The sequence below is a fragment of the Heterodontus francisci genome, chromosome 17, assembly GCF_036365525.1.
Source record: "Heterodontus francisci isolate sHetFra1 chromosome 17, sHetFra1.hap1, whole genome shotgun sequence".
Lineage (NCBI taxonomy): Eukaryota > Metazoa > Chordata > Chondrichthyes > Heterodontiformes > Heterodontidae > Heterodontus > Heterodontus francisci.
Window position 1 is genome coordinate 92515529 of NC_090387.1, and position 72089 is coordinate 92587617.

The following is a 72089-nucleotide window of genomic DNA, read 5'->3' on the forward strand; positions in this document are numbered from 1 at the left end:
CTCATTTTGAGGTATGCCTGATGTTGCTTCTGGCATGCCCTCCTGCACTCTTCATTGAACCAGGGTTGATTCCCCGGCTTGATGGTAATGGTAGAGTGGGGGATATGCTGGGCCATGAGGTTACAGATTGTGGTTGAGTACAATTCTGCTGCTGATGATGGTCCACAGCGCTTCATGGATGCCCAGTTTTGCATTGCGAGATCTGTTCGAAATCTATCCCATTTAGCACAGTGGTAGTGCCACACAACACAATGGAGGGTGTCCTCAATGTGAAGACGGGACTTCATCTCCACAAAGACTGTGCGGTGGTCACTCCTACATGGACAGATGCATCTGCAACAGGCAGTTTGGTGAGGATGAGGTCAAGTATGTTTTTCCCTCACCACCTGCCGCAGACCCATTTATTGTTAATTACCCTTTCCATGGTACCCACAGCAACATGCGGAGCCGACCTGTCTGAAGAACAACCCATAAACCAATTAGGTTTTATTGCTACCTCTTACTGAGGTCACACATGATATTTCAATGTGTGTGTTCATCTTCCAAGTCCTTGGTAACAGCAATTCTATTCTAACAGAGACCTTGAAATGTTTAACTCTACCATCTTAAAGGGGAACTTCAGTGAACTCTGAAAACTAACCATTCATTCAATAATAAATTACAAGCAAAATACTGCAGATGTTGGAAATCTGAAATAAAAACAAGAAGTGCTGGAAATACTCAGCAGGTCTGGCAGCATCTGTGGAGAGAGAAGCAGAGTTAACGTTTCAGGTCAGTGACCCTTCATCAGAACTCATTCAATCTTTAACTCTAAAGGCATAATACACTAACTATTTCCAAATTCTACTTAATCAAGCCTATTATACCTATATTCCATCACAAAGTAACACACAATCCTGACTGGAAATATATCGCCATTGCTTCATTGCTGTTGGATCAAAATCCTACAATTCCCTCCCTAACAGCACTGTGGGTGCATGTAGACTACTTGGACTGCACCAGTTCAAGAAGGCACCTTCTCAAGAGTAATTAGGGATGGGCAATAAATGCTGGCCTTTCCAGCAACACCCACATCCCAGGAGAAAATATGTTTTGTTTTACTCTTGTATTAACATAAAAGACCATTAGATCTTGCAGATGCAGTAACAGTAGGAAACTGGGAATAGTAGGACAAGTGGGATAATTAAACGAGAGGTAATAGATAATATGGCTAATTAAATTAAATTAAATGGGCAGCAGATATAAGAAGGAACTGAACAGCAAGCAGAGGCAGTTACATTCCCAATGGAACCAACACTAGGCACCTCAGCTGGAATGTGATAAGATGCAAAGGGAGGACTGCGCCTTGTTTCCAGACAGGATATGGGGTGCCTCTAGCCGGAATAATTCAAACATCAAGGATGCCATATACCTCCAGTGTAAAAAGATGTCCCTTTATATTGCCACAACTATATTGACAGCAGCTTCAACAGTAGAAGAACAAGTGATATCAGTGGTTGTTAGACCAAAACCTGAGCAAAGCCTTGTGTATGTGATATTTCTTTAATTGGGAAGAAAAAGGATGAGTGTAAGTCAATGATTGATCTAACAAAATTTAGTGGTTTTTACTTAAGGAAAGGGATATAAAAGTGGGATCGGAACAGACAGAAGATGTAGAAAATTCTCAGGGACACTCGGAAGATGAGCTAAGCTTTCGGGCTAGGGAGTTCAGACAGTTATTTCCACATGTTTTACACAAGGCATGAACAGAGTAATATATCTCTCAATTATACATTGCAAACTACTTCTCAGGTACTGTGATATAGCACATCTCACTTCTTCTGAATAAAGTTTAATCACTGCCACAAAAATGGGCCAATGTTGAATCATTGGTTATTAAGGTTTATCAGAAAGAAAACCTAACACGAATATACAATAGAAGAAAGTTGAAGCTAATTATTATGTTGGGTTTCATAACCAACACACATGGGAATAGTGTTGCATTTCATTTTTATATTAGGCTTGATATATATAATATATATATATATATATATATATATATATATATATACACCACTGGGCCATAAAATTATAGTTAATTGTTAAGTTGTGCTTGATAATGATTAAGCAGGGGAATAAAGTTACAGTTAATTGTTAAATTTAACAAGATAACCATTGCATAGGAGAAAAAGGTTGTTTTTTTTTATAATTGAATACAATGAAAACTTTGGCGAATAGAATCAGTGGCTTGTTAAATTTGTTTTGATAATTAGTGGATTGAGTAGACTGGTATAGTTAGTTAATTGTTAAAAGATTGATAACCAATACACAGGGTATTAAACTTGCAGTTAACATTTAAATAGGACCAGCTAAATAATAGAGTAACAAGTTACATTCATTGTTAAATTGGACAATGCAGCTAGAATACAAACAAATAAGGTTATAGTTAATTGTTAAAGTGAGCTTAATAACAATACACAGGATTGTAAATTTACAGTATTTTTAAATCAAACAAGATAAACAACACATGTTATTATAATGTTACAGTTATTGTTATATTGGGCTTCATAACCAACAAAGGAAGGAATAACATTCCAGATAACTGTTCAATAGGGAATGAAAAGCAATACACAAGGGAATAAATTTACAGTTAATTGTTCAATTGAAAATAACAAATGCACTGGCTGATAAGAGTACTTCTTTGTTAAATTACTCCTGATAATGAGTGCATGGGGTACAAAGCTACATTTAATAGTTTTATTGTCCAAGATAACTAATATTATTAACTAATCTCTGTGGAGACCAACAAATGAAAAGAACCAAATTTACCCAATGACCTCAAATAAAAAATCAATGGGCAAAATTTCACTTTTATAACTTTTGCTCTAACAATCAAACCAAAATCAACATAAATTAAACATGAATTAATATATATATTACAAATTACACACAAACTATCAGATGCAACAAAGATAGATCTTATAGATTTACTGGGCAGTTCATTTAGCATGCATGGCACCAGTTACAGACACAAAGTTCTTTAAAGCTCTAAACTTCCTCAGGTAGATCCCAAGCTCCTTTCTTCCATGATGCAGCACTGATTCTCATCTGACAGCCATTCGCCTTCAACCCAAACTCCATGGTACGGTCTTCACCCAAATGGCGCACCTCTCCAGAACCTCCTCAGCTCAGCTCATGGCAGTCTTGATGGTGTGGATCCACCAGTATTACCTTAAGTAACAGAAACAGCTGCAGTCAGGTCCTGGGCCCAATCTTCACTTCCTTCAGCCTGCCTGCACTTCACCCCTATGAGAGTTCAGCTTGGATGGGTCTGTCTTTTAATCTGGTTGCAACCTTTTCTATTTCTTCAGAAACCTGAAGTTTAGTTTCCCTTTCATTTAGAGTCAGTCTCAAAAAGAACCTTTGAAACCAGGGTCTGTGCAGCTAACAGAACATTCAACAAGTCATCTGTTCAGACAACAGCTCACACACGCTCCCCCATAGGTCTCGCAAACTGTTGATTCCAACACACTGATTATAGGTTAAGAGTGTTAGAGTTAATTATTAAATTAAATATGTTAAGCAATACACAGGTGGAAAAGTTAGGTATTTAAATTTGATATGATAAGCAATACACATAAAATTACAGTTAATTGTTGAATTGGACCTGAAAACTAATACACAGGAGAATAATGTTAATTAATTGTGTATTTGAATATAACTGCTAATCAAATTATTTAATTGTTAAATTGATCTAGTTAACGAGTGCCCAGTGTACAAAATAACTGTTAATTGTTAAATTGGACATGATAAACATCATGTGTAATGTTTAAGTCAATCTTCAATTGAACATAAGGAAAATAGTGGTTAATGATATTAGATAGGTGGTAAGTTGCTCTTGATAACTAGTGCATTGGGTATTGTTACGAGCAGGTGAGAAAGTTGTCCAGGGGTTTCTTTCAGTCTTCACCTGGTCTTATTGTAACAGGATTTAATTTTTAAACACACCGTGTTTTGAGCTCCCGCTTGGTGAATCCTTGTTCACTGCTTTCCAATTATAAGGGAATAAAGGGATATGAGAATATTGCAGGTTCGTGGAGCTGTGGTAGAAGACCAGCTATGATCTTATTTCATGTTGCAGCAGGCTCGATGGGCCACTCCTGCTTCTATTTCTTAGGTTCTTAGGTTAGACATGAGGTAACTAGTATGTGTAATACACGATGAAGATTCACTGAAGGCTGGGTCTCAGACATCGTCAGTCATGCTGACAGCACCAATACATGAAATGTTTAATGTGACTCAGGAGAGTGTGGTTGTATACTGCATCATTATGAACAAAAATAATTTACTCAAGGCACAGAAACATGCTCTTTAGGGAAACCAACCTTCTGCATTAAGCTTAATAAAACAATCAGGACAGAGTTCACCATACTGGCACCTGTTACGGCCAGGTGAGAGGGGTCTCGGGGTTCCCTCTCAGCCTTTTCCTGGTTTAACCATAACAGGGTTTAAGTTTAAAATCATCATGTTTTTAGCTCCCCCTCAGTGAATCCTTGTTCAGTGCATTCCAATTGTAAGGCAAAGAAACCAAATCAGATAGGTTTTCTTAGATTTAAACAAGAAAGGTGGAAGTTTATTAATCTTAAACTCTAATTCAGTTAACGACTACGAATACGTGACGTGACCTCGCTAGCATACATACGTAATAAACGCACACGCAGATAAAGGCAGATAAAGTAAAAAGATTAAAGGGGAAAAGTTTGAGGCAATAGCTGAGTTTCTAGTTACGGTCCTTTGAGTTCAATGTAGAGTCTTTGGTTGCCGGTAAGCCTTGCCATTTCGTTGGGGCCCAATGCACGCTTTAAAACTTGTTTCGATGTAGGAGTCTTTTCTCTCTTGAGGTTTAAGTGACTTCACTGGATCTGGAGATTAGTGAAAGAGAGAGAGAACCGGACAGGAGAGAGGCTCTTGTTCCAAGTTCAGTTGCAATCTGCAGTCTCAATCTTCAAACAGTCCCATGAGCACAATTCAAAACTCCAAGTTGGCCAGCAGGTTAGTCATGTGACTAACCCCTTATTTGGGAACAACCACTCCTGTGGTTTGTGGATTTCAAAGCTCTCGGTGGTGGGGGGGGTGGGGGAGGCGGGTGCGGGGGGCGTAGTGCTGTCTCTTACACCAACAAGATGTGGATCACCATTGCCCAGACAAGTCTCTGTTAATTGAATCAGTGAGCAATTCTTTTGTCTCTTCGAGCACTGTCTCTTAGCATGCAAAAATGTTTTTCCAGCCACTACTGATCGCTTTAAACAAGTCATCTCTTCACTCCAGCAACAGTTTAAAATTGATGCTCATATGACAAAATTAATATGACACATTCTTGGCAGGTGGGAATCTTCATGACACCGCCACACCCAGCAGAATGAAATGCCATTCTACTGCACGCCCCTGTGACACTTCGACTAAGTGAGGCATCACCCTAACGGTTTCTCTGCTCTCTTAAGGACTTTCTTTGGCTCTACAGGTTCCTGTAAATGCTGTTAGCAACTCTGGTGGGGTGCTTCTAGTGTCTGTATTTACATAGGAGGATGTGGGGTCTACCTTTTCAAACATTTCGGGGTTGGATGACCAGACAGTAGGGGTTTCCATTTGGGATTCCTAACCTTCCCTCTTTGTCCCTTTTTCCCCTTTCCAACCTTTTGCCAGCCTTGTGCCTGCCTGTCCCCATTTGTTGTTGGCAGGGTCCCTTACAGTTCACCAGCCCTCTGCTGGAGGGTCTTCCAAACACCGGTACAGGACATGGGGTGCAGGTTTCACTGTAGTTTGGGGTTTCCCCTCAACCTGGTACATGTGGCAACTCCGACAGTACTCCACCACATCTTTGTGGAGATTTGGCCAGTTAAACTGCTGTCTATTGCGGGCTTTGGTTTTTCGTATACTGACATGTACAGCCACTGCAATCTCATGGGCCATTCTTAATATTTCTCTCGGTACTGGTGTGGCACCACGAACTGGTGAACCACGGTCCACTCCTTGCTCTCAGGTTTATGAGGAGAACTCCATTTCCTCATCAGTACCTCATTCTTTAGATAGTAGCAGTTAGGGACTCCCTCTGCTTCAATTTCAGGTTGGACAGCCTGTGCTAACTCTCGCAATACTGGGTCAGCTCACTGAATCTCAGCTAGTTAATTCATTCCCTAGGTCTTCTAACATTCCAAAGAAAGTCTCAGACAGACAAACCTCATGGTCATCTGCCTGCAGTACCAATTCAGTCTCCTCTAGGGGAGCTGGTTTGATCATGGCCCGATTCATTTCACATTCAGGGAAACTGCAGGGGACCATCAGCTACCACTGCCCTGTCTCTCTGACCTCCTGTGTTCTCTCCTAGTGGCGCCTGTATCCCTGAGAATCACTATGGGCTTGCTTGCCTCACTCGATGGGTATGGAGTTACTTTCCCTTCAGACACATAACCCTGAAAACCCTCAAGAATCCTATTAAATTTTCCTGCACTTGTCGCAGTAAGCTTCCTGGGTCTGACCCTCACCACCCTGGCCTCTTTGAGGACTTTGACTCACTAGATAATATGTAGTCATGTATGGGTTATGGCTGAATCTTTCAGCAATGGAAGCCCAATTTAAAAATGTAAAGAGGTACTTACCTTGCCACATTATACATCCCACTGCGAGTTTGCAAACACTTTCCAATATTCAGTTGAACAGGCGCCTCTCCTGTTCCTGACTGATAAAATCTGGCGGAACCGAGGTTGAAGTGCTCGGAGCCTCTGAAGGCTAATGTTGCGAAACAGTACTCAACTCGGCATTCGTGTACGGAGGTGGGCAGGGGATGGTATTAAAGGGGGCTCAACTCTGCATTCATGTCGGAAGGTAGGTAGGGGATGGTATTAAAGGGGACGCAACACTGCATTCATGTAGGGTGGTGGGTTGGGGATGTTATTAAAGGGGACGCAACTCTGCATTCATGTAGGGAGGTGGGTGGGGGATGGTATTAAAGGGGCCGCAACACTGCATTCATGTAGGGAGGTGGGTAGGGGATGGTATTAAAGGGGACACAACTCAGCATTCATGTAGGGAGGTGGGTGGGAGATGGTATTAAAGGGGTTCGATCGTTCTCCGCCAAGCCGCCCGAAGAAGCAAGGTGGGCCATGGGGTGTGATGGGGTGATGCAGCAAGTGGCTGAGAGGAGGGAAGTGGCACGGCCCAGAGCTCACGGCTGGAATGGTGGACGAGGGGGAAGTGGGGAGCGAGGGGCTGGACAGCAGGGTGAGGACAGGAAGCGAGGAGCAGGGAACAATAGGCCCAGGGGAGTGGGGGGTGCAGTGGCGAGGTCTGGAGCGAGTGGCTGAGGGGGAAATGGCCAGTGGGGAAGGGGGGGTGAGAAAGCGTCGAGGGCAAAAGTGAATGGCTGGGAGGGGGGAAGTGGGGAGGCCTGGAGCAAGTGGCCAAGGGGTAGAGTGGCCAGTGGAGCGGGAGCTGGGAGCTGAGGGAGGGGGAAGAGGACAGGTGGAGCAAGTGGCAGAGGGAAGGCAGTGGCATGGCTGGGATCGAGTGGTGTGAAGCAGTGATTGAAGTAGGAATGGTGGGAAGGTGCAGGGTACTGTTCGGGTGAATGGAGACGGGTGAATGGAAACGGCGATTAAGGCGTGAGGACGTCATTGCAAGGTGATGTCATGCGCACATTCATACTGGCAGGCTGGCAAATGTTCGCACGCATTGATGATGTCTACGATCGCTCTGCGCACGCTCTGCGTTGTCAGGAGTCACTTTGATATGGATCTTAGGAAGGTTTTTGACAAGGTAACACATAAAAGGCTGTTTCACAAAAGTGAGACTCCTGGAAAAAGAGGGTAGGTATTAACTTTGATAAAGTAGTTGCCTCAAGGACAGTGTTATGCCCAGTGAAGACATGTCATATTCCTAAGTTTTAAGGTACACATTTTATTCAATGTAGACTCTTTGAAATTGACTTTTTCTTTAAAAAAGTGGAAAATGTGCTGCAAAGATAGCCAACCATGGTCAATTGACCTGGCCTGTCAATTCAAAAACTGTCTCACTGTCTCCAAGGACAAAATGCTACATTCCAGACAAAGGAGTGTTAACTGTGCCCACCCTGAAGCCATCAAGAGTTATTCCTGAATTGAATCGGTTTCTTCTTAGACAAATACAGTTTGAAGTATCGACACCATAACAGAATGGTACCCATCCAGACATCAATAGATAGTCATGAATTCCACTCCTGGTCCATTGTTTGGTCACACCAGGGAAGAAGGCTATGTGTCCACAACAGAAATGCTAATGTGATGGATTATGACCTTGAAAGTTAGCCCTCTGGAGAGAGGAGAGATGAGAACAATAGCACAGAAAGCCATCCAGTGACAGGCTGAGGAAAGAGACCCAGCCAAAACAGGGAAGAAGCCCTACTGCTAATTCTGCACCTCATCAAGCTGCAGCAGAGAACTGAAAGTAGCTACCAGCTCCAGTCTGAAGTCTTAACCACCAGAAATCTACAACACCTCAACAGGTTCAAGACTACAAACACCCAGGCCTGCACCTTTAAAAGAGACTGTCCTTCTGAGAAGTTTCAACAGGTTTACCATAAACCACAAACACCTACCTCACTTTAGGCAACTTACCCTGTTCCTCTGTACCTATCTATTCTATGTATGCATGTAAAAGTGAATGCGTGCATGAGTGAGTTTGCCATCATTTTGTGAATTGTGTAAAAATAAATAGCAGTCATGTTTTAACCTACAAGAAATGCTGGTATTTGCCATTTTATTTGACCTTAGAAAACACTCAGGGACTAACTCAACATTTTGAACAAAACACGATTGCAGTCAGTTGGGAGGTGAACTGTGACAACCACCCACACTGCATTCCATAACAACATGAAGCAGTGAATCATGGTAAATTGTTGTTGTTTTCAGACTGGAGGATGGTAGACAGTGGTGTTCCCCAAGGCACAGTGACCACCATACACACACACTCGATATTGGAATGCAGAGCAAATTTACAACATTTTCCAATGATGCTGATCTTGGTTGGAGGCATGGCAAGCAGGGTGGATGATACCAAAAGGCTGCAACAGGACATAGACAGGCTAGCTGAAAGGGTAGACAAGTGGCAGATGGAATTTAATACAGAGAAGTGTGAGGTGATGCATTTTGGCAGAATGGTTAGGGACAGCCAATATAAACCTAATGTCAAAGCTCTAAAGAGTACAAAGGATCTTGGAGGCTTATGTGCCTAGATCTTTCAAGATTTCAGGTCGTATTGAGAGAGCAATTCGCAAAGCATGTGTAGCCTTTGGCTTTATAAATAGACCTGTTGAATACCAAAGCAAGGAAGTTATATGGAAAATTTAAAAAGCTCTGGTTCACCACAACTAGAGCAATGCGATCTTTTCTGGTCACCACACTTTAAAAAGGATGTGAGGGTCCTTGAGAGGGAGCAGAGGAGATTTACCAGGCGGTTTCATCTATGAAGGATTTTAGCTGCAAGGTTAGGTTGGAGAAGCTGGGGTTGTTCTCCTTGGAGAAAAGGGGATTGACAGGAGATGTGATCGAGGTCTAGAAGATTATGACAAGTTTAGGTAAGATAGACAAAGAAATGCTGTCCCCATTAGCTGATATTACAAGTACTAGGGGACTCAGATTTAACGTTTCGGGCAAGAGATGAAGGACAAATGTGAAGAAGAGCTTTTTACACAGTCAGTCGTAAGTAAGAGTCGTGTGGGGCTGACTGAATTGCTCTTCAAAGAACTGGCTTAAACTCGATGGGCTGAATGGCTTCCTCTGTGCCTTGATTCTATTAATCGACAGGATGCCTTCAGATAGTTTTCATACAGCTTGATAGCAGTACCATTTCCATGTTTCACATACTCCTGATGATTACACAAACAGAATCATTGAGTTTTTGCCATTGGCCAGATATTTGGAATTACTTCTATGATAATCTCATCCTTAGAAATAGAGATTCTCGTACACTTTGCAACAATCTCACCGTGTCCACAAAAACAGTCTGGTTTTCACAATTGAATAGTTAGTTAACATCAATAATTCCCATTTTATTCAGACCACTTCTTCTTCTCTTTGACCTCCTTGTCTCGAGAGACAATGTGTAAGTACCTGGAGGTGGGCAGTGATTTGTGAAGCAGGGCCTGGAGTGGCTATAAAGGCCAATTCTAGAGTGACAGACTCTTCCACAGATAAAATTGGTGTCGGGGCTGTTACACAGTTGGCTCTCTCCTTGCGCTTCTGCCTTTTTTCCTGCCATCTGCTAAGTCTCTTCGATTTGCCACTCTTTAGCCCCACCTTTATGGCTGTCAGCCAACTCAGGCGATCACTGGCAACTGACTCCCACGACTTGTGATCAATGTCACAGGACTTCATGTCGCGTTTGCAGACATCTTTAAAGCGGAGACATGGACAGCCGGTGGGTCTGATACCAGTGACGAGCTCGCTGTACAATGCGTCCTTGGGGATCCTGCCATCTTCTATGCAGATCACATGGCCAAGTCACCTCAAGCGCCGCTGGCTCATTAGGGTGTATATGCTGTGGATGTTGGCCACCTCGAGGACTTCTGCGTTGGAGATACGGTCATGCCACCCGATGCCAAGGATTCTCCAGAGGCTGCGAAGATGGAATGAATTGAGCCATCGCTCTTCACTGACACACGTTGTCCAGAGCACTATGCTATCAATTAAACACAACACAGAATAGATAAATGAAAACAAAATAGTCGGTGCTTACGAAAAAAATGTTAGGTCATCTTTCATTTTCTTTCTTTGGGTGTCTTTCAACATGACTAGTGAAGAAAAAAAATATTTTCAACGAAACAAGTCTTTAGCATCTTTAAACAAAAGGAATAAAAAAGTACGAGGAACTTTTCACAGCTTGTGGACTCTGAAGCCTTCAAACAGACTTTTAAAGAGACACAGTTTGCAACCAACATAGCTCCTGCGATCTTTGGCAGTAGAAAAGGACACAGTCCTTTATTCCTCCTATATTCCATCAGACACTATTTGATGATGTTTGCTACAGTCAATTGTAAGCAAAATACATTAGATATCCATCTCAGTCCATTCAGGTAGGCCAATGTAATCACGTACAATTGTCTCTGTGGCCAATGGATGCCAGGACATGATTTTAAACCCTATCCCGGGTAGTCAAGAATAATGGCAGATGCCAGGTAGTCATAAATAATGGTATTCGCATTCTGATCCACACATAGCACCACATCTGTTGTACTAGCCTTTGGAACTGACGGTAAACCTAATGCCAAATGTGAGGTAATGCATTTTGGAAGGTCTAATGCAGGTGGGAGGTATACAGTAAATGGCAGAACCCTTAGGAGTATTGACAGGCAGAGCGATCTGGGCGTACAGGTCCACAGGTCACTGAAAGTGGCAACGCAGGTGGATAAGGTAGTCAAGAAGGCATATGGCATGCTTGCCTTCATCGGTCGGGGCATAGAGTATAAAAATTGGCAAGTCATGTTGCAGCTGTACAGAACCTTAGTTTGGCCACACTTAGAATATTGCGTGCAATTCTGGTCGCCACACTACCAGAAGGACGTGAAGGCTTTGGAAAGGGTACAGAGGAGGTTTACCAGGATGTTGCCTGGTCTGGAGGGCATTAGCTATGAAGAGAGTTTGGAAAAACTCGGATTGTTTTCACTGGAACGACAGAGGTGGAGGGGCAACATGATAGAGGTTTACAAAGTTACGTGCAGCATGGACAGAGTGGATAGTCAGAAGCTTTTTCCCAGGGTGGAAGAGTCAGTTACTAAGGGACATAGGTTTAAGGTGCGAGGGGCAAAGTTTGGAGGGGATGTGCGAAGCAAGTGTTTTACACAGAGGGTGGTGAGTGCCTGGAACTTGCTGCCAGGGGAGATGGTGGAAGCAGATACGATAGCGACGTTTAAGAGACATCTTGACAAATACAAGAATAGGAAGGGAATAGAGGGATATGGGCCCCGGAAGTGCAGAAGGTGTTAGTTTCGGCAGGCATCAAGATTGGCGCAGGCTTGGAGGGCCGAATGGCCTGTTCCTGTGCTGTACTGTTCTTTGTTCTTTGGTGCCCACTAGAGGTGTGGGTTCAACGGACCATCTCATTATCAAGTGCCGGCGGGACCACCCATTTACCATTATGAAATTGATTTTAAACAAGAGCAAGCATCTCTAATTTAAATTTCATAAAACAATAGCAGTTCTTCTGGTTACAATTCAATTTAAACAATATACTTTGAAGTTTTGAAATGGATTTGCTACCAAGCAACATTACAGCATAACATCAAGCCTGAATTCTTACCTTCTCATAAAACAAGCGTCTTGCTTTTTGCAGGTGCTCAAGCAAATTTCAGTCAAATTAAATCCAGACCAGCATCTTAAGTTTCAATGTCTTCCCCAACTCCAGGTGTACAATCTTAGATTGAAATGAATATATTCCATCAACTACATTGACACAAGTTCGAAATAGCGGTCCGAATCTTCATGCCAGCGTCGCCGATCGCCACTCTGCGCATACTTACCTTGTCCGAAGGCTGTGGCAGGAAATTACTGTCCGAGCTGATTTCTCCAGCGGTCAGGTCGAGCAGTCAGGGATTGACGTCAGTAATTAGAAGTCACGCCCTTTGAGGTCAAGCTGTCAGTCACTGTTCAGGTTGGTGCTTCATAAAGCTTTATAATGATTTTAAGTAGCTTCGAACTTTTTAAAAAGAAAAATTTGATCACTTTTAAATACTTCTATAAACTTTGAAAATTTTCAGAAACTTTTAAGCACTTTTTAAAAAACGTTTTAAAAGATTAAATACTTTAAATATTTGTAATCACTTTTAAACACTTGTGTAAACTTTGAAAGATTGTTACAAACCTTGAAAACAACTTTTTAAAACTTCAAAAATATTTTAAAACGTTGAAACAACCATTGAACTATAAAAATAGCAAACTTGCTACGGAAGCCAATCTGTTGGGTTATAACCAACATGTAACGAAGTGTCAAGGAGATAATATTTGTCTATGGTGACCAATATAAAATATCGAAGAAAATATTAGTTGCACAAACCCTTGATTGAGCCTGGATACAGATTCTGACTCTTCTAAAAGCTGACACAGAGACAAATATCGGGATATCCTGACAGTTCGGGTTTTTTTTCCAAAATATACTTTATTCATAAAAATCTGTAAAAATTACATTGCCAAACAGATTCAAAACAGCACCAAAAAATACAAACATTGCAAGGGAGATCAGTTTCCTTCAATACTATCATGAGTTCCTTCACAATCCTTCCATTTCACAATTGTCATGCCAATTACAGTTTTACATTTACAGCAATTGAAAATATTAACGATACAGTCCGAGGGGTTTCCCATGGATCCAGCCCCTCAGTTCAGCTTGGTGGGGGGACCTTACACTGTGGTCTTTCCCCATTGAGCCTTTGAACCTTCTTCGTGTCTTTTAGGTCTGTTTACTGGTGCCGTATCAACTTTTATTGCAAGTCACCTTCAATGCATGCTTACCACATCACCAAAAGATTGAACACAACTGATGTGTGCTACCACACCTTCTCTTTCATTCATCATGTTCAGTTTAAAAGGGATTGTCCGGTGAGATATCTAATCCAGCTCTGTCGCTATTATCAATATGCGATGACCGAGGTGGGAGGAGTGCAATGTTAATTCAGTCCCACTTCTCCACAGATCAACATATATTTAAATTTCCCACTTACCGAAACAGTCAATCATATACTCTATTTTCTCCAAGCACACCAACCAGGTTTCTTTAATAAACAACAAAATTGTCAGTTTATTATAAACCAAGTTTTAACCAATAATGAAGTAGAACAACACAACTTGAAATATGAAATCTCTTTATTTATCCTCGCCCTCACACACACACATACATACACAACCGGTTTACTGGCAAAAAAATAAAACGGATTTTTGTTTACAGTTCCAGCATTTATGGAATCCCTTTTCAGTTTTAAAATGTAAATTCTCAAATTTTAACAAAAAAGGAAACCTTGTAACAAATATACTGGCGTTTTTATTCATTTCACGGGATGTAGGCATCGCTGGCTCTGCCAGCTTTTCTTGCCAATCCCTAATTGCCCTTCAGAATGTGGTGCTGTGGTCTTTTTGAACTGCTGTAGTCCATCAAATGCGGGTACACCCACAGTGCTGTTAGAGAAGGAGTTCCAGGCTTTTGACCCAGTGACAGTGAAGGAAGGGCAATATATTTCCAGGTCAGGATGGTGTGTGGTTTGGAGGGGAACTTGCAGGTGGTGGTGTTCCCATGCATCTGCAGCCCTTGTCCCTCTAGGTGGTAGAGGTTGTGGGTCAGGAAGGTGCTGTGGAAGGAAGTGTGGTGAATTGCTGCAGTGCATCATGTATATGGTACACACTGCTGCCACTGTGTTTCAGTGGTGGAGGGAGTGAATGTTTAATGTGGTGGATGGGGTGCTGATTAAGTGGGATGTTTTGTTCTGGATGGTGTCGAGCTTCCTGAGTTTTGTTGGAGCTGCATTCACCAAGGCCAGTGGACAGTATTGCATCACACTCATGACCTGTGCCTTGGAGGTGGTGGCCAGTCTTTGGGGAGTCAGGAGATGGATTACTCGCTGCTTCTGACCTGCTCTTGTAGCTCATTATTCATGTGACTGTTTCAGTTCAGTTTTTGGCCAATGCTAAGCCCCCAGGATGTTGATAGTGGAGGATTCAGTGATGTTAATGCTGTTGAATGTCAAAGGAAGATTCTTAGACTCTCTCTTGTTGGAGATCGTCATTGTCTGGCACGTGAGTGGCACGAATGTTATGACTTGCTGCATTTGGGCATGGACTGCTTCAGTATCTGAGGAGTTGTAAATGGTACTGACCATCATACAATCATCAGCGAACATCCCCATTTCTGACCTCATGATGGAGGAAAGGTCATTGAAGCAGCTGAAGATGGAAGTGGATGTCCTGCAGAAATATCCTGGGGCTTAGATGATTGGCCTGCAATAGCCACAACCATATTCCTTTGTGCCAGGTATAACAAATGGAGGGTTTTCCTCCAGATTCCCATTGACTTCAATTTGGCTTGGTCTCCTTGATGCCACACTCAGTCTGATGTTGCCCTGATATCAAGGGCAGTCACTCTCACCTCACCTCCTGAGTTCAGTTCATTGTCCATATTTGGACCAAGACTGTAGTGAGGTATGGAGCCAAATGGCCCTGGCAGTACACAAACTAAGCATCAGTGAGCAGATTGTTGCTGTTTAAGTGGCACTTGATAGCACTGTTAATACACCTTCCATCACTTTGCTGATGATCAAGAGGAGACTGATGGGGCGGTAATTGGCCAGATTAGATTTGTCCTGCTTTTTGTGGACAAGACATACCTCAGCAACTTTCCACATTGTTGGGTAGATGTCAGTGTTGTGGCTGTACTGGAACAGCTTGGATAGGGGCACAGCTATTTCTGCAGTATCTTCAGTATTATTGCATTCTGCTGCTGATAATGGTCCACAGCACCACATGGATGCCCAGCTTTGAGCTGCCAGATCTGTTCTGAATTTATCCCATTTAGCACGGTGGTAGTGCCAAACAACACAATGGAGGGTATCCTCATTGTGAAGATGGGACTTCACTTTCACAAGGATTTTGCGGTGGTCACTCCTACAATACTCTAATGAACAGTTGCATCTGCAACAGGTAGATTTGTGAGGACAAGGTTTATCCCTCTTGTTGGTTCCCTGACCACGTGCTGCAGACTCAGCCTGGCAGAAATGCCCTTCAGGACTTGGCGAGCCCCATCAGTAAAGGTGCTACCAAGCCACTCTTGATGATGGACATTGAAGTCCCCCACCCAGAGTACATCCTGTGTCCTTGTTACCCTCAGACCTCCTTCTAAGTTGTGTTCAACATGGAGGAGTATTAATTCATCACCTGATGGACAGTGGTAGGTGGTAATCAGCAGGAGGTTTCCATGTTCATATTTGACTGATGCTATTCATGGGGTCCGGTGACAACATTGAGAACTGCCAGGGCAACTCTCTCCTGACTGTATGTCACTGTTATGCCACCTCTGATGAGTCTGTCCTGCCAGTAGAACAGGAATGGTGATTCTTGCAATGGTGGTGATGAAGATGTCTGGGACATTGGATGTAAGATATGTTTCCATGAGTATGACTATATCAGGCTGTTCTTTTGACTAGGTTGTGGGGCATTTCTCCCAATTTTGGCATAAGCCCCCAGATTTCAGTAAGGAGGACTTTGCAAGGTCGATAGGGTTTGTCATTGCTGTTTCCTCTGCCTAGGTCAATGTCAGATTTTATTCCATTTCAACTTTGTATAGCGGTTTGGTACAACTGAATGGCTTGCTAGGTCATTTCAAAGTACGGTTAAGAGTCATAGAATCATAGAATGTTTACAGCACAGAAAGAGGTTACTTGGCCCATCATGTCTGACTGGCCAAACAAAAAGCAACTACAGTCCAGAGTAGGTAAGGACAGCAGATATCCTTCCCTAAAGGACAAATGCTTAAATATCTGTCACCCTCACTCAATCGCAAATGCAGAAAAATGCCAACAGTGCGGGTTCAATCCTGGTACCAGCTGTGGTAGTTCATGGAGGCCTGTCTCCTTGCCTTGCCAAAGGCTTGATGAGTGGTGACCCTCAAGCTATACATCACCAACTGTATCTCTCTAATGGGGAGAGATGCCTATGGTCCTTTGGGACTCTGGTCAGAGCACTCAGTCGCATTCCATTATTTACTGAATGTTCTTAAACTTATGTAGCAATTCAAGTACTTTTATGATAGCACCTTCCCGATCTGAATTGTCACGAGTGTTTTGATCATCAGATTACAGCTCCAAAATATAAAACCAATGTAAATAACATGCAGGAATGACATCATTGCAACGTTCACACCATCCTGTGAACTTTACACTGCACCAGCACCAGCTGCCAGTTTATGAAAGACCACTGTAGCTAAATCTATACAAAAAATGTACTTTTGCTTCAGTCAATCCTCATTTTCATTAGCAGTAGTTCTATCAAGAGAAAGTCATTTTAGCTGTTAGAGTGCTGCTAAGAAGGAACTGACAAAGAGACATGTCCATAGCTTCCTGGAACATCCCCCCTTTCCCCACCCCTGAGTTCCAACATCGCTGGGACTGAGGCAGGGGCAGAGGAGCCGGGGATGGGTGGGAAGAGGAACCGGGAGAGCTGGGGGAGCCAGAGGAGAGGAGGTGGAGAAATCATGCACTGGATTTGGTAAGGGAAGGTCATGTCTTGCTAACTTAATTGAATTTTTTGAGGGAGTAGCAAGCAGGATTGATGAGGGTAGTGCAATGGATGTGGTTTACATGGTTTTAATAAGGCATTTGACAATGTCCCAAATGGTAAACTGGTCAGAAAAATAAAAGCCCATGGGATACAGGGGAATGTGGCACGTTGGATACAAAATTGGCTCAGTGACAGGAAACAAAGATGTTTTTGCAAATGGAAGGCAGTTTCTAGTGGTGTTCACAGGGCTGAGTGTTGGTCCCTTGCTGTTTGTGGTATATATTAATGATTTGGACTTAAATGTGGGAGGCATTATTGGAAAATTTGCAGATGACACAAAAATTGGCTGTGTAGTTGATAGTGAAGAGGATAGTATCAATGGTTCAGTTGAGTGGGTGGAAAAGTGGCAAGTGGAATTCAATCCAGAGAAGTGTGAGGTAATGTATTTGGGAAGAGCAAACAAAGCAAGGGAATACACAATAAATGGGAGGATATTGAGAGGGGTAGAGGAAGGGAGAGACCTTGGAGTACATGTCCACAGGTCCCTGAAGGTGACAGGACAGGTAGATAAAGTGGTGAAGAAGGTCAGTGGAATTTATTGGACAGGTATAGAATCAAAAGGAGGGATGTAATGCTGGGACTGTATAAACCAATGGTTAGACCACAGATGGAGTATTGCACATAGTTTTGGTCACCACATTACAGGAAGTACATAATTGCTTTGAAGATAGTACAGAGGAGGTTTATAAGAATGTTGTCAAGGCTTGAAAGTTGCAGCTATGATGAAAGATTGGATAGGCTGGGGTTGTTTTCCTTAGAACATAGGAGGCTGATCAGTGACGTAATTGAGGTGTACAAAATTATGAGGAGCTTCAATAGAGTAGACAGGAAGGACCTGTTTCCCCTAGCAGAGAGGTCAATTACCAGGGGGCACATATCTAAGGTGATTGGTGGAAGGATTAGAGGGACACGAGGAAAAACTTTTTCACCCAGTGTGTGTTGGGTGTCTGGAATTCACTGCCCTGATCGGTGGTGGAGACAGACCCCCTCAATTCTTTTAAAAGGTACCTGGACATGCACCTGAAGTGCTGTAACTGCAAGACTACGGACCAGGTGCTGGAAGGTGGAATTAGATTGGGCAGCTAGCTTTTCCAGCCGGCACGGACACGATGGGCTGAATGGCCTCTTTCTGTGCCGTAACTTTTCGATGGTTCTATGGTTCGAACATTTTAGTTACAACCCTTCATCTGCACTGCATGTTTGCTGACTTGCACCTGTGCTTATGAGCCCTAATTTTTTTGCACGTTAGACTCCAACCAAGTTGTGAGCAAATAAGCAAAGTTCTTGCATTAATGATTGATGCCGTTTTATGAATGGGAATGGTGGGACAATCAGCGAGCTGTGGATGATCACTGAAAGCTGGTAATTCGATAAACAGAACTACCCCATCCCTTATACCCGTGATAGACTCGGTCTCCAAACTATAATCACTCTTACCACCCCGCATACAACACCACCCCCCGCCCCCCACCCCCTTGAGGTGTATCAGAACTTCTGGGTTTCAGCATGACTTCTAGCTCCAGAAGTTGTCGTGTCATTGCAGCCCTTAACAGCGGCCAATATCTCAGCGTTCACCACTGTTCGGACCTCAAGATTCAGGCTGTTGATGGCTGTAACGGTTATAATCCAAATCTGCAAATTAAGTGATGTTCTCTGATCTTGAGTCCAAGAAAATAAAATCACAGTTCAAAGAATAAAAACATGACTTAAAACTCACGTTTACCACATGAAAACATCGAACAAACAAGTACAAACATAAAACAGCACATACATTTAGGAAAAGACGAACCCTGTTTCTTTCTCACAGCAGCTTTAACTATTGCTGCGGACTTTTCAACTTGTTCTCTCTTCCAAACCTGTTTGTCACACCTAATGTGTTTAAACCCACAGCATATTTATGGAACTATTTTACAACTTTTGTATACTGTGACAGGCATGATATTAACTGTTTTTTTCAGGGTTTTTTTTCAGGTTGTTTTTCTTCAGGTTTGCACTTGCTGATGTTCTATATTCAGTATATTCACACCTAATCTGTACTAATGCTTTGTCTTTCAAAACACCATTAACATATTGTTTGCCTTTGCTCCGTGACCTTTTGGTCAGCTATGTGGCCTGGTCCAATCTGCACCTTCTCCTTTGTTATCTCTTGCCCAACCCCCACCTCACTTGTTTATAATCTGTGACTTTTCTAACATTTGTCAGTTCCGAAGAAGGGTCACTGACCCGAAACGTTAACTCTGCTTCTCTTTCCACAGATGCTGCCAGACCTGCTGAGTGAATCCAGCATTTCTTGTTTTTGTTTCAGATTTCCAGCATCCGCAGTATTTTGCTTTTATGATATTAACTCTGTTCATATTAACTACAAGCCGTACTGAAAAAAATATTTTATTCCTGTGTGTCAGTGCATGTGGACGTAACTTTCTGCCCACACCCCCCACGAGGGCATTTCTTGTCATCTTTATCTTTTTTTGCTCTTTGTACAGCTCGTTGGGTCATTCCTTCATGGAGGAGGTAATCAGCCTCCAGTATTTCCTCTCTCACAACCATCTACTTTCTGTTGCCAATAGATGTTGACTACTGCATAACCAGTGGTTTCGCAGTCACTGTCACATTTAAACGCCATGCAACTTGATATCTGCTCTACTCTCTTCACAAATTTAAGTTACTCACGCGTGTATGAATTCTTTATTCTGTGTCCTGTAGCATAGTTGTTGCCCACTTCCTAATGGTTCAGGTATAATTTCAGTCCGATGTCAACTGCTCTTGTTTTTCAAAATGCCACAAGTTCAGGTCAAAGCGGCCTTGCCAGAATGTTGATGAATTGAAAAAAAAATCATTGTTCACTTCAGTACTAAGGAATTTAGTCGGTAGTTCTGGTTGCAATCATTTTATTCTTTACTTGGGTATGTAAAGCAATCTACAAGTGGAGTGTCACGAATAGATGGAGCACAATTAAACATAGGTATGCGTTCTCTCAATGTATTAATCAAACAAATAAGATGCAACGTTTTATTCATTCACTGGATGTGGGTGTTGCTGGTCAGGCCAGAATTTATTGTCCATCACTAATTGCCCTTGAGAGGGTTGGTAATTTCAGCGGTCAGTTACGAGTCAACTATATTGATGTAGATCTGGATTCACAAGTAAGTCCAGACTGGGCAAGGCCAGAAGCTTCCCTTCCCTAAAGGATATTCATTAACAAGACGTATTTTTATGAGTGTTAGTTTCATGGTCACAATTATTGATTCCAGCTTTTTATTTGAGAAATATTTAATTACAATAGTTTAAATCCCCAGTTGCCTTCTTACTTTTGAATTCAGGTTTCTGCAGCATTAGTTCAGGAAAATACGTTAACACAAGAAATGCTGGAACCAGTCAGCAGGTCTGGCAGCATCTGTGGAAAGAGAAGCAGAGTTAACGTTTCGGGTCAGTGACCCTTCATCGGAACCTTCCGAAACGTTAACTCTGCTTCTCTTTCCACAGATGCTGCCAGACCTGCTGAGTGGTTCCAGCATTTCTTGTTTTTATTTCAGATTTCCAGCATCCGCAGTATTTTATTTTTATTTAAATACATTAACATCATGTTTTCTGAGCAAGCGGGGGTTTTCCCCTTTTCTCACTTGTTGGTTATTTTCCTTTGTATGTGCTAATATGTAGCGTAATTCTTTGTTTTTTTTTTATTCGTTATCAACAACCATCAAACTATCATCAGAACTTCGATTGCATTGCCCCTGCCATTGTAACAGTTATACTGTGGAACATTCTATTGGGAGGATTTTAACATTCAGCCAATGGACTTACTTAACTGACTGGTCTATCTTGAACACACAAACTTTGTGTATTATTTGTATTATTGAGGCTAATCTTTAACTCTCTTTCTCGATCTCTCGTGTATAAGTCCCCAGCAAGGAGTGACCTGATTATAACAAACCACATTCAGCAGTGCAAAAGTTAATTATGGAGCAATATACCTACAGGATGTAGATGACCTTTCTGATATGTCGTCTGTTTCTCTCGGGTTGAATGTCTTACCAAATATTGAATACATTTCAAGAACAGTATGATAAACAAAGGAAGTGGTTTTAGTGCCTCGCTTAGCAGCACTGCGCTAACACTCGAAAAATAACACTGGACTGGTTTGTTGCAACACAATGGAAAATATGGCGTTACAATTACAAATCATTTGATGGCACAGATATATCAGCACTTTAATCGAGACCTACTTTCATCATTTCCATGACCCACAGCTGGTAAAATATGTGCTGTGCACTTGTTTCAGCTCCGAATTCTCTTGTTTCCACCATTCTTCAAGTCGCCCACACTTCTAAAGCACCACACACCATAGTTAGGGTTTTCATCCCCTCAGTTCGCCCTTGTCTGGAACCAATAACTTACACTATGGAAGTGAAATTTTGTCTTGCAAGATAGTTACAATTAACTACACGATGGTTTCAGTAATAAAGTGTGTATATCTTACAGTTGCTATAAGTATCGATCTTGAACAAGATATATGGGTTCTTCTGATATATTCGAAATAACTATGGAAACCATCCGAACAAAGCATATAAAGTGATCCTTACCGCATGGAAATACTCCACACTTCATGCTACAATGAGGAAACGTGCATTATTGGGATTAACAAACGGGAGGGACCATTTTTATTACTTATACACCAACATTCTCGTGTTCAAGCGAAAAACATATTACGTTTGCCTTAGATATCTTTACTTCAAGGAGGGATCAGAGGTATTTGTGCACAAATGATTGAATGACAGGTTGAGAAAGTGGTCAATAGATTATATGGGATCCTGGGCTTCAGAAAAAGGGACACAGATTAGAAAACCAGGGAAGTTCTGATAAACCTGTTACGACCAGGTGAGAAAGGGGTCTAGGGATTCTCTCTCAGCCTTTGCCTGCTTTAACTGTAACAGGGCTTAATTTTCAAAACATCGTGTTTTAGCTCCCCCTCAGTAAATACTTGTTCACCCAACTGTAAGGCAAAAAAATCAATTAGACAGGTTTCCTTAGATTTAAACAAGAAAGGTGGAAGTTTATTTACCTTAAACTTTAATCCAGTTAATGACTATGAATACACAATGAGACCACGCTAGCATGTATACACGATAAACATACACGCAAATAGAGACAGAAAGAATAAAGGGGAAAAGTTTGAGGCAATAGCTGGGTATATTTACAGTCCTTTGAATTCAATGTAGAGTCTTTGGTTGCTGGTAAGTCTTGTTATTCTTTGGAGCCCAGTGCACGCTTTAACCTGTTTTGATATAGGAGTCTTTTCTCTCTTGAGATTCAAGCAACTTCAGTGGGTCCGGGGGCTTGTGAGAAAGTGAGAGAGAGCAAGCCAGGAAAGAGGCTTTCTTGTTCCAGCTTCAGTTGCAATCTGGAGTCTGTCTTCAAACTGTCCTGTGTGTGGTTCAAAAACAACCTGGGCCAGCCAGTTAGTCATGTGACCAGCTGGTTTAACCACCCCTGCCTTTGTGGATTCTCCATCTTAGCAGACACTAGAATGCCAACTTTCTCACAACTTCACTGTTTGGTGATCAAAATCTATTTGGGTTAATTGGACTAGGGAGTTATTGCTTTGTCTCTCCAAGCACTGTCTCTTAATATGCAAATGTCCTACAGCCAAATGTCTGGTGATCTCTTTAAACAAGTCATTTCTTCACTCCAGCAACTGTTTAAAATTAATGTCCATATTAAGTTAATCAAATTAATATGCCTCATTCTTTGCAGGTGGGGGTCTTCATGACACTGTATAAAACACTGGTTTACATCAACTGGAGTATTGTGTCCAGTTCTGGGCACCACACTTTCAGAAGAATATTAAGGCATTAGAGATGGATCAGAAAGGATTCCGAGAATGTTTCTAGGGATGAGGAACTTCAGTTAAGTGGATCGGTTAGAGAAGCTGGGTATGTTCTCTTTGAAGAAGAGAAGATTAAGTGGAGATTTGATAGAACGGTTCAAAATCATAAGGGATCTGGAAAGAGTAGATAGGGACAAACTGTTCCCATTGGCGGAAGGATCCCGAACCAGAGGACACCAATTTAAAGTGATTGGAATAAGCAACAGTGAGCAAAAGATTTTTACGCAGCCAGTGGTTAGGATCTGGAATGCACTGGCTGAGAGTGTGGTGGAGGCAGATTCAATCGTGGCTTTCAAAAGAGAGTTGGATATTTATCTGAAGAGGAAAAACATACAAGGCTACCGGGAACAGCCGGGGAGTGGGATGAGGTGAACTGCTCCTGCTGAGTGGTTCCAGCATTTCTTGTTTTTATTTCAGATTTCCAGCATCTGCAGTATTTTTGCTTTTATTTCTGTTAATTTCCTGCATGATCGACTGGACAACAGAACAAAAAATCGAACAGAATATTGGAGCACATTTATCCAGCGTGGAATATTTGTCGGCTTGTGCAACAAATTGACTCTGACCATGTGCATTTGAATTGTCTCCCGATTCCGAGATATTGCTTTGAAACACAGCCATTATTTGAGCGCATTTTCCAATGCGGATGTATAAGACTGGCTTTATTACATGAAATGTTACGTTGAAAAGCTTTCTGTCTGTTCAGGCCGTCGTTATAGATCCAGGTGCACATTTTAGCTGCCCTGGACATCACCGTTCGATCTGTTTAACCTAGTAAGAAGCCGATTAACCGCATTTGGCCCACATTGCTGTCTGTGCGATATGCCTGGCTCTCTCATGTTCGGTAGCCACTGCGGTACAAAACCAATGAATTGTGTGAAGCCTTTGAAAGTTTGAAATTTAACAAGATGACGTGTAAGTGAAATACATGCTCTTTAATTGGCCGCAAGCTACGAAATGCCGATTTATGCGTTGAGATTGCAAAAAATCATTTCAACAAAAAAAATGAACTCGGGTTCTCGCTAATGCTTGGTCGTGAAGGGGCGATCCTGGATATAAAGCTAAAGTGAACTTGGCTCACTCAACTAGAGCACTGTTTCAAAGCAAAACTTCAGACACCCATGGACTAGGAAGTACAATTCGTCGATGGAAGCTCGCCAGTTTAATGTCCTAATTATCCGTTCCTTGTATTCAACGTTACAATGAACATCGTCACTTTTTTCCGATAAAGAGCCGTGATGTCATCGGAAGGTTATTGGTATTCCGAATGCGATCTAGGTCTCGCTATATGTGGCACAGCCTGTTTCATTATCTGAGCAGTTGCGAATGGAATTGAATATTGTGCAATCATCAGTGAACATCCACATTTCTGACCTTATGATGGATAGAAGGTCATTGATGAAGCAGCTGAAGATTTTGGGGCCTTGGACACTACCCTGTAGTGTCCTGCAGTGACGTCCTACAGTTGAGATCATTGGCCTCCAACAACCATAACCATCTTGCTTTGTGCTAGGTATGTCTCCAGATAGATTAAATAACAGTTACAATTCTAACAGGGGTGCAGGAGCAGTGGGACATGGAGGTATATGTTCACAGATTCTTGAAGTTGGCAAGTCAGGTTGAGACAGTGATTAAGAAACCATAAGGTTCCTGGGCTTTATAAATAGAGGCATTGAGTACAAAAGCCATGAAGTTATGATGAAACTTTATAAAACCCGGGTTCAGCCTCAACTGGATCATTGTGTCCGTGTCTGGACTCCACACTTTAGGAAGGATGTGAGAGTATTAGACAGCATTTAGAATCGATTCCCAAGAGCAGTTCCAGAGATGAGGAACATTTTTATGTGGATAAATTGGAGAAGCTGGGGCTGTTTTTGGAGAAGAGAAAATTAAGAGGAGATTTGATGGAGGTCTTCAAAATCATGAGTGGTCTGAAGAGGGTAATTAGGGAAAATCTGTTCCCATTGGCCAAAGGATCTAGAACCAGACAACACTGATTTAAGGTGATTGGCAAAGGAAACAATAATGACATGAGAGTAAAAAAAAACATTTTTACACATCACGTAGTTAAAATCTAGAATGTTATGCCTGAGCATGTAGTGGAAGCAGATTCAATTGAGGTCTTCAAAAGAGAATTATGTAACTACCTAATGTAAAAAAGAAATGCAGGGCTACAGAGAAAAGGCAGGAGATTGGGTCGAAGGGAGTTGCACTTGCAGAGGGCTGGCACAAGTATGAAAGGCCGAATGGCCTCCTTCTGTGCTGTAGCAATTCTATCATTCTATGATTGAAGCTCTCTCATGGCTGATTTACTCTTTTACCTGAGAATCTTTGTTTTCCTTTCAAACCCACTGAAATTAGTCCTTTCCCAGTTTAGTAACCTTATCTTCGATGTTTATTTGTTCACCTTCGATATGTCTTTGTCATCCTTAACTATTCTAAACCTAATGGTATTTTTATCATTGTCTACTGGATGCTATCACACTGAAACATGCTGCACTTTGTCCCACTTCATTCCCCTGAACTAAATTCCATCCTTCTCTGATTGGAGATATACTGATCAAGAGCAGTCCCCTGTGCATATTAGCAGATTACAACCTTGCCCTTCTCTGGTTTACATTAAGATAATTGAAGTTTCTCATTATTACCTCTGTATTGTTTATACATCATTCTGAAAGTTGAATGCAGACTTTCTTCTCCAGCTCCTTCACCTTAAATCTTCTCCAGCTCCTTCCCACTATTTGGTGACCTATAATGGGGATATCCGTGGAAGGTTCTTTACGCAGAGGGTGGTGGGTGCCTGGAACGCATTGCCAGCGGAGGTGGTAGACGCGGGCACGATGGCGTCTTTTAAGATGTATCCAGACAGATACATGAATGGGCAGGAAGCAAAGAGATACAGACCCTTAGAAAATAGGCGACATGTTTAGATAGAGGATCTGGATCGGCGCAGGCTTGGAGGGCCGAAGGGCCTGTTCCTGTGCTGTAATTTTCTTTGTTTCTTTGTTTCTTTGTATACCCTGCAATATTAAAGCTCTTCAGCTGTTCCACAATTCAAGCAAATAGATTGTGTTTCCTTTCTTGGGGCTGGTCAGTACCTTTGAAGAGTAACGCGCCCCCATCCCCATTTTTGTATCTTTTGCATCTTTCCTGAATACATTGCAAAAAAGAACAAAGAACAGTACAGTACAGGAACAGGCCATTCGGCCCTTCAAGCCTGCGCTGATCTTGATGCCTGCCTAAACTAAAACCTTCTGCACTTCCGGGGTCCATATCCCTCTATTCCCTTCCTATTCATGTATTTGTCAAGATGCCTCTTAAACGTCGCTATTGTGCCTGCTTCCACCACCTCACCCAGCAGCAAGTTCCAGGCACTCACCACCCTCTGTGTAAAGAACTTGCCTCGTACATCCCCTCTAAATAAAAATAAAAAATAAACTTTGCCCCTCTCACCTTAAACCTATGTCCCCCAGTAACTGACTCTTCCACCCTGGGAAAAAGCTTCTGACTATCCACTCTGTCCATGCCACTTATAACTTTGTAAACCTCTATCATGTCACCCCTCCACCTCCGTCGTTCCAGTGAAAATAATCCGAGTTTATCCAACCTCTCCTCATAGCTAATGCCCTCCAGACCAGGCAACATTCTGGTAAACCTCTTCTGTACCCTCTCCAAAGCCTCCACATCCTTCTGGTAGTGTGGTGACCAGAATTGCACGCAATATTCTTAGTGTGGCCTAACTAAGGTTCTGTACAGCTGCAGCATCACTTGCCAATTTTTATACTCTGTGCCCCGACCGATGAAGGCAAGCATGCTTTCTTGACTACCTTATCCACCTGCGTTGCCACTTTCAGTGACCTGTGGACCTGTACGCCCAGATCTCTCTGCCTGTCAATACTCCTAAGGGTTCTGCCATTTACTGTATACTTCCCACCTGCATTAGACCTTCCAAAATGCATTACCTCACATTTGTCTGAATTAAACTCCATCTGCCATTTCTACGCCCAAGTCTCCAACTGATCTATATCCTACTGTATCCTCTGACAATCATCATCATTATCCGCAACTCCACCAACCTTTGTGTCATCTGCAAACTTACTAATCAGACCAGCTACATTTTCCTCCAAATCATTTATATATACTACAAAGAGCAAAGATCCCAGCACTGATCCCTGTGGAACACCACTAGTCACAGCCCTCCATACAGAAAAGCACCCTTCCACTGCTACCCTCTGTCTTCTATGACCGAGCCAGTTCTGTATCCATCTTGTCAGCTCCCCTCTGATCCTGTGTGACTTCACCTTTTGTACCAGTATTTTGTACAACGAATATTACGTCCCCATTCCTGCCCTTATTTGAGCCAAGCAAGGGCACAGAATGTATTCTGAGAAGGTTCCCCTCAATATCATCACCAAGAGTGTTTCGGTATCAGCACCAGTGACCTAGTTGAGTCCTGAAGGTCATATCTGCCAGACGGAGCCCACGGCAGGTGATGAGGGAACCAAGAGGTGTGAAAAGACTACTTCACCTTGTCTTCACCAATATACCTATCCGGATGCATTTTTCCATGACAGTATTGTACGAGTGACCACCACACAGTCGTTATGGAGATGGATCTACACACTGAGGACACCCACCATCATGTTGTGTAGCACTACCACCATGCTAAATGGATGGATTCAGAACAGATCTAGCAGCTCAAATCTGGGCATCCATGAGGCGTTCTGAGCATACAGTAGCAGCAGAATTGTCTTCAATCGCAATCTGTAAACTCATGGCCCAGCATTTCCCCCACTCTATCGTTACTAGAAACCCAACAGTCCAGCCCTGGTTCAATGAAGAGTGTTGGACAGCATGTCAGAAGCTGCACCAGGCATAACCGAAAATGAGGTACTAAACTGGTGAAACTAAAACACAAGATTGCATGAATCGGATGCTATAGACAGAGCTAAGTGATAAGCAACCAATGGATCATTTCAAAACTCAGCAATCCATCTGCACTCATGACTAGTGATAGATAAGATCAAATAAAACTAATGGGAGGAGCAGACTCTATGAACATCTCCATCCTGGGTGATGATGGAGCCCAACCCATGAGTGCAAAAGACAAGGCTTAAGCGTTTTCAACCATCTTCAGCTTGAAGTGCCAAGTGTATGATCCATCCCGGCCTCATCTTGAATTCCCCAGCATCACAGATGCCAAGTTTCAGCCAATTTGCTTCACTCTTCATGGTAACTAGAAACGGCTGAGCATACTGGATACAACAAATGCTACAGACATCAACAACATCCTGGCTGTAGTGCTGAAGACTTGTGCTCCAGAACTAACCGTGCCAAACATAACCAAAAGACTTGAATTTCAGATGTAAAATGAGTATGAGTGCCTTGGACATCAAGGCAGCACTTAACTGAGTGTGGTATCCAAAAAAAACTCCAGTAAAATTGAAATCAATGGGAATCGGGGGAAACTCTCCACTAGTTTTAGCCCTACCTAGTGCAAAGGAAGTTGGCTGTAGTCATTGGAGGGCAATCCCTTCATTGTTGGAAGACAAAAATCTCAGACCCAGGGCATCACAACAGGAAGTCCTCACGGCAGTGTCATAGGCCCAAACATCTTCAACTGCTTCTTCAACGACCTTTCCTCCAGCCTAAGGTCAGAAGTAGGGATAATCACTGATGATTGTATGATGTTCAGTTCCATTTACTACTCCTCAGATAATGAAGCAGTCTGTGCCCGCATCTTACAGGGTCTGGACGAGTTTCAGGCTCGGGGTGATAAGTGGAAAGTGACATTCACGTTACACAAGTGCCAGGCAATGGTCATCACCGATCATTTCTCCTTCCATTCATTAACCTAGTTTATCCTGCCCTTCTGATTCTCACTCGCATGTGACCGCAGGTCCAATCCAGAGATTCGGGCTGTATTTCAAATGTGACAACCCCATTTAATTAATCTCTACGATTTTAACTGAGAATTCATTTCAGATAATTCCATGAACCACGGACTAACTTGCAATTTTACAGAAATTTTCTCTGTCCTGATCTCGCGTACTTAGTAAGTGGTCCAGCTCTCTATAAGGTGAGAGGTGATGCGGGAGTCACCACATCAGATAGCAACGTTTCCTAAGGACCAATTACCCTGAGGAAAAGAAGGCTATCCTGGTATCTAAGCTAGCTCTTTCCCAGCATGGTTCTCGGCAAGTGTACTGAGCCGCCTAACATAATTCAGCTAATCTGTCCATATGAAAGCAATTTCGTCTCTTCATTGTGTTTAACACCTGCATCAGTTCCCTGGGATTCCAGATATCCTCAAAATAAAAACTAACCATTTTAAGACTAGATGCAATTATCTGATATGTAACTAAAGTGTTTTTATATAGGTCTCATTTTTTGGCACTCCGCTTTTACAAAGTCTGCCTCTCTCGCAGTATGAGATGAAACGGACACAGTTTTATAAGTGAGGCTTCGCCAAAATCTTATACAAGGCCAAACTGGTGAGTTTATTTTATATTGAATTATTCTGGTAATACCACTTAATATTCTATTTGTTTTGTAATCTGTTCCTCAGATATGCATTTAGCGGCGACTTCTCCGAGTTCAGACCACCTGCCCCATCGACTAACCTTTTCGTATTCCCTTTTCCCGTTCACATGCTTTATCAAAGTAAAGCACAGTCCTTATGACCGTATAGCTGCAAATGAATATTGTGTTCCCTATACTACAGCTCAGAATATTTACGTATATATCGAACAGAGCAGTCATTCTAACGAGGATTCCGGTTCGACAAATATTTTGGCCAGTGCTTGCTCCCGTAGCTACGTTCGTTGCTTACTGTTTTTTTCTTGACTTTTGCTGTTTTCTACAAAAACAAATCATTCAAATTAGAGTAAATAGTTTGCAGTTACAAAGCTAAGTCCAATTCGTTTATTGCCACTGCTCCCTTGCTGTTATATTACATACATGCAGATCTTTAATTTAGTTTTGCCAGATCTGGAATAAACAATTTGATTGTTGAGTCTCACAGATTAAACTCAAAAGTACCCTTGGGCACGTTGTAGAAATCACTTCATTTTCCATTTAAATACTTTTACTGCTATTTCTGTTAATTCGGGTCACTACTTAGCAGTTGTTGCTACTTTTTAATCACTACATATCCCTTCCTTTTATTGTTGGATCATTCTCGATGTCAATGCTCGTGCTTCAGTGTAAATACTTGATTAAACTACTTTTTAAAACATTCGTTCATGGGATGTGGGCGTCGCTGGCAAGGCCAGCATTTGCTTCCCATCTCTAATTGCCCTTGAGAATATGGTGGTGAGCTGCCTTCTTGAACCGCTGCTGTCCATCTGTGCGGGTACACCCAGTGTGCTGTGAGGGAGTTCCAGGATTCTGATCCAGTGACAGTGAAGGAACGGCGATATATTTTCAGATCAGATGGTGTTTGACTTGGAGGGGAACTTGCAGATGGTGGTGTTCCCATGCGTCTGCTGTCCTTGTTCTTCTAGATGGAAGAACTCGCCAGTTTGGATGGTGCTGTTGAACTCAGTGTGAATAGTTGCTGTACTGCATCTTGTATGTTGTGATTCATTTTCCCTATTCTATTCAATTTATTTTTAATTCGAGAATATTTAACTTTGACAACATTTCAAGACATAAATTTATCACACATCGTGACTGATATATTCACATATTTTGTGAAGTTGAGTGCTTCAACAGTTTACACTTGAAGCTATATAATTTACAAGCTTAACTTTTCTTAATATCACGTCGTTTTGCTGAACTGGTATCATAATGTGGTCTCATTTATGCTCACTACCCTATTACGACAAGGTTAATCTAATTACTAGTTCAGGTTATGATATTGTTATGACTGAGGTGGGAGGAGTGCACGGCTTATTCTAGTCTCACTTCTCCACAGGTCACAACATATATTTAAATTTTCCCACTTACTGATACAGTTAATCATATACTCTATTTTCCCCAGAATAAACACACCAACCAGGTTTCTTTAATTATCAGTTTATTACAAAACAAGTTTTAACCAGTAATGAAGTAAAGCATAAACACACAGATTGAAATATTAAAGTTCCCTTTTTACCTTAGCCCCTCACACTCACACACACACACACACATACCAGTTAACCAGAAAAATAAAAGGGAATTTTGCTTTAGAGCTCTGTTACAAAAAAAAAGACCAAAAAAAAACTTAGGCTGAATACTTTCTCATCCTTGAAAAAAAAAGATATAAAACAATGTCCTATGCTTTGGTTAGACTCAAATGAATACAGATGCTGGGACCTTCCTAGACAGTTCTCTCCGGGTAATGTTGAGGATCAGTTTGGGTAGGCTTTCCAAGAAATGCAGCAACAGGGGTTTCCGTTCCCACACATTCGATAAGCAGGGTTTCTTCAAATGCAAGAGGAAAGAGGAGACTGACACACTGGACACGCAGGGTTTCTTTCCAAGAGAGAGAAAGAGATGAGCTGGATCTTTTTTAATAATTCAAAGTGAAACCAAAAACATCCAGAAGTTAAGTTTCCTGACCTCTATAAATCTTGACTTGTCACTTCTTTGTAAACATTTTCTCCAAGTCAAAACATCAAGCTCCCTGCTGGTATTTTATCTGAAAACAGGGGCCTTCCAGTAAGGGCTTGTTTACAAGCCAAGTCCAGGAACCTTCTGGTGATCTCTTTTCAAAAAAGACTAAGTTCAGCATCTCTTCAAGTTTCCAGATGAATCAATGTCCATATTTAACGATAAGTCCTTAAAACATATTTTACAGAAGAAGCACTCTCATAACAATATTCATCTAACTACACATGAGTGCAAATTTACCCACAAAAGTACCAACAACACGAATTACTCTGCTGAAGCCCATTTGGCTTGTATGGACTGATACGGTGAAAAAACTGCTTCCGATGTTGAGAAAATCTAATTTATGCCTTCTACATCATCTCTGGAGCCATGCCCGTACGTTATATATCTTAGTATTGTCACACGGGTTAGTGCAAGACACAAGGAGTATTGAGTAAATGACAGTATTTGGTTTTATTCTGACTAACTGCTATTCTTCCTTCTCCAAAGCAATTCGTTCCAGCTCCATAATAACTTGCGCCCTGACCCGGGAGAGACAAGGCAACATTTGGCCCCGATTATGCAAATACTGACTCTAAGGTGTTAAATAGTTGCCTGTTAATTACATTTTCTCCGGTATTGTCTACAATGCCTGGCTTCTCTCTCTTACTGACTGGAATGTCATCATCAAACACGCAGAAAATATATAGTACGCCCCACTGCACAGGAATCGGGCATGAACAGGTTTCAGCGGTCGCCCATTATAAACTGAGCAGTGTTCCGTGAAAACACAGATATAGTGAAATGGAACGTCGTGGTTTATCATTTCAAACAGAATTTGAACCAATTGTACCTCATACATGAAATAAAAACAAGAAATGCTGGAATCACTCAGCAGGTCTGGCAGCATCTGTGGAAAGAGAAGCAGAGTTAACGTTTCGGGTCAGTGACCCTTCTTCAGAACTCACCTCATACATGAATGCCGTTTGGAATTCAACTCTCGACTAGCTCCAATGAAGTTTACTGTTTTGGCGCTGCTCAGTACGAATCTCCAGCGACTACACTGAAATAAAGGTTATAAACTAAACTGAAAGTTGCGTCTTTTCATTTGGACAATGGTCCAACATGCCTCAGTTAAAATAATGCAGTTAAGCACAGCAGATAGTATAACCTGCTGAAGCAATTAAGAAATCTATTCGAGGCAATCCAGAGTGTAAACACGTGTCTCACAGCTCCCAATGTTGAAAGACAAACTAAAATGTGGTGCAATAAATGAGTGAAAAAGCGACACTTTCCCCCGATCATTCCAACTGGAGTTAACCCGCATGACACTTACTGATCTGGGAGCGCCCGCAGAGAGAAAAACAGATTAAACGTTTCAGGTCGCTGCCGTATTTCCAGCATTTTCTGTTTCTTATTGCAGTTTAAAGAATCCGCAGTCATTTGCTTGTGTTTCCTTACACTTGTCCTGTCACTCTGTTTGCCACTTTCTGTCCGATTGACCTGGTTTACTTTTCTTTTTTGCTGTCAGTCAATAACCAGACCCGGGATATATATATGTATGTTTTTTACATTTATATTTCGAAAACAATTACTTTGAACAACTGTGCGAAATAGCAATTATATTTAACACATATGCTGGGCACAGGATTGATCAGTGTGGTCTTTCTTTTTATTTCATCTATATTCTGTTGCTCGTGATTCTTCAAACCATACAAGATTCACTGTTATAACCACAGATTACACCTCATCTCTTCTTTCATTGCACGGCTGTTGTAAAATTGTGGCATAACACGTCATCGTTTCATGGCTATAAAGTCACCAGAGCTACTTGCTTATTGGCAGCAAGTTGTTATTACTTTGTTCAATATGACTGTGCGCGCTGTGTTTCGGTGCATGGTGATCTGGGGGATGAGCCCGACAGGTATTTTCCGCAATTGCATTTTTTTTTATCCTACTTTGTCTCTATTCCTCCGAAACTAGATCTCTCTGACTGTCAGCCATTGCAAGTCTGATCTGATATGTTGGATGTATGATTGCATGTGTTTTTCTCTCCCTGAAAGTTTTTGGCAATGCCAAGTTCCAGGTTTCACAAAGCCCCCAACACAAGATTGTGACGATCGGTGAAAACATTACCTTCACTTGTGCGTTCACTCCTCTGTCAGATAATTCCGAAGTGAATGTTTTCTGGTGGAAACTCGGCCAAAGTATATTCCTGCAACCTACCGCAGACAGGAGGAGACAATATTTTATCCGGAAAGGACAGGGCACACTCCAGCTCCTTGATATTCGTTTGCAGGACGCTGGGGTTTATTACTGCGGAGTCAAACAACAAAGAAACACGGTCACAAACGGAACTGGATCAAGTGTTGTTGTTCACGGTAAGCGGCCTTGTAGAGGATGGAGTTGTTAAAATTATGTCCAAGATAATTTAAATAACTGAAAATATTAGAAGATGCGGAGAGTGATTTGTGCCGTATTTAACTATTTTAAAGCTTTTTGTCACCTGCCTATTAATCTTCAGTATTCACTATAAAAAGCTAAAGGGAGTGTTTTCAGCGCACAAAATGTCATCACAAATAGGGAGCGCAATGTATTAATTTCAAAACTATTAATATTACTGAAACTACGTTATAGAGAATGTTAAATGGTTTGCAAATAATGTAATAACGTTCGACTTGACTTGTATGAATCCGATCTGATCGGCTCTACACATGTTTCCACCGGTATGATTCAGAAAATTGTCATATTTATAATAAAGATTGAACGTTTGATATTTCGAAAATTGTGGATAAAGCCAAAATGCAATTCTTGAACTGATGCAAGCATTAATGTTTAACACTTACAAGCGTTCATACATCAGAAGGCAATGTCCCAAAAGCCTGATACAATTTAACGATTCTCAGTCAGCAGTGAATCCCGGGAATGAACCATCGGAACCCCTAATCTCTCAACAAATAGTACTGAGAAATAGGTGTATTGGAACTGATACGAACTAAGCATTTCTGCATAAATGCTGCATAAAGACTTTATTATAGTAAAAAAAATGTATTGAATTGCATTTATATAGCTCCTTGCAGATACGCAGAGCTTCAGATAACATCGTTACACGCATACATCGGTTAAATCAAAGCAGATTCAAACAATTCGAATCGAACGTTGTTAAAGCTAGATGACAATTATTCAGCGTTCTCTATAACTTGGCAAGAGTTTCTCCATAAAGAAATCCGAGCGAAGTGTATTCACTGTTGCTTTTACTTTCCTCACCAGAAGTATCTTCAAGATCCCTATTGATAATTATATTCCAAAATATTTCAATGACTATTACAGATTTAGGATTAAAACGTTAACGTAAATATTAATTACGGATAAAAGTATCCACGTTTCTTCAATGTTGACCTTATAATGAACAAAGAGTTCATGGCATAAGCTTAAAATGGACTTAGTTGTTGACACATAGCACTGTTTGTAACGGAAAGTTAGTTGGGAGGAGATCATTTGCACAAAAGTGTTTCGTGAGTGAGCATTTAGTTCCTCCGATTTTACAGTGAATATATTCCTGTGCTAAACACATATGCAGCTCATGCTGTTGTTGTAGCGGAGCTCGTAGCACTTTTCTCTGAGTAATTGTGGGGAGAATTTATGGACTGTTCTTCATAAATTCACGTGTCCAAATATCTAATGGACTCTGTTGAAACGATATAAAAGGCCGTTTATCTGCTGTTTACGCTGACCTTCCCCGGAAAGTTCGAAGGTGATCAAGGAAACGCCCATGAAAATTCCAGATATATTCCAGATTTAACCAATTGACCAGGCCTGCAAGTTTCCTTCGGTATTGGTAGATTACTGCCCTGTTGTACCTCTGTATTTCAGGTCAGAATGCAACCAAGTCCTGTTTGTTTTTATTTGTCGAATTAAAATACCCCCAGCATTGTTGGGGAAAAAGCGAGCAGTTCTCACAGTATTTTGACCAACATTCCACTGCCAATCTTTATTAATATATACAGATAAATTTGGAATTTGTTGAGATTTCCTATTTGAATCATGGTTGTTGCATTTACCCAAATCACAAAACTGATTTATCTGAAGATAATTCATTGTATAGAGATGTTATGATGTCTGTAATAGTTGTGAGGAAACGCTCTATAAATGCAGCTGTTTCATAGAATCATACAAAGTTTATGGCACAGAAAGCGGCCACTTGGCCCATCGTGTCTGCGATGGCCAAAAAACGAGTCACCCAGTCTAATCCCACCTTTCAGCATTTGATACGTAGTCCTGCAGATTATGGCACTTGAGGTGCATATCCAGACTCCTTGTAAATGAGTTCAGGGTCTCTGCCTCTACTATTCTTTCAGGCAGTGAGTTCCAGACCTCGCCACCCTCTGGGTGATTTTTTTTCCTAATCTCCCCTCTGATTTTTCTACCAATGGTGTAAATCTGTATCCCCTAGTCACTGACCTCTCTGCTAAGGTAATAGGCCCCTAACATCCACTCTATCCAGGCCCCTCACAATTTTGTACATTTCAATCAGATCTCTCCTCAGCCTTCTCTGTTCCAAGGAGAACAACCCCAGCCTATCCAATCTTTCCTCATAGCTGCATTTTTCCAGTCCTGGCAACATCCTCGTAAATCTCCTCTGTACCCTCTCTAGTGCAATTACATCCTTTCTGTAATGAGGTGACCAGAACTGCACACAGTACTCAAGTTGTGGCCTAACCAATGATTTATACAGTTCCAGCATAACTTCCCTGCTCTTATATCCTATACCTCGGCTAATAAAGGAAAGGATTCCATATGCCTTGCTAACCACCTTATCGACCTGTCCTGCTACCTCGGGATCTATGGACATTCACTCCAAGGTTACTCACTTCCTCAACACCGCTCAGTATTCTTCCATTAATCGTATTTTCCTTTGCCTTGTTTGACCTCCCCAAACGCATCACCTCACACTTCTCCAGGTTGAATTCCATTTGCCACTTTTTTGCCCATCTGATCAGTCCATCAATATCTTCCTGCAGTCTACAGCTATCCTCCTCGCTATCTACCACACGGCTAATCTTTGTGTTATCTGCAAACTTCTTGATCATGCCCCCTACATTTATGTCCAAATTGTTAATATATACCACTAAAAACAGGGAACCCAGTACTAAGCCCTGCAAAACACCATTGGAAACAGCCTTCCAGTTGCTAAAACACCTGCCAACAAGTATCTTTTGTTTCCTGCCCCTGAGCCAATTTTGTATCCACCTTGTTGCATTTCCTTGGATTCCATGGGCTTTTATTTTTCTAACCAGTCTGCCATGTGGGACCTTGTCAAAAGACTTGCTAAAATCCATGTAGACTAGAGGCCTGCTTTAGGTCGGGAAAAAGAACTCGACCCGAACCCAACTGAACCGCAGCTAACCCGAGCCCGACCCAGCCCGTGTCCCTCTGATTTTGCCCTGAGCCCGACCAGACTCGAACCCGCCACTACTTGGCCCGACCCGACCATCCATTTACTTCCCTTCCTGACACCAAACCTGCAAGAAGCTGCAGCTCAAGCGTGATGACGTCATAGTGACGTCACTCGCTCATTGTGCAGACTCAGTTTCGTCCCATACTCCCAGCTCAGATAAGTTTTTCTTATTTTTAATACTTACCAGCAGAGGATGGACCGTGTTTGTCTGGCCTGACCTGACCCAGCTGGATATGGACTCGACCCGACCCAACCCGCAGCCCGAAAGCCGGCCCTGGAAGATGGGCCCGACCTGAACCCGACACATGTCATCGGGTCGCATCGGGTTTGGGTCGGGTAGCAGGCCTCTAATGTAGACTACATCACGTGCATTACTCTCATCTATCTTCCTTGTCACTTCTTCAAATAATTCAATCAAGTCAGTCAGACAAGATCTTCCCTTAACAAATCCATGCTGATTATCTTTGATTAACCTGTGCCTTTCTAAGTGACAGTTTTTCCTGTCTCTCAGAATTGATTCCAATAATTTACCCACTACCAAAGTTAGACTGACAAGCCTGTAATTATTCAGTCTATCCCTTGCTCCCTTTTTTAAACAGAGGTACAATGATAGCAGTTCTCCAATCCTCTGGCACCACAGTGAGGACTGCAAAATGATGAACAGACCTTCTGCTATTTCCTCTCTGGCTTCTTTTAACAGCCTTGGGTACATTTCATCTGGCCCTGGTGATTTATCCACTTTCAAGGATGTTAATCCCATTAATACTTCATCTCTCCCCATGTTTATTACATACAATACTTTACACTTCTCCTTCTTAACTACAATATCTGCATCGTCTCCCTCTTTTGTGAAGACAAAGTATTCATTAAGAACAATACAAACATCTTCCACCCCTACACATAGGTTACCTTTTGGTCATTTATGGGCTCTATTCTCTCCTTAATTATCCTCTTACTCTTAATGTATTGATAAAACATCTTTGGGTTCATCTTGATTTTGCTTGCCAATATTTTCATGCCCTCTCTTAGCTTTCCTAATTTCCTTTTTGATTTCACTTTCTACTTTTGAGCCTCCTCTTGGCTTTCTGTAGTATTATGTTCATAATTCTGAGGCATTTATGAAAGTACAAGATTACTGTCATGTAATCAAAAAAAAATGTAAAGTTAATAAAGACTGAATTAACTTTTGGAAGTAAGATGTAATAATGCTCTAAATTTAAAATACTGAACCTATATATGATTTTCCCTGAACACCTGTATAGTTCCGCCGTCTACCCCAAGGATTCTTACCAAAACGCCTGATGGAAATTCAAACATTTATCTTCATCTTGTATGTGAAACGACTGAGTTTTACCCGGAGACTATTACCTTCAGCTGGTACAAAAATACAAGTAACGTTGTAACCGGAATAAAAACCACAAAGCAATTGGACAATATGGGACTGTATCAAGCTTCCAGTATTCTTCAAGAGTCACAGCCAATTCAAATAGACACTTTTTATATTTGTTTGGTATCTCATAGCACCCTCCCGACTCCAAAATTAGCTGTTTATTTGGTGTCTACTTCTAACCCAGGTAAGAAGACAACGAATAGATCTTTATCCTCAATGTTATTGGGCTGCAAGTTGAGAAATAAGGCTGAGGCAAAGACTGCCCCTTGTTATTTATGTGGAAATCGGACACTCACGCATGTAAACTCGGAAGGCTGGAACTTTGGTGTCCGTGGTTCCCTGCTACCACAACCGCCATGGGATAACGGTATCTCACCGTTTGCCTCCTGGTGTGAAGTTACTGTACTTGCCTGGTGTGATACATGTTATAGAGTTAGGAGTATCTGTAGGTCAGTGTGGCTTGTTAAAGAGAGTAGCAGTGTAAATTTGATGGGAGTGGTATTCGGTGCAAAGGGAGAAGTAAGTGCTGAATATTCTAAACTATGGGGTAACAGAACACAGGCAAATAATCGCACTGGGGGCAATAGAATACATGATGCCTTGACCAACACACAAGAAAAAGCAGCAGGATCCGAGGACCTTAATATAATTAATTGATTAATTAATTGATATTTAAGAATCTAGATTCTTCTTTCTTTTGGGCCTCCTTATCTCGAGAGACAATGGATACGCGCCTGGAGGTGGTCAGTGGTTTGTGAAGCAGCGCCTGGAGTGGCTATAAAGGCCAATTCTGGAGTGACAGGCTCTTCCACAGGTGCTGCAGAGAAATTTGTTTGTTGGGGCTGTTGCACAGTTGGCTCTCCCCTTGCGCCTCTGTCTTTTTTCCTGCCAACTACTAAGTCTCTTCGACTCGCCACAATTTAGCCCTGTCTTTATGGCTGAATCTAGATATGTTTTGTCAAAGAGGCATAACGGCACAGAAGGAGGCCATTTAGCCCCTTGATTCCATGCCGGCTGTCTGGAGAGCAATCAAATCATTCCCATTCCCCGGCTCTATCCCCGGAGCCCTGTAAGTTTATTTCCCTCAAATGCTCATTCAATTTCCTTTTGAAATCATTCACTGTCTCCGCTTCCACCACCCTCGAAGGCAGCGAGTTCCACGTCATTACCACTCGCTGTGTAAAAAAAAAGTTCTTCCTCACAAACCCCTGCATCCATTTCCCAAACCCTAGTCATAGAGTCATAGAGTTATACAGCACAGAAACAGGCCCTTCAGCCCTTTGGCCCATCATGTCTGTGCCGGCCATCAAGCACCTAACTATTCTAATCCCATTTTCCAGCACTTGGCTCGTAGCCTTGTATGCTATGGTGTTTCGAGTGCTCATCTAAATACTTCTTAAATGTTGTGAGGGTTCCTGCCTCTACCACCCCTTCAGGTAATGTGTTCCAGATTCCAGCCACCCACTGGGTGAAAAAATCTTTCCTCAAATCCCCTCTAAACCTCCTGCCCCTTACCTTAAATCTATGCCACCTGTGCTAAGGGAAAACGTTTCTTCCTATCTACCCTACCTATGTCGCACATAATTTTGTATACCTCAATCATACCCCTCCTCAGCCTTCTCTGCTCTAAGGAAAACAACTCTAGCCTTTTCATTCTCTCTTCATAGCTGAAATATTCCAGCCCAGGCAACATCCTGGTGAATCTCCTCTACAACCACTCCAGTGAAATCACATTCTTCCTATAGTGTGGTGACCAGAATGGTACACAGTAGCATTGTGGCCTAACTAGCATTTTGTACAGCTCCATCATAACCTCCCTGCTCTTATATTCTATGCCTTGGCTAATAAAGACAAGTATCCCATATGCCTTCCTAACCACCTTATCTACCTGTACTGCTGCCTTCAGTGATCTATGGACAAGTACACCAAGGTCCCTCTGACCCTCTGTACTTCCTAGGGTCCTACCGTCCATTGTATGTTCCTTTGCCTTGTTAATCCTCCCAAAATGCATCATCTCACACTTCTCAGGCTTAAATTCAATTTTCCACTGCTCTGCCCATCTTACCAGCCCATCTATATCATCCTGTAATCTAAGGCTTTCCTCCTCACTACTTACGGCACCACAATTTTTGTGTCCTCTGTGAACTTAATGATCATACCTCCTATATTCACGTCTAAATCTTTAATGTACACTACAAACAGCAAGGGTCCCAGCACCAATCCCTGCAGTACACCACTGGTCACAGGCCTCCACTCGCAAAAACAACCCTCGACCATTACCCTCTGCCTCCTGCCACTAAGCCAATTTTGGATCCAATTTGCCAAATTGCCCTGGATCCCATGGGCTCTTACCTTCTTAACCAATCTCCCATGCAGGACCTTATCAAAAGTCTTACTGAAGTCCATGTAGACTACATCAACTGCTTTACACACTATCTACACACCAATCTCCTCCTCTAAAAATTCAATCAATAAGTTAGTTAGACACGATCTCCCCCTGACAAAGCCATGCTGGCTATCCCTGATTAATCCCTGCCTCTCCAAGTGGAGATTAATCCTGTCTCTCAGAATTTTTTCCAATAGTTTCCCTACCACTGATGTTAGACTCACTGGCCTGTAATGAACCTGGTTAATCCCTACCCTTCTTAAATAATGGTACCACATTCACTGTCCTCCAGTCCTCTGGGACTTCTCCTGTGGCCAGAGAGGCTTTGCAAATTTGTGTCAGAGCCCTTGCAATCTCCGCCCTTGCCTCACATTGCAGCCTGGGATACATCTCATTTAGGCCTGGGGAATTATTCACTTTTAAGCCCACTAAAACCACTAATACCTCCTCCCTTTCAGTGCTAATTTGTTCAAGTATATCACAATCCCCCTCCCTGATCTCTACACCTACATCATCCTTCTCCATAGTGAACACCGATGAAAAGTAATCATTTAAAACCTCACCTACATCCTCAGGCCCCAAACACAGATTGTCACTTTGTCATAGAAAAAAAAACACCTTAGGTTCAGTAATGTTAGAGAATTTTTAGAGAAAAAATTCTGCAGGCCTTACCTGGTCTGGCTTACATATGAATCTTGACCCACAGCAATGTGATTGACTCTTAACTGCCCTCTGAAATGGCCCAGTAAGTGATTCAGTTGTCAAGGGCAATTAGGGATGGGCAACAGATGCTGGCCTTGCCAGCGACAGCCACATTACATGAAAACAAATGTGGTTATTAACGATAGTGATTAATGTTAAGCTTGACTAATAAGGATTTAATATTCGTGAAAATAAGTATATGTCCTAGTGGTTAAATAATAGTGTTTAAAGATGCGAATAACTTAACAATAGATACGTCAGAGTTAATAATTAGTAACAAAAATAAGAAATGCTGGAAATACTCAGCAGGTCTGGCGGCATCTGTGGAGAGAGAAACAGAGTTAACGTTTCAGGTCAGTGACCCTTCAGCAGAACTTGTTAATAATTAGTCATATATTTTACATCAGCTGAATTCACCGACCCAACATATCTAAATCTTAATTGGCCAATTAGTTAAAAAATATCCTACAAATAGCCAACAACTTAATTAATTAATTAAGATAGGACAGTTCAGACAGTATGTTGGTGTTGTAGCATGTGTCCCAAACTGAGAACTTGCAAAATATGTCTCTGCCTCCAGAGAGTCCGGCACAGAGTCATTGAGCTGGATTCTGAACTAGAGACATTGGGGAAAATAAGGCAGGAACAGGAATTACTGGGTATTTCTTTCCAGAGTACAGTCACACACAAGAGAAAAACATAGCTGCAGGAAGCGGAGAGCGTGCCTGTCAGTCAGCCGCGTAAGGGGAACATAAATGAGGTGATAAACAAGGTCTAGAAAATGCTGCTCCTGTACAGCAGATATAAAGTATTCATTACCTGTGAGGAAAAAGTGTAAGACTATGGGATGACAGCCAGAATCCTCACCAAGATCGTGAAGCAGGGGGCTGTCAAAGAGAAGGAGGGGAGTGTCCAATGTCTGTAGTTATTGAGAATCTTATAACTACGTGGATAGATTATATTCTTTGCTGTCAGGATCGAGAATCCTGAAAGGGGAGCAGTCTACCCAAAACCAGGATAAGGGACACCTCAACTTTCATATATATCAACTAGTGTCTGATATATCAAAGAGCAAAGAACAGTACAGCACAGGAACAGGCCATTCGGCCCTCCAAGCCTGCGCCGATCTTGATGCCTGCCTAAACTAAAACCTTCTGCACTTCCGGGGTCCGTATCCCTCTATTCCCTTCCTATTCATGTATTTGTCAAGATGCCTCTTAAACGTCTCGATGGTACCTGCTTCCACCACCTACCCCGGCAACAAGTTCCAGGCACTCACCACCCTCTGTGTAAAGAACTTGCCTCCCACATCCCCTCTAAACTTTGCCCCTCTCACCTTAAACCTATGTCCCCTAGTAACTGACTCTTCCACCCTGGGAAAAAGCTTCTGACTATCCACTCTGTCCATGCCGCTCATAACTTTGTAAACCTCTATCATGTCGCCCCTCCACCTCCGTCATTCCAGTGAAAACAATCCGAGTTTATCCAACCTCTCCTCATAGCGAATGCCCTCCAGACCAGGCAACATCCTGGTAAACCTCCTCTGTACCCTCTCCAAAGTCTCCACGTCCTTCTGGTAGTGTGGCGACCAGAATTGCACGCAATATTCTAAGTGTGGCCTAACTAAAGTTCTGTACAGCTGCAGCAGGACTTGCCAATTTTTATACTCTATGCCCCGACCGATGAAGGCAAGCATGCCGTATGCCTTCTTGACTACCTTATCCACCTGCGTTGCCACTTTCAGTGACCTGTGGACCTGTGCGCCCAGATCTCTCTGCCTGTCAATACTCCTAAGGGTTCTGCCATTTACTGTATACTTCCCACCTGCATTAGACCTTCCAAAATGCATTACCTCACATTTGTCTGAATTAAACTCCATCTGCCATTTCTCCGCCCAAGTCTCCAACCGATCGATATCCTGCTGTATCCTCTGACAATCCTCATCACTGTCCGCAACTCCACCAACCTTTGTGTCGTCTGCAAACTTACTAATCAGACCAGCTACATTTTCCTCCAAATCATTTATATATACAACAAACGGCAAAGGTCCCAGCACTGATCCCTGCGGAACACCACTAGTCACCTCCCTCCATTCAGAAATGCACCCTTCCACTGCTACCCTCTATCTTCTATGACTGAGCCAGTTCTGTATCCATCTTGCCAGCTCTCCTCTGATCCCATGTGACTTCACCTTTTGTACCAGTCTGCCATGAGGGACCTTGTCAAAGGCTTTACTGAAGTCCATATAGATAACATCCACTGCCCTTCCTTCATCAATCATCTTTGTCACTTCCTCAAAAAACTCAATCAAATTAGTGAGGCACGACCTCCCCTTCACAAAACCTTGCTGCCTCTCGCTAAAGTCCATTTGTTTCCAAATGGGAGTAAATCCTGTCCCGAAGAATCCTCTCTAATAATTTCCCTACCACTGACGTAAGGCTCACCGGCTGATAATTTCCTGGATTATCCTTGCTACCCTTCTTAAACAAAGGAACAACATTGGCTATTCTCCAGTCCTCTGGGACCTCACCTGTAGCCAATGAGGATGCAAAGATTTCTGTTAAGGCCCCAGCAATTTCTTCCCTTGCCTCCCCCAGTATTCTGGGGTAGATCCCATCAGGCCCTGGGGACTTATCTACCTTAATGCTTTGCAAGACACCCAACAGTTTTAGTTTAGGCAGGCATCAAGATCGGCGCAGGCTTGGAGGGCCGAATGGCCTGTTCCTTTGCTGTACTGTTCTTTGCTCTTTGATATATCAGACACTAGTTGATATATATGAAAGTTCCTAAGAAGGTGGTGGCCTAGCAGAAAACTAGTTGATATCTAATGCTGTTTCCATTTTTAAAATATTTCATGGAAAGCCAGCATTTGTTGCCCACCCCTAATTATCCTTGAACTGAGAGGCTTTCTAGGCCATAAGAGTCAACCACAATACTGTGAAGATTTCCTTCGCTAACGGACATTCGTGAATCAGATGGCTTTTTATGACAATAGCTTTTTTTTAATTAATGACATTTCAATCGCATGGTGGGCTGTGAACCCGCGTCCCGAATGACTATTTACACCTCTGAATTATAAGGGCTGCGACGTTACCATTACACCACCACGGCCCATAACACCACGAAAGGGAAATAGAATAATACCTTGAAACAACAGACCAGTCAATGTAACGTCACTCAGAAAATATACTGCAAATAAGTGATAGCAGACGATCTCGAGACAGAAAATATCATCAAATAGTAAGCATGGATTTCGAAAGGCTAAGATCAGCTTAGTTAATGTGTTATATTATACTTCTTTGAGGTGAAAAAGAGTTGACAAGGGTAATGTAGTAGATGTCATCCAGTTGGATTTCAGAAGGGTAGATTCATGACGAAGGTTATGGCTTGGTGAGTCAGAGGAAAGTCATTAAATGGATAACAAATTGTCTGAAAGTAGGAAAGCAGATAGGAGGACTAACGGGCAACTGCTGCGATTGGAAGAAGGGAAAATGCAATGTTACATAAAACATCATTGCTGGAACCACGGCTTTTCATAATTTATTAATGATTTGGACTCAGGAGTAAGAAACTCAACATAAAAATTTGCAGATAATACAAAACTGCGGCTACAGCTAACCGTAAGGAAGAATATAACCTAATTCAAGAAGATATTCGAAAGCTTGCAGACTGGCAGGTAAGTTAAAAATCATCTTTAACATGGATCAATGTGAGATGAAGCAGACGCATCACCTAAACTTCATAAGATGACATCCTATTGGCGTAAAAGATTGAAATTGCGAACTGCCTGCTGTATGTCTGGCTGAGATGGGGACAAGGAATTCAATGACAGGGCTTGCTTGTGCCAGGCGAAATGCTTTGAGTGGAGATATCCAGCAGCACGGCTTAAACCGCACAAAAGCCAACGAACACACATCCAATTCAGAGAAACTGGCCCTGGTGTATTGTGTCCAAAATTCCGAAAGGCAAGCTCAACCAATAAAAAAATGTCCATGTTATGCTTTTAGACTCCATCCAGTTTCTATGCGCCGGAGTGAAATTGCCATCATTAAGATAGAGTTTAAATGCATGAGTAAAGTTAATTAAGTTTTGTTTCAGTCGTTACCTGTTAAGTCATTTTGAAGTTATTGTTGTTTCGTAACTCCTGTAGGGCAAATTCTCCTAGCTACATTCATTAATCTTACAGACATCAATATTAAATTTGAATACTTACTGACTGTTGGGTGTGTGGTCAGCGGATTCTTATGTCTAGTGCTGGGGACCATAATTGGAAAAGGATGTCAGTTACGGACCCGTGGAGGTAAGGAATTGTTCATGATTTATATCTAACAGCCTCAATTAAACATAATATTCATCACCAGAAGGCCGATAAACGCGGAGTTACTGTCAGTGCATGAATTTCAAGCTTTCGTGGGACTGGCAATTAAGTGTGATTATTTGAATACAGAAATCTTTTTTTTTACCTGTTAAGCCAAGATAGATCTTCGAGTGGTATACACAACTAAAATGAATGCATATTTAAAATGTAATTTGAATTCTATCGCGCTATTTTACGGTAACTATCAGTACAGGTACAATTTAGGGTCTGGATTTTTTTAGCTTGCAGTAGTTCAAATGCACGACAGTAATTATGATATCGAACTATTCAGCGCCAGTCGACCGTCTGGATACATATGCACTTGCTCTGTCTAAAAAAATTGAAATTCACAGCTAAGTTTTTCCTTTCTCTTTTACGATGTACAGATACAAAACAAAATGGATCTCATCATTGTGAAGACACGGTATGTTCATATATTCCAGCCATTATGTTATTGTGTGTATATGTTCATTCTGACGTAGCATGAGATTTATGTGTAAAATAAGTCTACTTTAGTCTCAGCATGTTCTTCAAATGCCGGATGTGTTCCAACTGAAAATCAAATGAACGCTGGTCTGCTTATGTGTATGAAGTCACAGATTGAGTACCCCACATACGCACTTCACAATGGTTCCATAGCTTTCATTTCAAACACTTTGGCCTATCTATGTAAAATTGCAAGCCTTTACTATCACCAGGGGGCATAATTTTAAGGTGATTGGAGGAAGGTTTCGGGGAGATGTCAGAGATGGTTCTTTGCACAGAGAGTGGTGGGTGTGTGGAATGCGCTGCCAGCGGTGGTAGTAGAAGCAGATACATTAGGGACATTTAAGCAACTCTTGGATAGGTACATGGATGATAGTAGAATGAAGGGTAGGTAGGTAGTTTGATCTTAGAGTAGGTTAAAGGTTCGGCACAACATCGTGGGCCGAAGGGCCTGTACTGTGCTGTACTGTTCGATGTTCTATATTCTTTACTATTCGTGTTAAATTGTTTTTCTGACTGCGCTTATGTGCATCTTTCAGGAAGCTGATTTCATGGCCCAGATTTTGCAGTCAGTGGTGAAGGAATAGCATTCACAGTTCATTAAGCCACAGACGTTTTGGTGGGCTGTTGCGGGGCAATTTATAGTAATTGGAAATTCCATTCAGTGTGCACCTTCTACTGGGGGTCATTGTCATGTGTGAACATGGCAAGTAACCCACGTTGAAACTATCAGACTGATGAATCCGTACACCCGCCCGCAGAGCACAAACCAGAACTGTCAGTAAAAAATATTTAATTCAAATTAAAATCGTGTGCATCAAGCAAAATCAAGAAAAAGAATAAAGATTAGATAAAGAGGGATAAATAAAACAGACAAAAAGAAAGACTAAAAACATATGCTTTCAAAGTTTCAAAAGTGATCTCCATTTTGCTGTCAGCGGTGAAGGAACAGCGCTCGCTGCTTACCTCACAGATAACTGTCTATAGATATGTTCCAAAGTTTTCCACCAACCTGGCTTGTCTTCTACCGTATAGCCCTATACTACCGTATAGTCCGTGAACAGGTCATGCTACAGCCAGGCTCCTCAGCCAATCAAATTAAAGTATCCTCACTGAGCCCGGCAGAGTCCAAACCAGTAAGGATAAAGCAGGCCATATAAATTAGATTTAAATGTTGTAGAGCAAGTGAAATAAAGATTGTGAAATACTGATGGGTTTAAGGAGGGCAGCTTACAGAGACAAACAGAAAAAAAGTAAAGAAAAATAAAGATCTTAACTGTAACATTATTGTTTTCCTGAGGGAATGAGATTCCACGTTAATGAACTTTTTGCTCAGCCCCAGAGATGTTGTTCAGCAGTAATTATCACATATTGCGCCACCAAATGGCCAATCAATCCAGAGGAGCAGTCAGTTGTGCCAGTCTGTTATTGAAATATGTATTCAAAGGATAGCAGACAATTCTGAGAAGGATGTGCTAAATCACGTGGATCACATCCTAAGTATTTTGACGAAACCTAGAAATGTGGTTGAAATTTAAGCATTGAAGGTAGCGCATAGAAGAACATAGAAAAAGTGTTAGGGATCCGAATTTGTGGTGGTGGGGGGTGGGGGGGGGGGGGCGTTAGCCTTAAAATGAGCTCTCGAAGGAAAAGATTATACAGAATAAAAGCAAAATACCGCAGATGCTGGAAATCTGAAACACAAGCAAGAAATGCTGGAAATACTCAGCAGATCTGGCAGCATCTGTGGAGAGAGAAACAGAGTTAACGTTTCGGGTCAGTGGCCCTTCATCAGAAATTTCTGATGAAAGATTATACAGAGATGTTTGTTTCGGAAAAGTGTGAACACGGTCATTCCGGGAAATGACTTGAAATCAAATTAAATTAAACTGAGAGAGAAGGAAAGGGGGCGGACAGACGCAAAGCTTCAAAATTAAATGACAGATGTCAGAGCAATTTTCTTCACAAAAGAACTATCAGAGATCTAGATGGAGTGATTGGAAATAAAAATCTGCAAATGTTTATGAAACAGCTGGATGCTGCAGTAACCTGAGGGATGTTCTGTACTGATCCAATAAGAAAAGCAAAATTACACGCCGGCACCTGTGATCAGTAACTTTGAATATGATATACATCGGCCAATAGTTTGGAGTTCTCTGTGTAATTATGGTCATGTAAATCCAATATGGACATTCGTGTTGGGGTCTGTATAGAGTAGAACATTAGTATCAATGTTACATATCTATGGCGAGAGATACTAAGCCAGCTCCAGGTGTTTGGGATAGTAAAAGGAAGATTCCAGAACTTCAATCATCTAAGAAGGCCAACTAAACGGGTTAAAGATACAGTGGCACAGTGGTTAGCACCGCAACCTCACAGCTCCAGTGACCCGGGTTCAATTCTGGGTATCGCTTGCGTGGAGTTTGTAAGTTCTCCCTGTGACCGTGTGGATTTCCGCCGGTTTCCTCCCACAGCCAAAGACTTGCAGGGTGATAGGTAAACAGGCCATTATAAATTTCCCCTAGTATAGGTGGGGATGTGATAGGAATGTATGTGGGATCAGTATAAATGAGTGGTTGATGGTCGGCACAGACTCGGTGGGCTGAAGGGCCTGTTTCAGTGCTGCATCTTTAAATAAATAAAATAAACATTGTTGGAGTAACGATATGATGGCAGATGAGAAAGGAGCCATTCTCTCAAAATACATGGTGCCTCGTCTCATATACTGCTTTGATCTCGGGGGCAGATTGTTGGACTGAAAATCAATGCTTTGTAATGGACATTCGCAACATTTCTCAAATTCCGGCGATCTTTCGAAGAAGCTTTGAAAGATAGCGAGGAACCTTCGGAGAATCCCATGGTCAGTGTTGTTCCGGGTTCTCTGCTTCTGCCTTTCCCTATCTACAAGCGTGATATGTGGGAAAAATGCGATAGAGTGTCTGGTGACGGGAAACGCCAGCCTCGATAGTCTTATGGAATTAAAGCAAGATCTGTATTGTTGTAAAGTGCGAGTTCGATGTAGCGAAATGCCTCACCATTTGTCAGAAAATTGAGGTCATGTAACGGGGTGGTTCTGCTGTCCGGTGCAAAACCACTTAAAATCAATCCGCAAGAAGACGCCGCAAGTCACAGGTGTTAATGTGGAGCGAACTGTGTGTCAGCGAACTGCAGATGGCACATCGGTCGGAGTTGGAGCGAATCAGTGGGACTGGAGATGTTACTTGATGGTGGAAGCTCGAGGCGTAAAACTGGGAGAGGACAAAGAAACTCAAGAGGCAGAGAGATGGAAAGCCTTGAGAGACAGTGAATGAGGGAAGAAAAGAGGGATCATAGATTCTCAGACAGTCCGATTCTCTAGTTTAATAGAGAGAGCAGAGCAGAAACGGAGAATCTACTGCCTCTCTGCATAATTAGATCTTCTATAATTCTGCGTTGCCATATAAAATCGATTGTCTAAAATTCTCTACAAAATATCAGATAATTTTGAATTGCAAGATAAATTAAAAGGGTTTGAACACTAATGAAGAGTTAAGATTTAACAATTATTTATGCGGGATTACTCGGGTCCCAGCGAAAATATCAGTTTACCATAAAGGAGATTATTGTATTCTTAAAGTAAAATTATTGTATGGGAGAATACCGCCAGATGGTAGCTGGATCCACTTAATAACCCGAAGGTAAGTCGGAAATCGTTACAATGACAATGAAGGAATAGGTCAGTGTCAGAATACATATATCTCGAAATAGAGAGATTGATACATGGATATTGGTAGTCTTTCTGGTGCTGGGAATATCTATGTTTATACTTCAGGCAAATCATATTTGAGTTACGCAACCGGATAATAACATCTGCCGTTCTATTTGAGTGCTCGTTAAATGTGAAAAAGGGGGCCTATTAGGTCCCGAATGTTGCATATTGTGTAGGGTCGCGTCAAAAGATTAAATGGATTCAGTGCAACTTTCAATATCCGTATCACATTGATATCCACAGTTATAATTAGTGAGATAGCATATAGCTGCAAAACGCTTTAGAACCAAAGAACCATAGAAGAAAATAAAGCACAGGAGGCCATTCAGCCCCTCGTGTCCGTGCCGGCTGAAAAACTAATTCCACCTTCCAGCACCTGGTCCGTAGCCTGGCAGGTTACAGCAATTCAGGTGCATGTCCAGGTACCTTTTTTTAAAAATGGAGGGTTTCTGCCTCCTCCACCATTCCTGGCAGTGAATTCCAAACACCCACCACCCTCTGGGAGAAAAAAGATTTTCCTCATGTCCCCTCTAATCCTTCTACCAATCACCTTAAATCTGTGCCCCCTGGTAATTGACCACTCCAATAGGGGAAACAGGTCCTTCCTGTCTACTCTAACTAGACCCCTCATAATTTTGTACACCTCAATTAAGACCCCCCCCCCCCCACTCCGCCCCCCAGCCTCCTCTGTTCTAAGGAAAACAACCCTGGCTGATCCAATCTTTCCTCACCGCTGCAACTTTCAAGCCCTGGCAATATTCTTGTAAATCTCCTCTGCACTCTCTCCAGAGCAACTATGTCTTTCCTGTAATGTGGTGACCAGAACTGTATGCAGAACTGTGGCTGAACCAGCGTTTTGTACAGTTCCAGCATTACATCCCTGCTTTTGTATTCTATACCTCGGCCAATAAAGGAAAGCATTCCTTATGCCTTCTTCACCACTTTATCTACCTGTCCTGCCACCTTCAGGGACATGTGGATATACACTCCAAGGTTTAGTTTAGTTTAGTTTAGAGATACAGCACTGAAACAGGCCCTTCGGCCCACCGAGTCTGTGCCGAACATCAACCACCCATTTAGACTAATCCTACACTAATCCCATATTCCTATCACATCCCCACCTGTCCCTATATATTTCCCTCCCACCTACCTATACTAGGGGCAATTTATAATGGCCAATTTACCTATCAACCTGCAAGTCTTTGGCATGTGGGAGGAAACCAGAGTACCCGGAGGAAACCCACGCAGACACAGGGAGAACTTGCAAACTCCACACAGGCAGTACCCAGAATCGAACCCGGGTCCCTGGAGCTGTGAGGCTGCGGTGCTAACCACTGCGCCACTGTGCCGCCCCAGAAGGTCTCTCACTTCTTCTACTCCTCTCAATATCCTCCCGTTTATTGTGTATTCCATCACTTTATTTGCCTTTCCCAAGTGCATTACCTCACACTTCTCCGGCTTGAATTCCATTTGCCACTTTTCCGCCCACTCAACCAAACCATTGATATCTTTCTGGAGTCTGCAGCTATCCTCCTCACTATCAACTACACGGCCAATTTTTGTGTCATCAGCAAATTCCCCAATCATGCCTCCTACATTTAAGTCCAAGTCATTAATATATACCACAAACAGCAAGGGACCCAACACTGAGCCCTGTGGAATGCCACTGGAAACAGCTTTCCATTCACAAAATCATCCATCGACTACTACCCTTTGTTTCCTGTCACTGAGCCAATTCTGGATCCAACTTTCCACATTCCCCTGTATCCCATGGGCTTTCATTTTACTGACCAGTCTGCCATGCAGGACCTTGTCAAATGCCTTACTAAAGTCCATGTAGACCACATCCACTGCACTACCCTCATCAATCCTCCTTGTCACTTCCTCAAAGAATTCAATTAAGTTAGTAAGACATGACCTTTCCTTAACAAATCCATGCTGACTATCCCTGATTAATCCATACCTTTACAAGTGGCAGTTTATCCTGTCCCTCAGAATTGATTCTAATAATTTACCCACCACTGAGGTCAGACTGACTGGCCTATAATTATTTAGCCTACCCCTCGCACCCTTTTTAAACAATGGTATAACATTCACAGACTTCCAATCCTCTGGCACCTCGCCCATATCCAGTGAGGATTTGAAGATGATCCTCAGCGCATCTGCTATTTCCTCACTGGTTTCCTTTAACAACCTTGGATGCAATCCATCCAGCCCTGGTGATTTATCCACTTTCAAGGATGTCAGACACTCTAGTACTTCCTCTCTCATGCTAATCATATCTAATATTTCACAGTCCTCCTCTTTTACTATAATATCTGCTTCATCCCTCTCTTTTGTAAAGACAGAGGCAAAAAACACGTTAAGAACCCTACCCATATCATTGGCATCCATGTGTAAGTTCCCTTGTACATCTCTGAGAGGCCCTACTCTTTCCTTAGTTATCCTCTTGCTCTTAATGTACTGATAAAACATCTTTGGGTTTTCCTTGATTTTACCTGCCAATATTTTTTCGTGTCCTCTCTTTGCTTTTTTAATTTCCTTTTTTACTTCACCCCTGCACTTTCTATACTCCTCTAGGCTTTCTGAAGTATTAAGTTTTTTGTGATCATCACAAGCTTTATTTTTCTGCTTTAACTTACCCTGAAAGCCTCTTGATAACCATGGGGCTCTAGATTTGTCTGTACCACCCTTTATCTTTGTGGACATGTGTCTGCACTGTGCCTGTAGAATCTCGCTTTTGAATGCCTCCCACTGGTTTGCCACTGATGTTCCTTCCAGTAGCTGTATCCAGTCCACTTTTGCCAGGTTACGTCTCAGTTTTGTAAAATTTGCCTTCTCCCAATTTAGAACTTTAACTCCTGTTTCATCTTTGTCCTTTTCCATGATTATGCTAAAACTAATTGTATTATGCTATCTATCTCCAGAATGGTCACCCATTGCTACTTCATCTACTTGCCCAGCTTCATTACTGAAGACTAAATCTAGAATTATGCCCCCTCTCATTGGACTTGTTACGTGCTGGCTAAAAAAGTTCTCTTGAGTGCAGTTCAAGCATTTTGTCCCCTCTGTGCCCTTCACACTGTTTGTTTCCCAGTTGATATTCAGGTAGTTGAAATCTCTGACTATTATTGCCCTATAATTTTTACACTCAGAAATTTGCCTACATATATGTTCCTCTATCTCCCTCCCACTATTTGGGGGTCTGTAGTACACTCCTAGTAGTGTGGCTGCCCCTCTATTTCTGATTTCCACCCATATGGCCTCTTTTGACAATTCATTTAGCATATCATCCCTCCTCACAGCTGTTATTGATTCCTTAACCAATAATGCTACTCCCCCCTTTTTATCCCCCTCTCTACCCGCCTGAAAAACTCGATATCCACAGATGTTGAGCTGCCATTCTTACCCCACTTTAAGCCAAGTTTCCATTCTAGCAACAATATCATGTTGCCATGTGTCTATCTGTGCCCTCAGCTCACCGGCTTTGTTCATTATACTCCTTGCATTTAAATAAATACCTTTTAACACTGCCAAATTCCTGTGCTGCACACTTTTTAATCTTTGCTTCTTCTGTCTTTCCGAGTCGTAGAGAGATACAGCACCGAAACAGGCCCTTCGGCCCAACGAGTCCGTGCCGACCATCAACCACCCATTTATACTAATCCTACATCAATCCCATTTTTTCCCTCTCACATCCCCACCTTCCCTCAATTCTCCTACCACCTACCTACACTAGGGGCAATATTTTTACAATGGCCAATTTACCTATCAACCCGCAAGTCTTTGGCATGTGGGAGGAGACCAGAGCACTTGGAGGAAACCCACGCGGTCACAGGGAAAACTTGCAAACTCTGCACAGGTAGTACCCAGAACCAAACCGGGTCACAGGAGCTGTGGTGCTAGCCAATGCGCCACTGTGCCGCCCTTAATGATCAGGATTGCTAGCCCATGTTGATTACTTCCCCCTCCCTAGCCCTGGCCAATTTTTTGCCTTCCGTTCCCTGCCCTGAAATTGTCCTATCTGAAACTGCCCTCAGGTTCCCATCCCCCTGCCAAGCTAATTTAAACCATCCCCAAAAGCACTGGCAAACCTTCCTGTAGGATATTTGTCCCAGTCCTGTTCAGGTGCAGACCGTCCGGTTTGTGCAGGTCCCACCTTCCCCAGAATCAGTCCCAATGCCCCAGAAATCTGAAGCCCTCCCTCCTGCACCACCTTTGAAACCAAATCTGGTTTATATAGCAATCTGAAAACTGATGAGGAACATGTTTTAACCATATAGCTCTTTACTGTTACAGTCCATGGAACGAAGAGATGATAACACATTGGATTACGCTGCCCTAAATGTGAATGGTTTAGAGAAAAGAGGAATCCGCAAGGAGAATAAAAAGTGTACGGAATATGCTGCAATCAAACTAGACCGGTACGAAAGAGATGCACAATATGCCTACAGAGAACCAGTAGTCAAATGATTTCAGATATGGAAGATATGGAGTGTGATTGCTGGTAGATGCTGGAGCCAATTATCTACAGTTCCTGGTGTGGAATGACTCTAGTGTTACAGCAATATGAAAACAAATACAGCATGGTCCTCATTTTGCGTATCTGATAGTGCTGTATAGTAATTAGAGTAGTCGTTATTTCCTTATCATGTACTATTGTCTGGTGATGGAATGTATGGTAATTTTTGCATCATCCATTGGTAACGAGATCATTTACAACCTTGAATGCTTAGGATAGTAAGCATTTCGAGATATTTGTGTAGCATATTTACACGGAGCACAGTTGTCTCTTTATCCAGTCAACATGAGCAAACTTCGATTTCAGAATTCTTTCCTCGTGTACTTGTAGGTTGTCATATCTCTCAAGCCAACCAATCTCCTGCTTCTCAGTAAGACTGCCAAGACAATCCTTTGAAACTGGTCTTTGGACCAGCAAAATGCTGGCAAAAACAATTTACTTTATATATAAAGTATTACAGTGCTACAAAATATTTACAGCACAGAAACAAGCCAGTTGGTCCAACAGGTCACCCCTGTATTTATGCTCCACCTGAATCTCCTCCCACCCTACTTCATCCAACTTCAGCAACATGTCCCTCTAATCGTCTTTCCCTCATGTATCCATATAGCTTCTAAATGAATACAGAATACTGAATAAGGAGGACGTATTAGATAGGCTGTCTGTACTTAAAGTGGATAAGGTACCAGGACCAGATGAGATGCTTCTGAGGGAAATGAGGATGGAAATCACGGAGGCACTGACCATAATTTTTTCAGTCTTCCTGAGACTTGGGGATGGTGGCAGAGGACTGGAGAATTGCAAACATTACATCCTTGTTCAAAAAGAGTGTAAAGACAAGCCCAGTAACTACAGGCCAATCAGTTTAACTTCAGTAATATAAAAGCAAAATACTGCAGATGCCGGAAATCTGAAATAAAAACAAAAAGTGCTGAAAAATATTCAACGGGTCTGGCAGCGACCTGAAAGTTCTGATGAAAGGTCATTGACCTGAAACGTTAATTCTGCTTCTCTCTCCACAGATGCTGCCAGACCTGCTGAGTATTTTCCAGCACATTTTGTTTTTATTTCGGTTTAACTTCGGTGGTGGGGAAACTTCGAAAAAGAATAATTCAGGACAAAATTGTCCTGTCATATAGACAAACGTGGGTTAACTAAATAAAGCCAGCATGGATTTCTTAAGGGAAAATCATGTTTAACTAACTTGCTGGAGTTTTTTGAGGAGTTAACAGAGAGGGTTGATGAGGGCAATGCTGTTGATGTGGTGAACATGGACTTTCAAAAGGCATTTGATACAGTGCCACACAACAGACTTGTGAGCAAACTTGTAGCTCATGGAATAAAAGAGATGGTAGCAACATGGATATGAAATTGGCTGAGTGACAGGAAACAAAGAATAGTGGTTAATGGATGTTTTTCAGGCTGGAGGAAGGTTTGTAGTGGAGTTCCCCTGGGATCAGTGTTAGGACCCTTGCTTTTCCCGATATAAATGATCTCAACCTTGATGCACAGGGCACAATTTCAAAGCTTGCGGATGATACGAAACTTTGAAGCATTGTAAATTGTGAGTAGGACAGTGTAGAACTTCAAAAGGACGTAGAGAAGTTGGTGGAATGGGCAGACAGGTGGCAGATGAAATTCAATGCACAGAAATGTGAAGTGATTCATTTTGGTAGGAAGAACATGGAGAGACAATATAGAATAAAGGGTACAATTCTAAATGGGGTGCAGGAGCAGAGGGACCGAGGTGTATATGTGCATAAGTCATTGAAGGTGGCAGGACAGGTTCAGAGAGTGGTTAATAAAGCATATAGTATCCTGGGCTTTATTAATAGGGGCATAGAGTACAAGAGAAAGGAAGTTATGTTAAAACTATATAAGACACTAGTTTTGGCAGCCACACTTTAGGAACGACATGAGAGCATTGGAGACAGTACAGAAAAGATTCACGAGAATGTTTCCAGGGATGAGGAATTTCAGTTATGAAGATAGGTTGTAGAAGTTAGGACTGTTTTCCTTGGAGAAGAGAAGGCTGAGAGGTGATTTGATAGAGGTATTCAAAACATGAGTGGTCTGGACACAGTAGATAGAGAGAAACAGTTCCCACTCATGAAAGGATCGAGAACGAGAGGGCACAGATTTAAAGTATTTGGTAAGAGAAGCAAAAGTGACATGAGGAAAAACTTTTTCACACAGCGAGTGGTTAAGGTCTGGAATGCGCTGCCTGAGAACGTGGTGGAGGCAGGTTCAATTGAAGCATTCAAAAGGGAATTAGACAGTTATATGAAAAGGAAGAATGTGCAGGGTTATGGGGAGAAGGCAGGGGAATGGAACTGAGTAAATTGCTCTTTCGGCGAGCTGGTATGGACATGAAGGGCTGAATGGCCTCCATCTGCACTGTAACGATTCTGTGATTCTGTGAATTCTAATTTTTTTTTAATACTGACTGCAGAAAAAGCAATGATCAGACCGTGCCTTAAAAGAACTGGAGGCTGTAACATCTTAGAGTCTCTGAATCTGGTCCTTTTCAAGTCCACCAGTACAGAAAACCAACCTCCTAGTGATAAGTCTACAAGCAACTAACTTGGTGACCTGCTGAAAATCCACCTCTTCCAGAGAATCCTGCACCGACTTCAATGTGTGACTCTTGGTATTGAATCCACCTAACTATACTTCAGGAGTGAAAACGCCTTCTCCACTGGGCCCACAACACATGCCTTTTCCCCAGGACTAGCAAAATCATATGACTTACAAACCATTCTTCTGTTTGCAATTTGTAAAAGTGCACTATCCTTTTCTTTCTCGAGTGTGTGTGTGAGTGGTGAGTGAGTGACATAGCGTTAAACTTTCAGGGTGAATGTGTAAATAAATATAATCTTTATTTAAACCCATGGAAAGCGTGCTGCTGAATATTCAAATTGGCCACACACTCAGGGGTTAAGAAACATGTGCATCTTCCTTGTCAAAAAGCACATTGATTGCAGACAGCAAAGGGAAAAGAACTGGGGTTTCAGTTCTCTCTCAGTTCTGTCTATAACAAAAGGCAAAGAGAGTATAAGAGACCAGCAGCCAACATAAAAGCGAATCCAAAAGTCTTCCATAAACACACATAAAGGGTAGTAAAAGGAGGGGTGGGGCCAATTACAGAACCATAAAAGGGATTTGCACATGGAGACGAAGGGCATGGCTAAGGTACTAAATGGGTACTTTGCATCTATCTTTACCAAGGAAGAAGATGCTGCCAAAGTCACAGTGAAAGAGGAGGTAGTTGAGACCTTGGATGGGCTAAAACTTGATAAAGAGGAGGTATTAGAAAGGCTGGCTGCACTTAAAGTTGATAAGTCACCAGGACCAGATTGGATGCATCTGAGGATACTGAGGGAAGTAAGGGTGGAAATTGTGGAGGCACTGGCCATAACCTTCCAATCCTCCTTAGATACAGGGATGGGTGCCAGAGGACTGGAGAATTGCAAATGTTACACCCTTGTTCAAAAAAGGGTGGAAGGATGATTCCAGCAAGTACAGGTCAGTCAGTTTAACATCAGTGGTGGGAAAGAATTTAGAAATGATAATTCGGGACAAAATTAACAGTCACCTGGACAAGTGTGGATTAATTAAGGAAAGCTAGCATGGATTTGTTAAGGACAAATTGTGTTTAACTAACTTGATTGAGTTTTTTGATGAGGTAACAGAGATGGTTGATGAAGGTAATGCATTTGATGTGGTGTACATGGACTTCCAAAAGGCATTTAATGATAAAGTGCTACATAATAGAATTGCCAGAAAAGTTGAAGCTCATGGAATAAAAGGGACAGTGGCAGCATGGATACAAAGTTGGCTGAGTGACAAGAAACTGAGAGAAGTAGTGAAGAGTTGTTTTCCGGACTGTATACAATGGGGTTCCCCCGGAGTCAGTAGTAGGACCACTGCTTTTCTCGACATATTTAATGACCTAGGACACAATTTCAAAATTTACAAAACTTGGAAGTATTGTAAACTGTGAGGAGGATAATTTTGGTTGGAAGAGCAAGGAGAGGCTATAAAATAAAGGGTACAATTTTAAAGGGGGTGCAGGAACTGAGGCATTTGGGGGTATATATGCACAAATCATTGAAGGTGGCAGAGTAGGTTGAGAAAGTGGCTAAAAAGGCATACGGGATCCCGGGCTTTATAAATAGATGCATAGAGTACAAAAGCAAGGAAGTTATGATGACCTTTTATAAAACACTGGCTTAGCCTCCACTGGAGTATTGTGTCCAATTCTGGGCACCACACTTTAGAAAGGATGTGAAGGCTCTAGAGAGGTTACAAAAAAGATTTATGAGGATGGTTCCAAGGATGAGGGACTTCAGTTATGTGGATAGATGGGAAAAGCTGGGGTTGTTCTCGCTAGAGAAGAGAAGGTTGAGAGGAGATTTGATAGAGGTGTTTAAAATCATGATTGGTCTGGACAGAGTAGATGGAGAGAAATTGTTCCCATTGGCTGATGAGTGCAGAACCAGAGGACACGATTTAAGGTGATAGGCAAAAGAACAAATGGCAACATGAGGAAAATGTATTTTACTCAGCGAGTGGTTAGGATCTGGAATGCACTGCCTGAGAGTGTGGTGGAGGCAGATTATATTGAGTCTTTCAAAAGGGAATTGGATAATTATCTGAAGAGAAAACAATGTTAGGGCTATGGGGAAAAGGTACGGGAGTGGGTGTAGGTGAGTTCTCTTGCAGAGAGCTGACATGGACAGAATGGGCCAAATGGCCTCCTTCTGTACTGTAACCATTTTAAAATTCAGTTATATGTAAAAAAAACACAATCTAAAGAGGCGAGAGCGAAAGTTTGAGAGAGACAGGAAGCCATTGAGCACAAATCTAACAAGTACACACTTAGTGAGATGTGTTCCCTCCCTGAAGGAAAAGAGGGAGATGGGACATTCCCTCTTTTCACCCTCCCTCAGCTGAACAGTTTGTTGACTGCAGGTGAAGTTGCTTCGTTGAGTCTTTGCCCAGATTTGGGTGGTTCTGTCTGTCTGTCTGCTCGCCCTCTGGGATTGGGCCCTGTCCAGTGTAATATTTATCCAGGCTTCCCAGTGTGGTGTGGAGCAGTACCTGATGGACCAGGAACAGCAGGATCCCAGTTTGCTGGGATGTGACACATTTCACAGAGCTGCTTTGCTGATTTGAAAAGCTGTCGACTCTGTTTCTTGTCAGGGATATTAGTACAGTTTGAAATAGTTACAAACACTGATCCCACCTCCCATTCTGAAACAAGTCAAGCAAGTGATTTACACAGGGCTCAGGGGCAAAAAACACGCCCCAGGGAAGGAAATCGATTGGAGCCACAGCTCACACCCCTCACCCACACAGGGGCTGGAAGGAGCAAAGAATGGACATGGGACACATTCCTTCCCTCTCCTTCCACCACTTCCTCCTCTCCTCACACCCTCTTGATCTGCTCAGTCACCCCTCTCCCCTCCACCCTCTCATTCCCTCCCTCCCCCTCCTTTCACATTCTTCACTTACCTTCACTCTTTCCAGAGCCCACCCTCCTGTCTTCCCATAAATCCCTTTTATGTGTATTATAAGTCTGGAGGTATTGCTCATATTGCTGTCCAGAAACAACTGAGTTCCAGATTTAAACTGGGGATTAGCCTGCTGGTGACTTTCAGGCATTTTTAAAGCTCGCAGTCTGACCAATAGGGACATCGGAAGAATGAAGACCTGACTTTACGCTGGGACAAAATGGGAGGGAAGGGAAGTGATCAAACTCATTTTGCAGGGAGGGCCTGATGCCACATCCAGGCAGCTGGTGAGGGCCCACATTCAGCAGCACCTTTCTGAACACAAACTGTGGTGCAGGGTCAGGGGGGGGTGGGGGTGGTGGGGAGTGGGGTGATGCCCATGATGAAGGTTGTTTTTAACTTATCTGTGTAATGCACACCTGGTTAAAAGTGCCCCGAGGAGGTGAACCAGTGTCCAGGCCCTGAGGAGGTGAACCAGTGTCTAGGCCCCGAGGAGGTGAACCAGTGTCCGGGCCCTGAGGAGGTGAACCAGTGTCCGGGCCCCGAGGAGGTGAACCAGTGTCCGGGCCCTGAGGAGGTGAACCAGTGTCTAGGCCCCGAGGAGGTGAACCAGTGTCCGGGCCCCGAGGAGGTGAACCAGTGTCTAGGCCCCGAGGAGGTGAACCAGTGTCCGGGCCCCGAGGAGGTGAACCAGTGTCCGGGCCCCGAGGAGGTGAACCAGTGTCTAGGCCCTGAGGAGGTGAACCAGTGTCTAGGCCCAGAGGAGGTGAACCAGTGTCCGGGCCCCGAGGAGGTGAACCAGTGTCCAGGCCCTGAGGAAGTGAGCCAGTGTCCGGGCCCCGAGGAGGTGAACCAGTGTCCAGGCCCCGAGGAGGTGAACCAGTGTCCGGGTCCCGAGGAGGTGAACCAGTGTCTAGGCCCCGAGGAGGTGAACCAGTGTCTGGGCCCCGAGGAGGTGAACAAGTGTCCGGGCCCCGAGGAGGTGAACCAGTGTCTGGGCCCTGACAATGTTAGCCAGTCACTTGTCCTATTTCAAGAACCTTTTGCAAATGGCTGAGAAATTGGGAGCTTGAGATTCTGGACATTTTTTTCTAGTTTCTAACAGCAGATCCTTAAATGGGCCACTGGAAAGTGTGCCATGCCTGGCTGCACAGATCTAGTGCTTTCTTCCCCCTGATGTCCCAGGGCTCCCCACAATGGAACTGGCTCCAATCTGATCCCTGGCCTCGGGTGAGCTGTTTCTGGAGACACGACAGGCCCCAGCAGCATTCGGCTCTACTGTTCAGCTGAGACATCACACACCAGACATATTGGGAGCTAAGAGCTGACAAACCAGGCAGCTGGGGTCAGGGTGTAGGGGGAGAGTCATGTCCCGAAGGGTTTGTTTGATATGGGTAGGGAAGGGTCTGGCCCCGAGGGGTTTGTTTGATGTGGGTGCGGGAGGGTCTGGCGCCGAGGGGTTTGTTTGATGTGGGTGCGGGAGGGTCAGGCCCCGAGGGGTTTGTTTGATGTGGGTGGGGGAGGGTCTGGCCCCGAGGGGTTTGTTTGATGTGGGTGGGGGAGGGTCTGGCCCCGAGGGGTTTGTTTGATGTGGGTGCGGGAGGGTCAGGCCCCGAGGGGTTTGTTTGATGTGGGTGCGGGAGGGTCTGGCCCCGAGGGGTTTGTTTGATGTGGGTGCGGGAGGGTCTGGCCCCGAGGGGTTTGTTTGATGTGGGTGCGGGAGGGTCAGGCCCCGAGGGGTTTGTTTGATGTGGGTGCGGGAGGGTCTGGCCCCGAGGGGTTTGTGGGCAGGTAAGAAGATAAGAAATAGGAGCAGAAGTAGGCCATTCAGCCCCTTGAGTCTGCTCCACCATCCAATAAGTTCATGGTTGATCTGATTGTGGCCTTAACACCACTTTTATACCTGCCCCCCCACCCCCCCCCCCCCCCCCCACCTCATAACCCTTGACTCCCTTGTCAATCAAAAATCTGTCTAACTCAGCTTAGAATATATTCAATGACCAAATCTCCACTGTTTCTGGGTTGAGAATTCCAAAGATTCTGAGAGAATCCCCCTTAGTTTGAAACTATGCCCCCTAGTTCTAGATTCCCCAATGAGGGGAAACATCCTCTCTGCATCCACCCTTGTCAATCCCCCTTCAGAATCTTACATGTTTCCATCAGATCACCTCTCAGTCTTCTGAACTCTAATGCGAGTGTAGGCCCAACCTGCTCAACCTTTCCTCATAAGATACCCCTTCATCCCAGGAATCAACCAATGAATATTCTCTGAACTGCTTCCAATGCATGTCTATCCCTCCTTAAATAAGGTGACCAAAGCTGTACACAGTACTCTAGGTGCAGTCTCACTAATGCCCTGTAAAGTTGTCGCAAGACTTCCCTACTTTTATACTCCATCCCCCTTGCAATAAATGCCAACATTCCATTTGTCTTCTAACAACTTGCTAACCTTTTGTGATTCATGTTCAAGGATACCCAGAACCCTCTATACCACAGCGTTCTGCAGTCTCTCTCCACTTCAATCATATTCTGCTTTGCTATCCTTCCTGCCAAAGTGGATAACCTCACATTTTCCCACATTATACTACATCTGCTGAATTTTTGCCCTCTCACTTAACCTATTTATATCCCTCTGCAGATTATTTGTGTCAATTTACTCTCTCCCCTATCTTTGTATCGTCAGCAAATTTGGCTACAATGCACTCAGTCCCTTCATCCAAGTCATTAATATAGATTGTAAATAGTTGAGGTCCCAGCACTGATCCCTGTAGCACTCCACTAGTCATTGTTTACCAACCAAAATGACCCATTTATCCCAACTCACTGTTTCCTGTTAATTAGCCAATCTTCTATCCACGCTAATATATTACCCCCAAAACCATGAGCTCTTATCTTGTGCAGTAACCTTTCATGTGGAGCCTTATTGAATGTCTTTTGTAAATCTAAGTACATTACATCTACTGGTTCCCCTACATCCACCCTGATTGTAACTGTTCTGGGATCACTTTAAGAGGCTGTAAGTGAAGGGTCACCGAAGGAAGTGTTGTCGCATCACACATGACCAGAGAGTTGAGGGTGTAGCCTGACAGAGTAAGATGTGTGCATGTCACCCTTTGGAATTGGAGATCTACCGTGGTTGTTGCTTTCCTGTTGGTTGGGGTTTTAGTGCCTGTCCCAGGAAAGCTTCAAGCACAAATGGGTGCAACCAACACCAGAACTCAAGGCCTGGGAGTGTGCAACACCATTAGCATGGAGGTGAAAGGTAGCGAAGGAGGTTCACCCATCAACTGTGCCTTCTTCATTCAGAAAATCCTGATTAATTGCTGTGGATTCCAAGCTGCAGGTATCTTCTGCCTGCAGGACTTCCCCAGCAGTGGATATTTCGATGTGACATTCAAGAATGTGGCGGGATGCATCAAGTTCCTGAAGGTATTCAAGGAAAGGGGAAACCAGGCGCCGCGTCGATCCTCACAGTGGAGCCACTCTTCACGCTGCCATTGCAACGTGACCGTGACAATCCACCTCTACAACCCCCATGTTCCTGTCGTGGATGTACTCACCTTCCTTACCAGGTACATTGAGGTGGCCAGGAGCAGTACTGATGTCAAGGACCCATTTGGGATTTGGACCAGCAAGCGGCAGGTCAAGGTGACCTTGAAAGTCGTTGCCAATGGAGCCATCATCCATTCTCCCTCCAGCTTCGTTATTGGGGGAAGTCAAGACTTCTTGGTCTACGCCGGGCAGCTCAGAGTTTGTCATACCTGAGGCAAATCGGGTCATGTGGCAGCGAACTGCAGCACATTCGTCTGCAAGAACTGCAAGAAGGAAGGCCATCAGACCAAGGACTGTAAACAGAGTAAGTGCTGCAACCTGTGCAATGGGGCAGACCATCTCTACAAGACCTGCCCCAAACGCTGCCTCAGTTATGCACAGGCAGAAAAGTCCAAGGAAGGGCTGGAGGGAATGGTGAATGCACCTGGCGCTGCGAAGGAGACCAGTGACCCTCACCCCACCGAGCCCCTCAGCAAGGACCATCTGTCTAAGAAGGAGAGGAAATGGGAGAAAGCTGCAACAAGTGACCCAACACCTACCCCAAGCCCAGAAACTCCTCCACAACACAAAGAATCCATAGAGGAGGAGGCAGCAGAGGGACAAACTGGTCAGTGGCAAGTGGTCAAAAGGAAAACCACAAAGAAGAAGCACCAAAAAAAGGAACAGGCCACCACCCAAACCAGTGGCAAGAGGAGGCTACCGTCTGAGACAGACTACGGCAGCTGCTCCTCATCGGACGAGGAAGGACCAAAAGATGGTACATGCAAAAGAAGCAACAGAACACAAAGGAGCTGGAAGGGAAAGTCCCCCAGCTCCATGGCACTGTAAGCAGTGATGGGCTCAGCGCACCCGAACCCCAAAGCACTGAACCCAGTGAGATGCCCAGCGCACTCCAGCTCCGGGAGACTGACAGCAGCAAAGCATCCAGCGCACTTCAGCTCTGGGAAGCCAGGAGCAGAAATGTCCTCGAGGAGGAACAGAGGGAAAAGACACCACCAGCAGAGGACAGTCCAAACCTGCTAGACCACCACCCCCCCACCCCGATATCACCCCAGCGGAACAAAGCCCCCATGAGGACCAAGAGGGGTTTCTGAGCCCAACGTCTGTGCAACAGTTTGCAAACGCTATGGGTATGCAGGAAAAATGCCCAAGGAGTGGGACTAGTAAGGACACCTGGAGTGGTAAACAACATCCAGCTTTAAATGGGTAAAAAGATTGCTTCCATTAACGTGCGTAGCATTAAATCCACTACATGATGTGTTTCGACCTTGGATTACCTTGCCAAGGTCAAAGCCAACCTATTGTTTCTGCAGGAGTGTGGAAAACCACACCTCAGCACCTACAGACAATGGTCGCAATGGTGGTCCCACGGGCCATCGATCTGGTCAGGGGGTAATGATTGCCGTTCCTCCGGCCTGGGTATTCTGCTGCGGGGAGGTAACTTCACCATCTCCGAAGTTAAGGAGGTGGTGGGTGGTCGCCTCCTCGTAGTAGATGTAATGTACAGCAATGCTCCGCTCCGGTTGATCAACGTGTACGCCCCGGTACAACGCAGCGAGCGGCTGACCGTCTTCCAGCAGCTCCCACTGCTGCTGCCGACGTCCAGGCCGGTCATCCTAGGCGGTGACTTCAACTGCATCATCGATGCGGCTGGACGATCCGGCAGTGATGACAGCAAACTGGACGCTACGTCTAGATTCCTAACAGAAACAGTTAAAGATGCCAAACTGCACGATGTCTTCGGCAAACCTACAGGCGGACGCAGCGTAGATACACCTGGTCAGGAATCCTGCCCGTTCCAGGATTGACTTCCTGTTTGTGTCCTGTGTATTCACCGACATCACGCTGGTGTTCTTCTCCGACCACTGCCTCCTACTGATTGATTGCCATTTGCAGGACGACCAGAAGGTTGGCAGGGGGACATGGAAGCTGAATGTTACACTGCTAACCCCAGAGAACATTGAGGAACTCAAAAGGGATTACAAAGATTGGAGAACCGTGAAACCCCTCTTTGAGTCTCCAGTTCACTGGTGAGAAGTGACCAAGGTGAACATCAAGAGGTTCTTTATCCTCAAAGGTGTTCAGAGGGCGAGAGAGAGACAGAGGGAAATGTCCCGACTCCAGAAAAAAATGCAGAATCTTCTCCAGCTGCAGTCGATGAGGGTCGAGGTCAAGGAGGACCTCCAAGTGGTCAAGGAGGATCTCCAAGAGGTGAAGAGCCAGCAGGCCGCGCTCTTTGCCATGGAGGCCTCCAAGATCATCTTCCGCTTCAGAGTCCGCTCCATTGAGCAGGATGAGACGTGCTCGCGTTACTTCTTCCAAAAGGTACACACAGAGAGCTGTGTGATCAGCAGCCTGAAGGAAGAGGTTGGCTCAGAAATGTCATTGCAGTCTGACATACTAAGGATCAGCAAATCTTTTTATGCTGGGCTGTACGACGTGAAGCCCACGGATAGCACAACCTCCCAGTCCTTCCTGTCACCTATCACGGAGGTCTTAGATGACAGCATGACGGAGAGACTGTTAAAATCCTGGGCGGGAGGTTTGCTAGAGCTCTTCGGGAGGGTTTAAACTAGTTTGGCAGGGGGATGGGAACCGGAGCTACGGATCAGTGGATGAGGTAGCTGTTGAACAGGCAGATACCGAGTGCAGAGAGTCTGTGAGGAAGGTTAGACAATTGACACGACAAAGTTGCAGCCAGTATGATGGGTTGAAGTGTGTCCATTTTAACGCAAGAAGTGTCAGGAATAAGGGTGATGAACTTACAGCATGGATCAGTACTTGGAGCTACGATATTGTGGCCATTACGGAGACGTGGATATCACAGGGGCAGGAATGGATGTTGGATGTTCCGGGATTTAGATGTTTCAAAAGGAATAGGGAGGGAGGTAAAAGAGGTGGGGGAGTGGCATTGCTAATCAGGGATAGTATCACAGCTGCAGAAAGGGAGGTCGTTGAGGAGGGTTTGTCTACTGAGTCATTATGGGTGGAAGTCAGAAACGGGAAAGGAGCAGTCACTTTGTTGGGAGTTTTCTATAGAACCCCCAATAGCAACAGAGATACGGAGGAACAGATTGGGAGGCAGATTTTGGAAAGGTGCAGAAGTAACAGGGTTGTTGTCATGGGTGACTTCAACTTCCCTAATATTGATTGGAACCTCCTTAGTGCAAATAGTTTGGAGGGAGCAGTTTTTGTCAGGTGTGTCCAGGAAGGGTTCCTGACTCAATATGTAGATAGGCCGACTAGAGGGGAGGCTATGTTGGATTTGGTGCTTGGCACCAGGTGGCAGATCTCTCGGTGGGAGAGCATTTCGGTGTTTGTGATCACAACTCCTTAACCTTTACTATAGTCATGGAGAGGGACAGGAGCAGACGGGATGGGAAAATATTTAATTGGGGGAGGGGGAATTACAATGCTATCAGGCAGGAACTGGGGAGCATAAACTGGGAACAGATGTTCTCAGGGAAATGCACGACAGAAATGTGGAGGTTGTTTAGGGAGCACTTGCTGCGACTGCTGGATAGGTTTGTCCCGATGAGGCAAGGAAGGGATGGTAGGGTGAAGGAACCTTGGATGACAAGAGATGTGGAACAGCTAGTCAAGAGGAAGAAGGAAGCTTACTTAAGGTTGAGGAAGCAAGAATCAGACAGGGCTCTAGAGGGTTACAAGGTAACCAGGAAGGAACTGAAGATTGGACGTAGGAGAGCTAGAAGGGGACATGAAAAAGTCTTGGCGGGTAGGATTAAGGAAAATCCCAAGGCGTTCTACACTTATTTGAGGAACAAGAGGATGGCCAGAGTAAGGGCAGGGCCGATCAGGGATAGTGGTGGGAACTTGTGCCTGGAGTCGGAGGAGGTAGGGGAGGTCCTAAATGAATACTTTGCTTCAGTATTCACTAGTGAGAGGAACCTGGTCGTTTGTGAGGACAGCGTGGAACAGGCTGATATGCTCGAACAGCTTGAGGTTAAGAGGGAGGATGTGCTGGAAATTTTGAATGATATGAGGACAGATAAGTCCCCGGGGCCAGACGGGATATACCCAAGGATATTACGGGAAGCGAGGGAAGAGATTGCTGCGCCTTTGGCGATGATCTTTGCGTCCTCACTGTCCACTGGAGTAGTACCGGATGATTGGAGGGTGGCAAATGTTATTCCCTTGTTCAAGAAAGGGATAACCCTGGGAATTATAGACCAGTCAGTCTTACAGGATTTATGATTATTTGGAAAAGCATGGCTTGATTAGAGACAGTCAGCATGGCTTTGTGAGGGGCAGGTCATGCCTCACAAGCCTTATTGAATTCTTTGAAGATGTGACAAAACACATTGATGAAGGAAGAGCAGTGGATGTGGTGTATATGGATTTTAGCAAGGTGTTTGATAAGGTTCCCCATGGTAGGCTCATTCAGAAAGTGAGGAGGCATGGGATACAGGGAAAGTTGGCTGTCTGGATACAAAATTGGCTGGCCCATAGAAGACAGAGGGTGGTAGTAGATGGAAAGTATTCAGCATGGAGCTTGGTGACCAGTGATGTTCCGCAGGGATCTGTTCTGGGACCTCTGCTCTTTGTGATTTTTATAAATGACTTGGATGAGGAAGTGGAAGGCTGGGTTAGCAAGTTTGCCGATGACACGAAGGTTGCTGGAGTTGTGGATAGTGTGGAAGGCTGTTGGAGGTTGCAACGGGACATTGACAGGATGAAAAGCTGGACTGAGAAGTGGCAGATGGAGTTCAACCTGGAAAAGTGTGAAGTGATTCATTTTGGAAGGTCGAATATGAATGCAGAATACAGGCTTAAAGACAGGATTCTTGGTAGTGTGGAGGAACAGAGGGATCTTGGAGTACATGTCCATAGATCGCTCAAAGTTGCCACCCAAGTTGATAAGGTTGTTAAGAAGGCGTATGGTGTGTTGGCTTTCATGAAAAGGGGGATTGAGTTTAAGAGCCGCGAGGTTATGCTGCAGCTCCATAAAGCCCTGGTTAGACCACACTTGGAATATTGTGTTCAGTTCTGGTCGCCTCATTATAGGAAGGATGTGGAAGCTTTAGAGAGGGTGCAGAGGAGATTTACCAGGATGCTGCCTGGACTGGAGATAAAGAAAGATTGAGGGAGCTAGGGCTTTTCTCATTGGAGTGAAGAAGGATGAGAGGTGACTTGATAGAGGGGTACAAGATGATGAGAGGCATAGATAGAGTGGATAGCCAGAGACTTTTTCCCAGGGCGGAAAGGGCTATCACCAGGGGGCATAATTTTAAGGTGATTGGAGGAAGGTTTCGGGGAGATGTCAGAGGTAGTTTCTTTACACAGAGAGTGGTGGGTGCGTGGAATGCGCTGCCAGCGGTAGTAGTAGAAGCAGATACATTAGGGACATTTAAGCGACTCTTGGATAGGTACATGGATGATAGTAGAATGAAGGGAATGTAGGTAGTTTGATCTTAGAGTAGGTTAAAGGTTTGGCACAACATTGTGGGCCAAAGGGCCTGTACTGTGCTGTATTGTTCTGTGTTCTATGTTCTAAACCGCTAACTCTGGATGAGCTGACAAAAGCCGTCAGGTCCTTTGAGACGTGTAAAACTCCCGGAGGCGATGGCTTACCGGTTGAGTTGTATTCGGCCCTGTGGGACTGGGTTGGTCCAGACCTACAGGAAGTATACGAGAGTATGCTCCAGGCCGGCAGCATGTCAGAATCCATGAGGAAAGGCATCATCACCCTCATCTACAAGCGGAAGGGGGAGAGATAAGCATGTTCCAATTTGACTGATGAGCATCTGCGACCAGTTCGAACTGGCCTCAGGAGCCAAAGTAAATCACGGCAAGAGCGAGGCCATGTTTTCTGGGACCTGGGCCGATCGATCCTTTCTTCCCTTCACTGTCAGGTCAGACTACCTGAAAGCTGTGGGGATATGGTTCGGAGAGGCCGGGGTGTGCACCAAGAACTGGAAGAAGTGAGTAGCCATGGTAAACCATAATGTGAGCATGTGGGAGCAGCGTTCTCTCTCCATTGCGAGTAAGAACCTGGTCATCAGGTGTGAGGAGTTCACTTTGTTGCTCTATATGGCGCAGGTTTGGCACATACCCCACTCCTGCGCCGTGGCAGTCACCTGAGCCATCTTCACCTTTATCTGGAGATGAGAAAATCGAATGTGACCGGAGGGACACGAAGTTCAAACCTCTGGATAAAGGGGGGGGAAAACCGAACCCAACGTCGCCCTCATCCTGAGGACCACCTTTGTGCAAGGCTGCATCAAATTGTGCGTAGAACCCCAGTACACAAACACCAAGTATCACTACGTGCTGAGGTTCTATCTGTCCCCGGTGTTGTAAAGGATGAGTCTGGCCATGTTGCTGCGGAACATTCCATTCAGTTGGACCATGCCGTACCACCTATCCTTCGTGGAAAGGTTTGCATAGAAAAACATCAGGCAGTGGTCTGCACGGAATGTCCTCAAGGCCCTACGGGAAAAGGAGATGGTAGATCCTGTTGGATAGTTCCCCGAGCAGACTGCCAAAGTCATTTGGCAGAATGTTTCATCACTAGAACTTTCAAACAAGCACCAAGATGTAGCTTGGCTGGTGGTGAGAAGGGCCCTCCCCATCAGATCCTTCTTGCACGCCCAGAGTCTTACCAATTTCGCACGCTGCCCTCGAGGTGGCTGCTGTGGGGAAGACACGGTTGCCCACCTCCTTCTGGAAAGTGTCTTTGCAAAGCATGTGTGGAAAGAGATGCAGTGTTTTTTGTCGCGGTTTATCCCGAGCAGCTCTAACACAGGAGTCTGTGCTCTATGGGTTTTTCCCAGGGATGCACACCGAGATAAACATCAGTAGCTGCTGGAGGACTATCAATTCGGTGAATGGTCTGCCCGAAACCTGCTGGTCTTCCAGCACAAAGAGTTGTCCGCAACCGAGTGTTGCAGACTGGCACATTCCAAAGTCCAGGACTACGTGCTGAGGGATGCACTAAAGCTTGGGGCAGATGCCACAAAGGCTCAATGGGGAAAGACAACTGTATAAGGTCCTCCCCGCATAGTGAACTGAGGGGCTGAAACTGAAATAAAAAACCCCTCAGACTGTATGCACCAAAATATATTTTTGCTGTGTAATGCAAATGTTCATTGTATGTAAAGTGGAATGGCAAGGGGGGAAACTCATGTTCTGTATCGAAGGAAACTAATTTCCTTTGCACTTTCTGGAATGTTAAATTGGAACAGTTTTGTAATGTATTTTTTACTTATTTTTATGAATAAAGTATTTTTTTTGGAAAATAAAATGTGTGTAGATGTGTTCCTGCAGTAGCTGTGTGTATATATGTTCCAGTTTAAGTTCAAATAAAAACCCATGTATCCTTCAGATATTACTGTATTCCTATCAATCTTAGCGATAGCTCTCGCTTCAAAGGAACAAATAACATTACAGTTACATCCTCAAAGAACACTAATAAATTTGTCAAACACGATTTTCCTTCCCCAAATTGAATTGCCCCTAGTTTAGTTTAGTTTAGTTTAGAGGTACAGCACTGAAACAGGCCCTACGGCCCACCGAGTCTGTGCCGACCATCAACCACCCATATATACTAATCCTACACTAATCCCATATTCCTACCACATCCCCACCTGTCCCTATATTTCCCTACCACCTACCTATACTAGGGGCAATTTATAATGGCCAATTTACCTATCAACCTGCAAGTCTTTTTGGCTTGTGGGAGGAAACCGGAGCACCCGGAGAAAATCCACGCAGACACAGGGAGAACTTGCAAACTCCACACAGGCAGTACCCAGAATGGTAGGTGGTAGGGGAATATAGGGAAGGCGGGGATGTGGTAGGAATATGGGATTAGTGTAGGATTAGTATAAATGGGTGGTTGATGGTCAGCACAGACTCAGTGGGCCGAAGGGCCTGTTTCAGTGCTGTATCTCGAAATAAATACATAAATAAAACCATATTGACTCTGCTAGATTGTATTGTGATTTTATATATGTCCTGCTACTACTGCCTTAATAATGGACTCCAGCATTTTCCCAGTGACAGATGTTAGCCTAATTGGCCTATAGCTTCCTGCTTTCTGTCTCCCTCCTGGGACCTTTCCAGAATCGAGGGAGTTTTGGAAGTTTACAACCAATGCATTCACTATCTCTGCAGCCACTTCTTTTAAGGCCCTAGAATGCAGGGCCAGGGGACTCGTCAGCCTTTAGA

At 43.4% G+C, this 72089-nt stretch overlaps 1 protein-coding gene and 1 long non-coding RNA gene across 3 annotated transcripts; one reads left to right on the top strand and one right to left on the bottom strand.

Annotated features, from left to right (window-relative positions):
- Positions 1-8752: 8752 nt before the first annotated feature.
- On the bottom strand, positions 8753-12610 carry LOC137379271 (uncharacterized). The gene is made up of 2 exons (XR_010976784.1): positions 12307-12610; positions 8753-10689 (listed from the first exon to the last, which is right to left on the bottom strand). It is a non-coding gene; the product is annotated as an uncharacterized lncRNA (long non-coding RNA).
- A 21024-nt stretch (positions 12611-33634) lies between these two features.
- LOC137379272 (tapasin-related protein-like) lies at positions 33635-57722 on the top strand. Of its 2 annotated transcripts, none has more exons than XM_068049992.1 (7): positions 33635-33706; positions 33846-34163; positions 38503-38814; positions 45869-46018; positions 46462-46499; positions 54609-54733; positions 57284-57722. In XM_068049992.1, the coding sequence occupies exons 1-7, from the start codon at positions 33652-33654 to the stop codon at positions 57309-57311; spliced, it is 1026 nt and encodes a 341-aa protein (XP_067906093.1). In that variant the 5' UTR covers positions 33635-33651; the 3' UTR covers positions 57312-57722. The 2 variants fall into 2 exon arrangements, with proteins under 2 accessions (XP_067906093.1, XP_067906095.1); XM_068049994.1 differs by having other exon boundaries at positions 45905-46018.
- Positions 57723-72089: the final 14367 nt, after the last annotated feature.

Bases quoted from the DNA above. Each gene is read 5' to 3' on its own strand.
- LOC137379272 (XM_068049992.1), top strand. From the start codon at position 33,652: ATGACTGTGCGCGCTGTGTTTCGGTGCATGGTGATCTGGGGGATGAGC. The intron at 33,707-33,845 runs GTATTTTCCGCA...TCTCCCTGAAAG, and splicing joins CTGGGGGATGAGCCCGACAG to TTTTTGGCAATGCCAAGTTC. The intron at 46,019-46,461 runs GTAAGGAATTGT...TACGATGTACAG, and splicing joins TCAGTTACGGACCCGTGGAG to ATACAAAACAAAATGGATCT.